Source organism: Oncorhynchus gorbuscha, linkage group LG16 (assembly GCF_021184085.1).
Source record: "Oncorhynchus gorbuscha isolate QuinsamMale2020 ecotype Even-year linkage group LG16, OgorEven_v1.0, whole genome shotgun sequence".
NCBI classification, from domain to species: Eukaryota; Metazoa; Chordata; class Actinopteri; order Salmoniformes; family Salmonidae; genus Oncorhynchus; species Oncorhynchus gorbuscha.
In genome coordinates this window covers 74,735,625-74,807,713 of record NC_060188.1, presented here as the reverse complement: position 1 = coordinate 74,807,713, position 72,089 = coordinate 74,735,625, and the positions used below count along the sequence as shown (strand labels likewise).

The window sequence follows — 72,089 nt, the reverse complement described above, 5'->3', positions numbered from 1 at the left end:
CCCTAGTATCTTCCCTGTGTGCTGCCTTTATGGGACTTGTACAGCGGGTGAGCAATCAGCAATCGGTCCTTGATTACTCACAAACTCCCAATCAGCCCCGGGAGAGCCCGTCGAGACCTGGCACATCCAGCAGATGGAGCCATCGCCTCATGATGTATACTCCGTCTGTCACCAGGCCTTGACGAGTCTCCCCCTGGTGGCTGACCTGCTGTACGGGGAGGGGACTGTCATCAGTGCGACGTATGTCTCCCTTCTCGATCGGGCATCCATGTTTCCATGCTTCGCCCCTGCCCTGAGAACAACAGAAAAAGAGAAGCGTTGAAGGGCAAAGAACCACCTGGTGACCTCTTTAAGGAATACCTAGGATAGGATAAGTAATCCCTCTCAACCCCCCTTTAAGATTTAGATGCACTATTGTAAAGTGACTGTTCCACTGGATGTCATAAGGTGAATGCACCAATTTGTAAGTCGCTCTGGATAAGAGCGTCTGCTAAATGACTTAAATGTAATGTTTGTGTTCCTTCCCTGGCCATCCAGACCAGGGGAGCATGGTCCATGACCAGGGTGAAGTGGGTACCTAACAGGTGATACTTGAGTGTCCCACTTCACCGCTAGATGTTCTTTCTCAACAATAGAGTATTTTTTCTCTATGGGTATCAGCTTTTGGCTGATGTACATGATGGGGTGCTCCTCCCCATCGTGTACCTGGGACAGAACGGCCCCTTGTCCCGTGTAACATGCATCCGTCTGGACCAACATCGGCACTTGAAAATCGGGCATTACGAGAATTGGATGGGAGCACAGCGCTTCCTTCAGGCGTCTGAACACCGCTTCTGTCTCGTCCGTCCATTTCACTGTTTTCAGGAGGCGGGCCCTGGTTAGATCGGTGAGGGGGGAAGCTATAGCCGCAAAGTTGGGGATAAACCGGCTACAGTATCCTGCCAGTTCCAGGAAGGACTTGACCTGTGTCTTGGTGCGTGGAACGGGCCAGTCACATAACGCGTGAATCTTCCTCTCGTGGGTCTTGACGTTCCCCCGTCTGATCAAATACCCCAGGTACTTCCACCTCCTCAAACCCTAGTTTGCATTCCTTGGGGTTCATGGTAAACACGGCTTGTCTAAACGCGTCCAGCACCGCCTGGAGGTGCGTCAGGTGCTCTTCCCAACCTTGGCTGTGGATGATGATATCATCCAAATAGGCCGCTGCGTACTGCTGGTGGGGTCGAAGTACTTTGTTCATCAGTCGCTGGAATGTGGGCGAGGCTCCGTGGAGACCGAATGGAAGCACCCGGTACTAATACAATCCGTCTGGTGTCGAAAACACTGTCTTCTCCCAGGAGGAGGCTGCCAACGGTACCTACCAATATCCTTTGGTCAGGTCAAGTGTGCTGATGTACCGGGCCTTTCCCAATCAGTCGATGAGCTTGTCCACCCTCGGCTTGGGGTAGGCGTCAAACAAGCTTATGTCGTTCACACCCTGGAAATCATTACAAAAGCGAAGGCTACCGTCTGGTTTGGGCACCAACACAATGGGGCTGCACCATGCACTGTGGGACTCTTCAATGACCCCCATCCTCAGCATAGCTTCCACTTCCTGTTTCACGGCCTTCCTTCGGGCCTCATTCCAATATGGGCTCTTTCGTACCGTTTCCCCGGGCCGGGTACGGATGTGGTGTTTAATGAGGGTCGTGCGGCCTGGCTTCTCGGAGAACACCGCCATGTTTTCGATTGTCGAACTCCCTGAGCTCTTGCTTCTGGTCGAGGTCCTCATTCCTCGGGACCACCACTGGTACCGTTGCAATCCTGGGTCCCGACCATAACACGGTTGTCCTCTCGTGCCACTTCTTCAACAGGTTCACGTGGTAAATCTGTTGGGGTTTCCAGGTTTTCTCCCCGGTTGCCGTACGTGGTAATTGACCAGTCCCAGCTTCTCGATCACCTCGTATGGCCCATGCCATGTTACCAGGAACTTACTTTCGGCCATCAGGATTTAGACCAACACCCTGTCTCCCACCTGGAAGTCTCGGGGCTGGGCTCCCCGATTGTTGACCTGGGCTTGGGCGCGTTGAGCCTTCTCCATATGTTCCCTCACGACTGACCACATGGCTGTCATCCACTCCCTGATGATCTCCACATGCTCTACCACGCTGCATAAGGGGGTCGGTTGGGTTTCCCACACCTCCTTGGCGAGGTCCAGCAGCTTTATGGGACTTGTACAGCTGGTGAGCAATCAGCCCTTGATTACTCACCAACTCCCAATCATCCCAATTAGTCCAGAGAGCCCGCGAGATCTGGCACGTCCAGCAGATGATGCATACTGATGTATACGTGATCTATACTCCGTCTGTCACCAGGCCTCGACGAGTCTCCCCCTGGTGGCTGACTTGCTGGACACCACAGTAGTTTATGCCTGCTCATACCATAATCCCACTGACACCATGGAGCACTCTGTTTACAACATTGTCATTAGCAACCTCTCACCCACATGACACCATGCACGTGGTCTGCGGTTGTGAGGCCAGTTGGACGTACTGCCAAATTCTCTAAAACGATGTTGGAGGCAGCTTATGGTAGAGAAATTACATTTGTCTGGCAACAGCTCTGGTGGACATTCTCGTATTCAGCATGCCAATTGTACACTCCCTCAACTTTAGACATCAGTAGCATTGTGTTGTGGGATAATACTGCACAGTTTAGAGTGGCCTTTTATTGTCCCCAACACAACTCACTGTATAATAATCATGCTGTATAATACGCTTCTTGATATGACACACCTGTCAGTTGGATGGATTATCTTAGCAAAGGAGAAATGCTCAGTAACAAATTTGTGCACATTTTAGAGAATTAAGATTTTTGTGTGTATGGAAGATTTCTGGGATTTACATGCTACGCTTTATATTTTTTTTCAGTGTACATTATTCATTTTCCTGGTAGATGTCCCATGAGAATTGGCCAAAACTCTACCCAGGGGATTTGTGTCCATTTACCAGCCTGTGCAAGTGACTGTTAACTGGTGAGCCTGAGCCTTATGAAGGACAATATCTGTGTGCTCTGGAAGTGTCATGGAACTACAACACACCAGTTCCTAGGCAGTCACGATAGCTAAAGAAAACTACTGGGTCATCAGCTCCTGTCTGACCATCATCACAGTATTTCAGCAGTGCCACAAACACGTGTGACACTGTCCCATTCTATTCACTAGCTCAGAAGTACTATTAGGACTACTGAGGCGCTCACATTGTGGGACCCTTTGTCAGATATTTATACTGACAGACCTGGTTAGTATGACATGGTAAATCAATGTGAGGCTAAAGGTGAGATTATCCCCCATTATAAACTGGGTGGTTTGATCCCTTAATACAGATTGGCTGAAAGCCGTGGTTTATCAGACAGTATGAAAAAGAAACGGAGAGCCTCACACTCAGATAGCTCAGATACAATAATTTAATCAGGGTATAATGACAAACACTGCGGGTCACTAATTTATATAGTATATATATAGTTTGGAAGGACACATACAGTGGGGAGAACAAGTATTTGATACACTGCCGATTTTTAAGTTCTGCTTTTCTGATGTATCAAATACTTATGTCATGCAATAAAATGCAAATGATTTACTTAAAAATCATACAATGTGATTTTATGGATTTTTGTTTTAGATTCCGTCTCTCACAGTTGAAGTGTACCTATGATAATTACAGACCTCTACATGCTTTGTAAGTAGGAAACCCTGCAACATCGGCAGTGTATCAAATACTTGTTCTTCCCACTGTGGGTTTCTGTAATCATGGCTGGGTATGACTTGATGTCATTGGTTGATTTACAGATATAAATAGAACATATAAAAAATGTGAATGGATAACATGTAATCATAGTCAGAACTGTAGGATAAATAAAGGGGGCATATAAGCAGACAATGAAAGCTCTTACAATATTCGATTAGAGAATAATGTAGAAAAATTATAGATAAAATGTATCGGTGCTCGTCGGCCATTGGACATAAACATTACACAACAAGTTGGAAAACGCAAATTCAACAATGAGTGGTCTGGAAGGAATTAGTGACAGTGGCTAACTGCAAGCATTGCAAAGCAATCACTAGCCTGCTATTCAGTGGAGTGGCTGTGTGGTCCCAAATCTGGCATTAATGGGTTATTTTCCAAGTTTAAAATGATAAACATTCAACATTGGCCATGCTGTCAATGAAGCATGATTTGTGCTGCTTTCAAAACAACTGTTAACTCGAAACTGTGACAACTTGACTCAGGACAACTGGGAAGTCGGGAATAAATTTAGCTCCGACTGGGAAAATACGTTTTTAATGGTCATCCGACTCGGAATTGTAAATCTCGGCTTCTTCCTAGAGCTACGACCTGAAGATCAATGACGTCATCATGATTTGAGTTCACAGTTGTTTGAAAGTACCATAAATCCAGAGAATGCCAGACTTTAATGACAACATTTTCCCACGAAGGACAGCTGCGCCACCTTCCTGTTCAAGTGAGCACAGCAAAAATAAATTTATGCTGCTGCATAAATGATGTAATATGCCAGGGAGATAATACTATAGAGAAGAAAGTAATACTAAGTGTATGTTGTGTAGTAAGATGTTAGTAGCCCATGTGCCTCACCCTAATAATTTGGTCTATTTACCCCTCTTAATTTCACCTACTGTTCTGACTTGGTGGTGCACTTGTAGCCTATAACCTGTTTTAGAGAAATGTAATCATCGAATATTGTAAGAGCTTTCATTGTCTTCTTATATGCCACCTTCATTTATTCTACAGTTCTGACCTGGAGTACAGGGAGAATATTGTAAGAAATTGCCATGTTCTGAATTCTGTCGCTGTAGATTTCAAAAGTGCTAAACAAATAGTTATATTGACCACATCTGTCCTAGCTTGCTCATTAATGTCTTAATCAAAATTACGGATTGCCTCTTATCTGCTTACCATAGTTTGTAAATCTCAATTGTCATTAGAAACCACATTTGTTTAAGCAAGTTAGCCATATCAGCTATGTTTTTTTAAAGGCAGTAAATGTTTCGCTGCCAGACAAGGCTCTGCTGATAGCCAGGTGTAACAGTGGTAAGATGTGGGGACTGCTGTTGGACATCGTTATGTAGGCTGTTTGTAGGCACCGTTTGTCACCGTTATAGTGCAAATAATGTATAGTTTAGTGTTCGGTTGTGTAGTGGCTTTGCTGGCATGCACCCAACTATTTTTCTTTTTTGCCCCACCAAGATTTACATGCTAAAAGCGCCACTGACCAGCAGTATGAGCTCTATCATTGAATATCTTGAATACTTTGTTAGTTACTTTTGGTGTTGAGTCGTTATACACTAATATTCCACACAAGGGCCGTATTGAAGTCATGGAACATTTTCTTCTGCAACTTGACCCCAATGAACTACATTCCAGTGAATGCATTACAACATTGGCTGAAATAGTACTCACACATAATTATTTCATGTTTCTAAACAATGTCTTTATCCAGACGAAGGGTACTGCTAAGGGATCCCCTATGGCTCCTAACTATTCTAATGTGTATGTGGGTTACATGGAGAAATTCTCAATTCTCTCAAATCATTTTTTGCCTAACATTATTTGGAAACAGTATATTGATTATACTTTTGCTTTGTGGAGGGGTGACGTTAAACAGCTCCAGCTGTTCCATGCTTTTCTTAACTCTTGTTCTGAGCACCTGAGATTTATTATGCAATCTGGCACACGTCAAATCAGTTTCCTTGACCTTTTAATTTTGTGTGAGGATAATGTTCTATACGCTGATCTTTACAGGAAACCTACTAATCGTAACAGTTTGTTTTGGGCTGATAGCTGTCACCCACTTTCCTACAGCCAATTCTGTTCAATCATATTTATTTTGCAAAAAACTATCAGATTTCAACAGAAATATGACTGAGATGCAAAGACAGGGGGTACAAAAATGGTCAGATTAAATCTGCTACTGAGAAATGAAACAATCTAATCTCTTTCAAGGACAGTCTGGCAAAAATAAGCATTCTTGTGTTACACGCTATTCAAAGTGCTCTGAACAAATTAAGGGATTCCACTCTCCAAGACTGCTTCCATCACGTGGACTGGGATATGTTTCGTATTGCGTCAAACAACAACATTGACGAATACGCTGATTCGGTGAGCGAGTTCATTAGAACGTGAGTTGAAGATGTCGTTCCCATAGCAACGATTAAAACATTCCCAAACCAGAAACTGTGGTTTGATGGCAGCACCAAATACAAACAGTGTAGCTATTCCCTCCGCAAGGCAATCAAACAAGCTAAGCGTCAGTAAGACGAAGTAGAATCGCAAGTCAACGGCTCAGACACAAGAGGTATGTGGCAGGGTCTACAGTCAATCACAGATTACAAAAAGAAAACCAGCCCAGTCACGGACCAGGATGTCTTGCTCCCAGGCAGACTAAATAACTTTTTTTGCCCGCTTTGAGGACAATACAGTGCCACTGACACGGCCCGCAACCAAAACATGCGGACTCTCCTTCTCTGCAGCCGAGGTGAGTAAAACATTTAAACGTGTTAACCCTCGCAAGGCTGCAGGCCCAGACGGCATCCCCAGCCGCGCCCTCAGAGCATGCCCAGACCAGCTGGCTGACCCACTCCAATTTGCTTACCGCCCAAATAGGTCCACAGATGATGCAATCTCAACCACACTGCACACTGCCCTAACCCATCTGGACAAGAGGAATACCTATGTGAGAATGCTGTTCATCGACTACAGCTCAGCATTTAACACCATAGTACCCTCCAAACTCGTCATCAAGCTCGAGACCCTGGGTCTCAACCCCGCCCTGTGCAACTTGGTACTGGACATCCTGACGGGCCTCCCCCAGGTGGTGAGGGTAGGTAACAACATCTCCACCCCACTGATCCTCAACACTGGGGCCCCACAAGGGTGCGTTCTGAGCCCTCTCCTGTACTCCCTGTTCACCCACGACTGCATGGCCACGCACGCCTCCAACTCAATCATCAAGTTTGCGGACAGTGGTAGGCTTGATTACCAACAACGACAAGATGGCCTACAGGGAGGAGGTGAGGGCCCTCGGAGTGTGGTGTCAGGAAAATAATCTCACACTCAACGTCAACAAAACTAAGGAGATGATTGTGGACTTCAGGAAACAGCAGAGGGAACACCCCCCTATCCACATCGATGGGACAGTAGTGGAGAGGGTAGTAAGTTTTAAGTTCCTCGGCGTACACATCACAGACAAACTGAATTGGTCCACCCACACAGACAGCATCGTGAAGAAGGCGCAGCAGCGCCCCTTCAACCTCTGGAGGCTGAAGAAATTTGGCTTGTCACCAAAAGCACTCACAAACTTCTACAGATGCACAATCGAGAGCATCCTGTCGGGCTGTACGTTGCCTGGTACAGCAACTGCTCCGCCCACAACCGTAAGGCTCTCCAGAGGGTGGTGAGGTCTGCACATCACTGGGGGAAAACTATCTGCCCTCCAGGACACCTACACCACCAGATGTCACAGGAAGGCCTTAAAGATCATCAAGGACAACAACCACCCGAGCCACTGCCTGTTCACCCCGCTATTATCCAGAAGGCGAGGTCAGTACAGGTGCATCAAAGCTGGGACCGAGAGACTGAAAAACAGCTTCTATCTCAAGGCCATCAGACTGTTAAACAGCCACCACTAACATTGAGTGGCTGCTGCCAACACACTGACTCAACTCCAGCCACTTTAATAATGGGAATTGATGGGAATTGATGTAAAATATATCACTAGCCACTTTAAACAATGCTACTTAATATAATGTTTACATACCCTACATTATTCATCTCATATGTATACGTATATACTGTACTCTATATCATCTACTGCATCTTTGTAATACATGTATCACTAGCCACTTTAAACTATGCCATTTTGTTTACATACTCATCTCATATGTATATATTGTACTCAATACCATCTACTGTATCTTGCCTGTGCCGCTCTGTACCATCACTCATTCATATATCTTTATGTACATATTCTTTATCCCTTTACACTTGTGTGTATAAGGTAGTAGATTTGGAATTGTTAGGTTAGATTACTCGTTGGTTATTACTGCATTGTCGGAACTAGAAGCACTGTTATGCAGGTGAATGAGGACCCAAAAGCGACTTAACGGAAACAGAGTCTTTATTCCAGTCTTAGACAAAAGCGATAATCCTGGATATTATCAAGACAAATGCAAACACAGGAAAACTGAAATCCACTCGTCAGTAGAGAGGAATGACTGGAGACGCGACCACAGACTGCAGGTCGTTTCGGGAAGGCACCGGCCGTAGCTGACATTGACACCTGCTCACACGCAGCATCTGAAGAAGGTAAAACACGACGGAGCGGAACAAGGACACAGAACAGCGAACATCAAGCAAGGATCCGACAAGGACAGAAGCGGAAAACAGAGGGAGAAATAGGGACTCTAATCAGAGGGCAAAATAGGGGACAGGTGTGAAAAGAGTAAATGAGGTAGTTAGGAGAATGAGGAACAGCTGGGAGCAGGAACGGAACGATAGAGAGAGAGAGAGAGGGAGAGAGGGAGGGGGAGAGAGAGGGATAGAAAGAGGGAAAGAACCTAATAAGACCAGCAGGGGGAAACGAACAGAAGGGAAAGCACAAGGACAAGACATGACAATATATGACAAAACATGACAGTACCCCCCCACTCACCGAGCGCCTCCTGGTGCACTCGAGGAGGAACCCTGGCGGCAACGGAGGAAATCATAGATCAACAAACGGTCCAGCACGTCCCGAGAAAGAACCCAACTCCTCTCCTCAGGACCGTAACGGGAGACGATGAAGAGGGAATCTAGGGCTATTACTCTTATAAAAATGAGACACGGGTAGAGAACTGTAAGCGTTAGAGCAATCAGGACCAAACAGGCCAGGAGAGTAATAACTAGGGACAGACTGAGACACAGCAAGGCTAAGACCAGGAACAGGAGAGAGGCGGTGGCTGTGGACAGACTGAGACACAGCAAGGGCAGGAGAGATGCGGTGGCTGGGGACAGACTGAGACCCAGCAAGACCAGGAGCAGAAGCAGAAAAAAAATTACCGGACTTATTCTGCGCGCAGTCCGAACAAGCAGCCACGAAACGGCGCGTGTCACGCTCCTGAGTAGGCCACCAAAACCGCTGGCGAATAGAAGCAAGCGTACCCCGAACGCCGGGGTGGCCAGCTAACTTGGCAGAGTGAGCCCACTGAAGAACAGCCAGACGAGTAGAGACAGGAACGAAAAGAAGGTTACTAGGACAAGCGCGCGGTGACGGAGTGTGAGTGAGTGCTTGCTTGACCTGTCTCTCAATTCCCCAGACATTCAACCCGACAACACGCCCCTCAGGGAGAATCCCCTCGGGATCGGTAGACGCTACAGAAGAACTGAAGAGACGGGATAAAGCATGAGGCTTGGTGTTCTTAGTACCCGGGCGATAAGAAATCACGAACTCGAAACGAGCGAAAAACAACGCCCAACGAGCATGACGCGCATTGAGTCGTTTGGCAGAACGGATGTACTCAAGGTTCTTTTGGTCAGTCCAAACGACAAAAGGAACGGTCGCCCCCTCCAATCACTGTCGACATTCGCCTAGGGCTAAACGGATGGCGAGCAGTTCGCGGTTAGCCACATCATAGTTACGTTCCGACGGCGACAGGCGATGAGAAAAATACGCGCAAGGGTGGAGCCCATCGTCAGTATGGGAGCGCTGGGACAGAATGGCTCCCACGCCCACCCCCGACGCGTCTACCTCGACAATGAACTGTTTAGTGACGTCAGGTGCAACAAGGATAGGAGCGGATGCAAAACGCTTCTTGAGGAGATCAGTACAACAATCATACGACCGGTGAGGAGGAAGGGAGTTGGCTCTGGACCGACTGAAGACCGTGCGCAGATCATGATATTCCTCCGGCACTCCTGTCAAATCACCAGGTTCCTCCTGTGAAGAGGGAGCAGAAGAAACAGGAGAAATAGCAGACATTAAACATTTCACATGACAAGAAACGTTCCAGGAAAGGATAGAATTACTAGACCAATCAAAAGAAGGATTATGACACACTAGCCAGGGATGACCCAAAACAACAGGTGTAAAAGGTGAACAAAAAATCAAAAAAGAAATGGTCTCACTATGGTTACCAGATACTGTGAGGGTTAAAGGTAGTGTTTCACATAATATACTGGGGAGAGGACTACCATCCAAGGCGAACATGACCGTGGGCCCCCCTAACTGTCTGAGAGGAATGTCATGTTCCCGAGCCCAGGCTTCGTCCATAAAACAGCCCTCCGCCCCAGAGTCTATTAATGCACTGCAGGAAACTGCCGATCCGGTCCAGCGTAGATGGACCGGCAAGGTAGTACAGGTACTTGACGGAGAGGACAGTCTAGTAGCGCTTATCAGTCGCCCTCCGCTTACTGATGAGCTCTGGCCTTTAACTGGACATGAAATGACAAAATGACCAGCGGAACCGCAATAGAGACAGAGGCGGTTGGTGGTTCTCCGTTCCCTCTCCTTAGTCGAGATGCGAATACCCCCCAGCTGCATGGGCTCAACACCTGAGTCAGTGGGGAAAGATGGTAGTGTCGGGGATAGGGGGGACACAGTTAACGCGAGCTCTCTTCTATGAGCTCGGTGACGAAGATCTACCCGTCGTTCAATGCGAATAGCGAGTTCAATCAAAGAATCCACGCTGGATGGAACCTCCCGGGAGAGAATCTCATCCTTAACCTTAGCGTGGAGTCCCTCCAGAAAACAAGCGAGCAACGCCTGCTCGTTCCAGTTACTGGAGGCAGCAAGAGTGCGAAACTCTATAGAGTAATCCGTTATGGATCGATTACCTTGACATAGGGAAGACAGGGACCAGGAAGCTTCTTTCCCAAAAACAGAACGATCAAAAACCCGTATCATCTCCTCTTTAAAGTTCAGATAATCGTTAGTACACTCAGCCCTTGCCTCCCAGATAGCTGTGCCCCACTCCCGAGCCCGACCAGTAAGGAATGATATGACGTAGGCAATCCGAGCTCTCTCTCTTGAGTATGTGTTGGGCTGGAGAGAGAACACAATATCACACTGGGTGAGAAAGGAGCGGCACTCAGTGGGCTACCCAGAGTAACATGGTGGGTTATTAACCCTAGGTTCCGGAGACTCGGAAGACCAGGAAGTAGCTGGTGGCACGAGACGAAGACTCTGAAACTGTCCTGAGAGGTCGGAGACCTGAGCGGCCAGGGTCTCAACGGCATGACGAGCAGCAGACAATTCCTGCTCGTGTCTGCCGAGCATCGCTCCCTGGAACTCGACAGTAGAGTAGAGAGAATCTGTAGTCGCTGGGTCCATTCTTGGTCGGATCCTTCTGTTATGCAGGTGAATGAGGACCCAAAAGCGACTTAACGGAAACAGAGTCTTTATTCCAGTCTTAGACAAAAGCGATAATCCTGGATATTATCAAGGCAAATGCAAACACAGGAAAACTGAAATCCACTCGTCAGTAGAGAGGAATGACTGGAGACGCGACCACAGACTGCAGGTCGTTTCGGGAAGGCACCGGCCGTAGCTGACATTGACACCTGCTCACACGCAGCATCTGAAGAAGGTAAAACACGACGGAGCGGAACAAGGACACAGAACAGCGAACATCAAGCAAGGATCCGACAAGGACAGAAGCGGAAAACAGAGGGAGAAATAGGGACTCTAATCAGAGGGCAAAATAGGGGACAGGTGTGAAAAGAGTAAATGAGGTAGTTAGGAGAATGAGGAACAGCTGGGAGCAGGAACGGAACGATAGAGAGAGAGAGAGAGAGAGGGAGAGAGGGAGGGGGAGAGAGAGGGATAGAAAGAGGGAAAGAACCTAATAAGACCAGCAGGGGGAAACGAACAGAAGGGGAAGCACAAGGACAAGACATGACAATATATGACAAAACATGACAAGCACAAGCATTTCGCTACACTCGCATTAACATCTGCTAACCATGTGTATGTGACAAATACATTTTATTTTTATTTGAATCGTTCACAAATATTGGCACATTCTAAGATCAAATGACAGTATCTGTAATGTGTTTTGGGACCCTCACTGTTCTCGCAGGGCAGAAACCTCAGATAAATTGCAGTGGTCATTCAGGGCAGGTGGGGCATGACATAGAGTGTCCAGGTGAATCCAGGTGAAGCTATGATCTTATTTATGTCTCCTGATAAATCCACTTCAATCAGTGTAGATGAAGGTGAGGAAAAAGGTTAAATAACGATTTTTAAGCCTTGAGACAATTGTGACATGGATTGTGTATGTGTGCCTTTCAGAGGGTGAATGGCCAAGACAAAAGATTTAAGTGCCTTTGAACAGTGTATGGTAGTAGGTGCCAGGTGCACCAGTTTGAGTGTGCCATGAACTTCTACGCTGCTGGGTTTTTCACACTCAACAGTTTCCCATCTGTATCAAGAATGGTCCACCACCCAAAGGACATCCAGCCAACTTGACACAACTTTGGGAAGCATTGGAGTTAACACTGGCCAGCATCTCTGTGGAACGCTTTCAACACCTTGTAGAGTGAAACCCCTTACGAATTGAAGCTGTTTGAAGGGAAAAAGGAGATGCAACTCATTATTTTTATTTCTACTTTGCAAATCTACCATTCCAGTGTTTTACTTGCTATATTGTATTTACTTTGCCACCATGGCCTTTTTTTGCCTTTACCTCCCTTATCTCACCTCATTTGCTCACATCGTATATAGACTTGTTTATACTGTATTATTGACTATGTTTGTTTTACTCCATGTGTAACTCTGTGTCGTTGTATGTGTCGAACTGCTTTGCTTTATCTTGGCCAGGTCGGAATTGTAAATGAGAACTTGTTCTCAACTTGCCTACCTGGTTAAATAAAGGTGAAAAAAAAAAATAAAAAAAAAAAATTACGAGGGTGTTCCTAATGTTTGTAAACTCATGGATTAAGTCTTTATTCAGTTTTGAAAGAAGTGCATTTAATTGACCTTGGGGAATCCACCTGTGAACTTTTATCAGGAAAGGTCTAAAGAGTGAGTGGCGTCTGGTCCCTGTACAGTAAGTGCACACTACAGCGCTCAAGATCAAGAGCAGATGGAGAACTGAACAGAGGGGCGATTATTTTACTATGCAGTGAATGACTTCCACACAGACACTACCATCAACAAATATAACTAAAACAAAGAAAATTATAGAGAATGGAAATGGGGCAAGGGAATGAGAATGGAATTGTCACGACTTCTTCCGAAGTCGGTTCCTCTCCTTGTTCGGGCGGTGTTCGGCGGCCGACGTCACCGGTCTTCTCGCCATCGCCGATCCACTTTTCATTTTCCATTTGTTTTGTCTTGTTTTCCCACACACCTGGTTTTCATTCCCTCATTACGTGTTGTGTATTTAACCCTCTGTTCCCCTTTAACCCTCTGTTCCCCCCATGTCTTTGTATGGTATTGTTTGTTGTAAGTGCTTGTGCAAATTTGCTGTTTGGTGCGAGTCATTTTTTTATACCCGTTGTTTATTATTCTGGATGCCGGTCGTTATATATTATGTATATTAAACTGCTCTGCAGTTAACCAACAATGCAGTTCAAGAAATAGAGGTAAGAAAATATTTACTAAATAAACTAAAGTAAAAAATACAATACAAAGTAACACAGTAAAATAACAATAACGAGGCTATATACAGGGAGTACCGGTACCGAGTCAATGTGTGGGGGTACAGGTTAGTCAAGGTAATTTGTACACGTAGGTAGGTGTAAAGTGACAGTGCATAGATAATAAACAACGACTTGCAGCAGTGTAAAATCATGTAGGTAGGGGGGTGTCAATGTAAATAGTCTAGGTGTCAGAGAGAACAGTCTATGACTTGGGTGAAATATATATATTGAAATACAAGTTCATATAAATTAATTACTTACAAATCATACAATGTGATTTTCTGGATTTTTGTTTTAGATTCCGTCTCTCACAGTTGAAGTGTACCTATGATAAAAAATTACAGACCTCTACATGCTTTGTTAAGTAGGAAAACCTGCAAAATCTGCAGTGTATCAAATACTTGTTCTCCCCACTGTAGTTTGTTTACTACATATTTGGATAACTACATAATCAAAATGTATGTCTGTAAAGTAGAAACATAAGTACGATATATACTCAAGTGTACTACTATGATGATGACTATTATGATTTTACTTCACATTTTTAAAAAAATCTGATATTGACAAGATCAGAGACGTACTGTTTATCAAATCAAAACAAAGTGTATTGCTATGTACACTGATTAGCAGATGTTACAGCAGGTGCAGCAAAATGCTTATGTTTCTAGCTCCTATAGTGCACTAATACAATATCAAGACAATACCAGTACACAAATAATCCAGAAAGTCCCCAAAAGAAAGAAATGCATCCTCTATACAGTAAACACGAGACCAAAATGAAGTTGCTGAGGTGTTTTTCATGGGTGGATTACAATACAGATGATTTTCATCTCCACGGCTGTACCACCCTTGGATTCGCCATGCCAAAATGATTTTCCCCAGGTGCATGAACAATGTGGATATATACTGTGATGTCGATGAGAATTTATGGCCAAATGCTCAAAACAATTTCTTAAATTTCTTTGATTTATTATGTTGTGAAAGATTTATTCAACGATCACACCTTTGATCAAACATGGGATTATAGAAATCTGATGTTCAGTGAACTTTAATGGGTAGCTCAAGTGTATTGCCTAATGTGAAAACAGTGTAATGTACTCTATTTAAAGTACTGTAGTATACTACATTCAGATGGCAATTTTGAAACATGTATCTTATTTGTTTTTGTGTGTGACTACCACATTTATGTTAATTACTATGTCTCCCACTTGGGCCTATCAGTGCAATTGTGTAAATGACAGATCCCTATGGCAAGACACCATCATTCACCCAAGTTTCGTCAAGATCGGGCAAGTGGTGTCTGAGATATCGCATGAGTTAGCTAGACTCATATCCATGAGCATGTGTGACAAATTTCATCACTCTGAGTCAAACAGATCAAGAGATATAAGCATGTGCCCATTATAGCGTCACCTTGTGGTCGATATGAATGTTCTTTCATTTGTTGAGTATTGACAGGGTTTATCAAAGTTTGTTAAAATACGAATATCCTTGACTGATTTATATGCATTTACAGTGGGGCAAAAACGTTTTTAGTCAGCCACCAATTGTGCAGGTTTTCTCACTTAGAAAGATGAGAGAGGCCTGTAATTTTCATCATAGGTACACTTCAACTATGACAGACAAAATGAGAAGAAAAAAAATCAAGAAAATCACATTGTATTTTGTTCATTTGCATTTAATTTTTGTTTTATTTTAAAAGCGGATCATGAATTCCATCATTCAAGTCACAATTGTCACGAAGTTAATGAGTTTATTGTGCTTGTTCGACATTGTAGCCGACAGAGCAGGCGACTGCCGACTAACTTATCTGCAAAGAACCTTGCATCATAAATAACTACTCATTATTATTTGTACATCAAAGTCAGTCACAATTTACCCATGACACATTAAGGTTTTGATTTGATCCCCTCAAATACGGCTAATGATTCCCTCACCACTCTCTGGAAGTCAACCTTGGAGATTCGTCAACAACAGGTGAAAATGGAGGGCCCTTCGAGTGAGTTTGTAGGGGTGAAGGGGGTGGTTTGGGATGTACAGTGAGAGATGAGAGCAATGTTACTATCTGCTTCTGTCTGCTGGCCATTGACAGTATTGAAGTCATCTTTTGGACTATGAAAACCTGTTTTGACACAATTAATATCTCAGCTGCTCTCATTTTCAAGATTTTGGTATACAGAAACAAACAACACACTCACAAACAATCACACACTGAAACACACATTCTTTCATGCAAGCATAAGGGCACACATACACACACTGTGGAATAGCCACCCACCACCTCTCTCTCTGTGCTGATGTGATGTGTGATTCTCAGCTGTGAATTCCCCTGTTAACTGGACTCTAATGTAAGGTGAGGGTAGATATAATTATAGATCACACATATTATCAACAGAAAACTATTTCCAATACAAGTATTAAATAGAGTGTTGAATGCAATACAATTACACACCGCACTAATTCAATTATGTTTTGTGCAATTGGAAAAGTGCTATTGAGAAAATGTATGTCTGGCTCCCAGAGCCAGTACTAGTAACAAAAACATAAGTTTGTGCATGAACGTGCTCACTGCAAAAATGTTGTTCACAGTGTGAAAATATTCATCTTTGAACTGTGTATGCATAAGTGGGTGAGTTTATGTATGTGAAAAGGTGTTCAGAATGTAAATACTGTACAGAGGCGTCATGCACATTGGGGGCAGAGGGGCATGTGCCCCCTCATATTTGTCCTGTAGGGGGGAAAAAACATTTCATTTTTTGTTTCTGGGTGTTTCTCTGTAATACTACTAGCCACCTCAACATTTGCCTTTAGCTAGCCCAGATAGGTCCACAATCTCCCAACCTCATAACTGGCTACCAAGAAGCAATTTCAGGCTATCAAGTTAGAGTAGCTAGCTTGTCTAACTATCTTAGCTGGCATTCCTGCTGGACGGTTGGTAGACGTTGGAAAAGCAAGCAACTACTAAATGTACTGAATAAGACTCACATTCCTTTCAATCTTTTAGCAGTCAGCAGGATACAGAAAGCTCAAGAGGTATGCTTAGATATACAGAAAAAGAAACATACATTTGACATGGAATTAAGCTTAATGATTACAGTATGGTTCTAGATTGCAGGAAAAAGTCATTTCAGGTGTGAAAAATGCTAAATTCTCCAACTGCTGGACGGGGTGGTCTAGAGAGGTACACTCCCCAACCATCCACACGTACTTTGTGCCCCCTCAGATTTTTGGGATGCATGGGCCTCCTCTGATACTGTATGTACTTGTTTATTTGTATCCTCCCCAGTGTGTTTACATACCATGGTGAGTGTGCGTGTGTGTGAGTAGGCTATGTGTTACTCAGGAGGACATGTCGTGTCACTAAGATTATATAGGTTGTATGACTCTTCTGGGCCAATTAACAGGGATTAAACAGGTCTCCTAGCGCTAAATCCCTGTCTCTGTCCATCATGCTCATCCTCTGCTGTGTGCTAACAAGCTGTTAGTGGACTGCCTCCCACGTCGTTCTCCTGACTAAACATTTAGTTAGCTAACAATTTCATTCAAATTGTAGTTATATAAATAGCTAGCTAGCAATATTAGTGATTTCGATAATTTGTGCTAATTGGAACATTTTATGAGTTTTGTAGTGTATGGTTAACAAAAACAAATAACTGGCAACTGTTGGTTTAATAATATTTTGTTGTTCATTAAAGCTTTAAAAAATTATCTGTTTGTTCATCAAATCTGCTCAATAGGAGAACATTTTAATGGCCTCCATGCACTTCTTGGAAATGCTAGTTTGAGCATGACACACTTCCTGTGTAAGCCCAGGGCTTGCGGATTTGGCCCTGAGGGTTTGAGGGTGCATTTAGACGGCCCAAGTTCTTGGATAAGTCAGTACATCATTATGTTTGGATGAACCCTGTTTTGGAGGTGAGGGATGCCGTTTCGGCCTAGTCCAACCCAATTGCCAGTACGTTCAAGCACCAGGTTTAGCACACAGTGGAAAGAGGACTAATGTATACTACAGTGGCACTTGTGGCAAACCTCCTGTGTAGTTCTCCTGCGCTAGTTTTTTTAATGAATACACAAGTTGAATCTTGTTACGAAGTTTAGACTTACATTTTTATCTAATGTGATGTATATTTCTCAGCCACCGTTTGTCATTTTATTCCCCGTGTTAGGTTGTTACGTAAGTCAGGCCTGAACTTCAGCCAATCCTTGTGTCTGTATCTAAATCCTGAGCTACAGTACCTGATGATTCCCCCTCCTTCCCCATCAGGCCACCTCCTACTATCTGCAGCATCATCCCTGGCCACTGATTCATGGCCCCTATCTATCCTATCTATCCTATCTATCCCCTGTGCATTGTTGCGCGCCAGCAGCATTGAATATCACAGTGCTAACTTAATGATTATTTTCTTTTTGTGCCCTCCTCTCTTTCTTCTCCTCTGCTGTGCTCTGTCACATCGCATCATCGTCACAGGACACACCGACCTCGCATCTCTCCGGACAGAAGCTCCACTCAAACCCCCCTGGAGAACACCCAGCCCAGAGAATACAGAGGGGGGAGTAATCCTCCGCCTGTCCCCCTACACCTCCCTGTCCCCCCCTCGCTGTCCCCAGGGGCCGCCAATAGATCTCCACGTCAGAGTGAGTCACTAGTCCTCTCCAACTGAATCAAACCGGCAGCACTGTTTCCATTTTTAGGGAAGAATGAGTGGAAGAGTCTGTTCTGTTTATAAGATTATGCTGGGAGATTTCTATAGCGACAAGGCAGAGGAGAGAGAGGGTGGGGTGGGTGTGCAGGAGTTGGGGCGGGCACATTTGTATTTTATTGCGCCGAATAGAACAAGTATAGACTTTACTGTGAAATGCTTACTTACAAGCGTCTTCCCAACAATGCAGTTGAATAAGGTTTCTCTATTGGACCAAAAAGCTCTGAGGAAGGCCTTGAGAACGATACGTAAAGCTTATTAAAGAGCAGTGATACTAGCAAGAGCAGTGTGCAGGTTTCTTCTTTTTTCTCATCTCATTCAACCGTTACCGTGCACCTGCAGCAAAGATATCTCAGATGTGCGAGTGCCTTTTGAATTTTGAACCAACAATGCAGTTAAAATGAAGAAAATGAACAACAGAATAAAAATAAAATAGTAACACAGTAAAATAACACAAAATAACAATAATGAGGCCATATACAGTTTACTGTATATACAAGGAGTACTGGTACTCAGTCAGTGTACTTGGTTACGAGGCAGTTGAGGTGATTGATTGAGGTAATATGTACATGTAGGTTTGATTAGGTGATTGTTTGAAGTACTATATACAGTACATGTTCCAAGATGGCGTCGCAGTCGGACGTCTGTTTTTGACTTGTCTTGTCCTGTCCTGTGTATATATTGTTTTCATCGTATATATTTTTAATGTTTTTAATCTCAATTTCCATCTACGGACTGAACATACTCTCCTGCAACCCGCCTCACCCAATGTGGTATGGATCTGCTATTTTTTATACTTTAGAACCGGAAACGCCATCAGAAGCTAGACAGCTAACTAGCTACTAGCTAGTAGTTGGTTAGCCATTGCTAGCGGTCATCACTGTTAACTCGGACATCAGCCAATCTCAGCCCGGTCAATTCCTGCCAGTCTGCACAGTGCAACATCAACCCAGAGCATATCGAACTGCTTTTCTCTACCACATCTCTGGATTCCTACTGCAAGCTCCGAACCTTTACACCGGATCATTGCAGCTAGCTATTATCTGAGTGGCTACTCCTGGCTAACGCCTCTGTCCCAAAGAAACCACCAGTTAGCCTGGAGCAAGCCTGGACCTAGGCCCATCTCCCGGCTAGCCGAAGAGATTCCATCAGCCAATTCCTGGGCTACAATACCTCTTTTGCCAATTGGCCTGGACCCTTTTACTACCGTCACGGAGCCCCGCCCTTCCATCACGACTGGTCTGCCGACGTAACCGTCCGAGGGGGTTTCTACAGGCTCTTCCATTGCGTTGACCCCCGCAGGCCCATCTGCTAGTCTGGTTGCCCCGGCCTGTTAGCTGTCTGAATCACCGTATATCCAGCTCGCATATCTACTCACAAGACCCTATGATCACTCGGCCACACCTGCCTTTCCCTAATGTCAATATGCCTTGTCTACTGCTGTTTTGGTTAGTAATCATTGTCTTATTTCATTTTGGAGCCTCCAGCACTGCTCAATATGCCTTAGCTAGTCCTTTTGTTCCACCCCCCACACATGCGGTGACCTCACCTGGCTTAAATGGTGCCTCTAGAGACAGAGTTCTGTCATACTATCTAGGTCTGTGTCCAAACAATTTAAGCTTCTTCTTTTAAAAATCCACCTTTCCAGAAACAAGTCTCTCACCGTTGCCGCTTGTTATAGACCCCCTTCAGCCCCCAGCAGTTCCCTGGACACCATATCTGAATTGATCTCCCCCATCTATCTTCAGAGTTCGTACTGTTAGGTGACCTAAACTGGGACATGCTTAAAACCTCTTAAGGATCTGCTTCTTTTTTTAAATTTTCACCTAAAATGACATACCCAAATCTAACTGCCTGCCATTTGAAAGGAAACACTTTGACGCTTGTGTAAATGTGAAAGGAATGTAGGAGAATATATCACAATAGATCTGGTAAAATATAATACCAAGAAAAATCCAACCATTCTCTTTTTTGTACAATCATCTTTGAAATGCAAGAAAAGGCCATCATGTATTATTCCAGCCCAACTGCAATTTAGATTTTGGCCACTCGATGACAGCAGTGAATGTGCAAAGTTTTAAACTGATCCAATAAACCATTGCATTTCTGTTCAAAATTTTGTATGGAGATGGCCCAAATGTGCCTCATTTTTTATTCATAACTTTTCATGTTCAAACTGTGCACTCTCCTCAAACAATAGCATGGTATTCTTTCACTGTAATAGCTACTGTAAATTGGACAGTGCAGTTAGATTAACAATAATTTAAGTTTTCTGCCAATATATGTCTATGTCCTGGAAAATGTTGTTGTTACTTACAAGGTCATGCTAATCGCATTAGCCTACATATGCTCAACTGTCCCGTGGATGGAACACCGATCTCAAAGAAGTCTTTAAACACCCCGGCCATCCTACAATATAAACTAGATGCCCTCAATCTCACACAAATTATCAAGGAACCTACCAGGTACAACCCTAAATCCGTAACCATGGGCACCCTCTTAGATATCATCCTGACCAACTTCCCCTCTAAATACACCTCTGCTGTCTTCAACCAAGATCTCAGCGATCATTGTCTCATTGCCTGCATGCGTAATGGGTACACGGTCATTTACATTACATTTAAGTAATTTAGCAGACGCTCTTATCCAGAGCGACTTACAAATTGGTGCATTCACCTTATGACATCCAGTGGAACAGTCACTTTACAATAGTGCATCTAAATCTTAAAGGGGGGGGGGGGGTGAGAGGGATTACTTATCCTATCCTAGGTATTCCTTAAAGAGGTCGGGTTTCAGGTGTCTCCGGAAGGTGGTGATTGACTCCGCTGTCCTGGTGTCGTGAGGGAGTTTGTTCCACCATTGGGGGGGCCAGAGCAGCGAACAGTTTTGACTGGGCTGAGCAGGAGCTGTACTTCCTCAGTGGTAGGGAGGCGAGCAGGCCAGAGGTGGATGAACGCAGTGCCCTTGTTTGGGTGTAGGGCCTGATCAGAGCCTGGAGGTACTGAGGTGCCGTTCCCCTCACAGCTCCGTAGGCAAGCACCATGGTCTTGTAGCGGATGCGAGCTTCAACTGGAAGCCAGTGGAGAGAACGGAGGAGCGGAGTGACGTGAGAGAACTTGGGAAGGTTGAACACCAGACGGGCTGCGGCGTTCTGGATGAGTTGAAGGGGTTTAATGGCACAGGCAGGGAGCCCAGCCAACAGCGAGTTGCAGTAATCCAGACGGGAGATGACAAGTGCCTGGATTAGGACCTGCGCCGCTTCCTGTGTGAGGCAGGGTCGTACTCTGCGGATGTTGTAGAGCATGAACCTACAGGAACGGGCCACCGCCTTGATGTTGGTTGAGAACGACATGGTGTTGTCCAGGATCACGCCAAGGTTCTTAGCGCTCTGGGAGGAGGACACAATGGAGTTGTCAACCGTGATGGCGAGATCATGGAATGGGCAGTCCTTCCCCGGGAGGAAGAGCAGCTCCGTCTTGCCGAGGTTCAGCTTGAGGTGGTGATCCGTCATCCACACTGATATGTCTGCCAGACATGCAGAGATGCGATTCGCCACCTGGTCATCAGAAGGGGGAAAGGAGAAGATTAGTTGTGTGTCGTCTGCATAGCAATGATAGGAGAGACCATGTGAGGTTATGACAGAGCCAAGTGACTTGGTGTATAGCGAGAATAGGAGAGGGCCTAGAACAGAGCCCTGGGGGACACCAGTGGTGAGAGCGCGTGGTGAGGAGACAGATTCTCGCCACGCCACCTGGTAGGAGTGACCTGTCAGGTAGGACGCAATCCAAGCGTGGGCCGCGCCAGAGATGCCCAACTTGGAGAGGGTGGAGAGGAGGATCTGATGGTTCACAGTATCGAAGGCAGCCGATAGATCTAGAAGGATGAGAGCAGAGGAGAGAGAGTTAGCTTTAGCAGTGCGGAGCGCCTCCGTGATACAGAGGAGAGCAGTCTCAGTTGAATGACTAGTCTTGAAACCTGACTGATTTGGATCAAGAAGGTCATTCAGAGAGAGATAGCGGGAGAGCTGGCCAAGGACGGCACGTTCAAGAGTTTTGGAGAGAAAAGAAAGAAGGGATACTGGTCTGTAATTGTTGACATCGGAGGGATCGAGTGTAGGTTTTTTCAGAAGGGGTGCAACTCTCGCTCTCTTGAAGACGGAAGGGACGTAGCCAGCGGTCAGGGATGAGTTGATGAGCGAGGTGAGGTAAGGGAGAAGGTCTCCGGAAATGGTCTGGAGAAGAGAGGAGGGGATAGGGTCAAGCGGGCAGGTTGTTGGGCGGCCGGCCGTCACAAGACGCGAGATTTCATCTGGAGAGAGAGGGGAGAAAGAGGTCAGAGCACAGGGTAGGGCAGTGTGAGCAGAACCAGCGGTGTCGTTTGACTTAGCAAACGAGGATCGGATGTCGTCGACCTTCTTTTCAAAATGTTGACGAAGTCATCTGCAGAGAGGGAGGAGGGGGAGGGGGAGGGAGGATTCAGGGAGGGAGGAGAAGGTGGCAAAGAGCTTCCTAGGGTTAGAGGCAGATGCTTGGAATTTAGCGTGGTAGAAAGTGGCTTTAGCAGCAGAGACAGAGGAGGAAAATGTAGAGAGGAGGGAGTGAAAGGATGCCAGGTCCGCAGGGAGGCGAGTTTTCCTCCATTTCCGCTCGGCTGCCCGGAGCCCTGTTCTGTGAGCTCGCAATGAGTCATCGAGCCACGGAGCGGGAGGGGAGGACCGAGCCGGCCTGGAGGATAGGGGACATAGAGAGTCAAAGGATGCAGAGAGGGAGGAGAGGAGGGTTGAGGAGGCAGAATCAGGAGATAGGTTGGAGAAGGTTTGAGCGGAGGGAAGAGATGATAGGATGGAAGAGGAGAGAGTTGCGGGGGAGAGAGAGCGAAGGTTGGGACGGCGCGATACCATCCGAGTAGGGGCAGTGTGGGAGGTGTTGGATGAGAGCGAGAGGGAAAAGGATACAAGGTAGTGGTCGGAGACTTGGAGGGGAGTTGCAATGAGGTTAGTGGAAGAACAGCATCTAGTAAAGATGAGGTCGAGCGTATTGCCTGCCTTGTGAGTAGGGGGGGAAGGTGAGAGGGTGAGGTCAAAAGAGGAGAGGAGTGGAAAGAAGGTGGCAGAGAGGAATGAGTCAAAGGTAGACGTGGGGAGGTTAAAGTCGCCCAGAACTGTGAGAGGTGAGCCGTCCTCAGGAAAGGAGCTTATCAAGGCATCAAGCTCATTGATGAACTCTCCGAGGGAACCTGGAGGGCGATAAATGATAAGGATGTTAAGCTTGAAAGGGCTGGTAACTGTGACAGCATGGAATTCAAAGGAGGCGTGGTCAAATGACCACCCCTCATCACTGTCAAATGCTCCCTAAAACAGTAGAAGACTCCTGGTTGCTCTTCAAAAGTGCCTTCCTCACCATCTTAAATAAGAGTGCCCCATTCAAAAAATGTAGAACTAAGAGCAGATATAGCCCTTGGTTCACCCAGACTTGACTGCCCTTGACCAGCACAAAAACATCCTGTGGCGTTCTGCAAATTGCATCGTATCGCCCCCGCGATATGCAACTTTTCAGGGATGTCAGGAACCAATATACTCAGTCAGTTAGGAAAGCTAAGGTTAGGTTTTTCAAACAGATATTTGCATCCTGTACAACTAATTCGAAAAAGTTATGGGACACTGTAAAGTCCATGGAGATTAAAAGCATCTCTTCCTAGCTGCCCACTGCACTAAGCATAGAAAACACTGTCACCACCAATAAATCTACCATAATCGATAGGTTCAATAAGCATTTTTCTACGGATGGCCATGCTTTCCACCTGGCTACCCCTACCCCAGTCAACAGCTCTGCAACCCCACAGCAACTTGCCCAAGCCCACCCCCGCTTCTCCTTCACCCAAATCCAGAAGACAGATGTTCTGAAAGAGCTGCAAAATCTGGATCCCTACAAATCAGCTGGGCTAGACAATCTGAACCCTCTCTTTCTAAAATTAACTGCAGAAATCGTTGCAACCACTATAACCAGCATATTCAACCAATCTTTCATATTGTCTGAGATCCCTAAAATTTGGAAAGCTGCCACAGTCATCCCCCTCTTCAAAGGGGGAGACACTCTAGACCCAAACTGTTGTAGACCTAAATCCATCCTGCCCTGCCTTTCTAAAATCTTCAAAAGGCAAGATAACAAACAGATCACCGACCATTTTGAATCCCACCGTACCTTCTCCAGCATGCAATCTGTTTTCCAAGCTGGTCATGGGTGCACCTCAGCCACGCTCAATGTCCTAAACGATATAACCGCCATCGATAAAGGAAAGTACTGTGCAGCCGTCTTCATCGACCTGGACAAGGCTTTCAACTCTGTCAATCATCGCATTCTTATAGGCAGACTCAATAGCCTTGGCTTCTCAAATGACTGCCTCGCCGAGGAAAATCCAGCCAATAATTGTTGTTTTTCCTGAAAGCTCTCTGTTCCATTGCATGCCTTTCCTCCGTTTAAAGGTATAACAACCAGATTCCTTTTCCTATGGCTTCCACATTGTGTGAACAGTCTTTAGATATAGTTTCAGGCTTTTATTTTGAAAAATGAGCGATAAAGATCACATTGCGTCATTGGATGGCTGGGTGCCAGCAGCATTTTGCATGCGCCAACAGAGTGGAGCAGACATTTTCTCTCTCTCTCCTATTGAAGAAGCTACAGTCGGGTTGAAATATTATCGATTACATATTGTAAAAACAACCTGAGGATTGATTATAAAAAACATTTGACATGTTTCTAAGGTATTTTAGATATAAAAATCATCTTTATGGAACAAAAGGAACATTTATTGTGTAACTGGGCGTGTGAGTGCAAACATCCAAAGATCAAAGGTAAGCGATTCATTTTATTGCTTTTCTGACTTTCGTGACCAATCTACTTTGCTGCTAGCTGTTTGTAATGTTTTGTCTGCTGAAAGATATGTCCTTACATAAACGCTTGGTATGCTTTCGCCAAAAAGCATTTTTGAAATCTGACATTCCAGGTGGATTAACAACAAGCTAAACTGTGTTTTGCTATATTAGACTTGTGATTTCATGAAAATGTAATATTTTTTGTAATTAATTTGAATTTAGGGCTCTGCAATTCAGCGGATGTTGATGAAAAGGATCCCGCTAACGGGACGAATGCGCCAAGAAGTTGTATTTCCAATCCAAAATTAAATCTAGAATCCGCTTCCTATTTCACAACAAAGCCTCCTTCACTCATGCTGCCAAACATACCCTCGTAAAACTGATTATCCTACCAATCCTTGACTTTGTCGATGTCATTTATAAAATAGCCTCCAACACTCTACTCAGCAAACTGGATGTTTTCTATCACAGTGCAATCAGTTTTGTCACCAAAGCCCCATATACTACCCACCACTGCGACCTGTGTGCTCTCGTTGGCTGGCACTCACTACATATTTGTCGCCAAACCCACTGGCTCCAAGTCATCTATAAGTCTTTGCTAGGTAAATCCCCGCCTTATCTCAGCTCACTGGTCACCATAGCAACACGCACCCATAGCACAAGCTCCAGTAGGTATATTTCACTGGTCATCCCCTTAGCCAACACTTCCTTTGGCCGCATTTCCTTCCAGTTCTCTGCTACCAATGACTGGAACGATTTGCAAAAATCTCTGAAGCTTATATCTCCCTCTCTAACTTTAAGCATCAGATGTCAGAGCAGTTTACAGAGCACTGTACCTGTACACAGCCAATCTGTAAACAGCACACCAAACTCTCATCCCCATATTGTTACTTATCCTCTTGCTCTTTTGCACCCCAGTATCTCTACTTGCACATCATCATTTGCATATATATCACTCCAGTGTTAATGCTAAATTGAAATTATTTCACCTCTATGGCCTATTTATTGCCTTACCTCCCTACTCTTCTACATTTGCACACACTGTACATAGATGTCTCTATTCTTATTGACTGTACGTTTGTTTATGTGTAACTCTGTGTTGTTGTTTTTGTCGCACTGTTTGGCTTTATCTTGGCCAGGTCGCAGTTGTAAATGAGAACTTGTTCTCAACTGGCCTACCTGGTTAAATAAAGGTGAAATAAACATTTTAAAATGAAATAAAAATGTAGGTAAGGAGTGAGAAGAAAGTATGGGTAGCCGTTTAATTAACTTCTCAGCAGTCACATCCAGTGAGTTTGCAAAGCGACAAATTCAAATACAGAAATACTCATTATAAAAATTCAGAAAAAAAACATATTTTACATAGGTTTAAAGATGAACTACTTTTGAATCCAACCACGGTGTCAGATTTAAAAAATGCTTTACGCCGAAAGCATACCTTACGATTATTTGAGAACATAGCCCAGTAGACAAATCATTACAAACAGTAACCAGCCAAGCAGAAGAGTTACAAGTCTGAGAAATAGAGACAAAATTAATCCCTTACCTTTGATGATCTTCATATGGTTGCACTCAGAAGACACTAATTTACTCAATAAATGTTCCTTTTGTTCGATAAAGTCTATTTATATCCAAAAACCTCCGTTTTGCTTGTGCGTTTTCTTCAGTAATCCACAGGCTCAAATGCAGTCAAAACAGGCAGACAAAAAAATCCAAATTGTATCCGTAAAGTTCATCGAAACATGTCAAACGATGTTTATATTCAATCCTCAGGTTGTTTTTAGCCTAAATTATATATAATATTTCAACCGGATAATAACGACATCAATATAAATGGTAAACAAGAAATGCACTCTCTCGGGATTGCGTATGAAAAAGCTCTGTGACACGTCAGGGTCCACTCATTCAGACTGGTCTTAGTCCCTCATTTATCAGAAATCAAGCCTGAAACAATTTCAAAAGACTGTTGACATCTAGTGGAAGTCATAGGAACTGCAATTGGAGTCCTAAGTCAATGGATTCTGTAATGGCATTGAATAGAAAACTACAAAACCAAAATATAAACTACTTCCTGAATGGATTTTTCTCAGGTTTTCCCCTGCCAAATCAGTTCAGTTATACTCACAGACACTATTTTAACAGTTTTGGAAACTTTAGAGTGTTGTCTATCGAAATCTACCAGTTATATGCATATCATATCTTCTGGGCCCGAGTAGCAGGCCATTTAATTTGGGCATGCTTTTCATCCAAAATCCCAAATGCTGCCCCCTACCCTAGAGAAGTTAATGAAGCCGGTGACCGATGTGGTAAACTCCTTAATGCCATCGGATGAATCCCGGAACATATTCGGAACATATTCCAGTTGCACAGGAGACATGCTGATAGAAATGAGGTAAAAGGGATTTCAATTTCCCCGCATTCAAATCCCCGGCCACTAGGAGCGCCACATGTGGTTGAACATGTATTTGTTTGCTTATGGCCTTATACAGCTCATTATGTGCAGTCTTAGTTCCAGCATCGGTTTATTGTGGTAAATAGACAGCTACGAAAAATAGCTACAGCTTATCATTCTAACTCAGGCAAGCAGAACCTCGAGACTTCCTTAATATTAGAGATCCCACACCAACTGTTGTTGGCATAGAGACACCCCCCCCTACCCCTCAGCTTAACGAACGCAGATGTTTTGTCCTGCAGATGTATAAGAAAACCAACTATATTTATATTTTCCATGTCCTTGCTCAGGTACGACTGGGTGAAACACAGGATATTACAGTTCTTCAGATCACATTAATAGGATGGTTTCGAACTGAGCTCATCCAGTTTTTCCTAGCCACCATGCTTCTACATTGCATTGCTTGCTGTTTGGGGGTTTAGGCTGGGTTTCTGTACAGCACTTTGTGACGTAAATACATTTGATTGATATTTTCCAATGATTGCACACTCGCCAATAGAAAGGAGGTTAATGGCGACTTACCAGGTCGCGGTCACAGTGTCGTTAGATATCCTGCACGCCGAGCTCTATAGCGCCGCCTCCTCCAAGTGATGAGCATAGAAGGCATTTAGCTCACATTCTAGGCACTGGGCAGCTCACAGCTGGCTTTCCCTTTGTAATTCGTGATAGTTTGCAATCCCTGCATCATCCGACGAGTGTCAAAGCCGGTGTAGTAGGATTCGATCTTAGTGATGTATTGATGCTTTGCCTATTTGATGGTTCATCGGAGGGCATAGTCTAGATTTGTGTCCCGCTCATTGAAGCGGCAGCTCTAGCCTTTAGCTCAGTGTGGATGTTGCCTCTACTCCATTGCTTCTGGTTAGGATATGTATGTATGGTCACTGTGGGGATTACGAAATCAATGCACGTATTAATGAAGCTGATCTGGAATGAGCATTATGGCCTCCAACTCTGATTCATGGAAATAGAAGTCCTCAGCCAAATGTTGGTTAGTAATTGCTGTTTTGATGTCCAGATGCTCTTTTCAGTCATATGAAATGATGGCCAAAACATTATGCACAAAAAAAGTTAGGATCAACGCAAAAAAACCCCACAAAATAGCACAATTGCTCAGGAGCACGTAAAACGTTGACCATACCTTTCGGGACCATTACAAGAATGTGCGTAAAAATACACTCCCCCAAACCAATGCCTCCCAGACACACACACACACGCACACGCACACACACGCACATACGCGCGCATACACACACACAAACGTGTATCCTGTAGTCTGCCACAGTTCATAACTGAAATACTTTTTGTCGATTCATCATTGTTTTGTGTCTCAGTAAAAACATCACTGCAGATTGGGTGTATTGTTAAAACAAGGCAGTAATAAGCTAAATGCAAGCGAGCAGTTTAGTCTATAGTTATTTCTAAGAGGCATGGCCCTGTTTCAGTTACTATGGTCTCTCTTTGATCCTAGTAGGATAATTGCATTCTCTCTATAGCTAGTTGCCTCATTTCCAATAGAATGTTTCTTTACCAAAACGTTAATGTCAAAGCCAGTTTGAACTGGAGGTTCGTGGGAATCGTGTGCTAACAGTGCAGGACAAGGATGAGCTTCCTCACAGTTCTCTGCTTTGACATCTGACAGGACATGAACATTTAAAACTTCAACAGAGTTGTATTACGTCACATCTGTTTAACTGCACCAGCCTAAAGCACACACACAACAACATTTTATTTTCCTCTCTACCCTTGCATGCAATGAGTCTCCATCTCTCTCTCATCAGACACAGTACCAGATGAATAGTCTGACGTTTGTGTTGACATTTAAGAGATGAGGCAACATGGAAGAATACACACCATTTTCTCCAGTGCTAGGCAACATGGAAGAATACACACCATTTTCTCCAGTGCTAGGCAACATGGAAGAATACACACCATTTTCTCCAGTGCTAGGCAACATGGAAGAATACACAACATTTTCTCCAGTGCTAGGCAACATGGAAGAATACACAACATTTTCTCCAGTGCTAGGCAACATGGAAGAATACACAACATTTTCTCCAGTGCTAGGCAACATGGAAGAATACACACCATTTTCTCCAGTGCTAGGCAACATGGAAGAATACACACCATTTTCTCCAGTGCTAGGCAACATGGAAGAATACACACCATTTTCTCCAGTGCTAGGCGACATGGAAGAATACACAACATTTTCTCCAGTGCTAGGCAACATGGAAGAATACACACCATTTTCTCCAGTGCTAGGCAACATGGAAGAATACACACCATTTTCTCCAGTGCTAGGCAACATGGAAGAATACACACCATTTTCTCCAGTGCTAGGCAACATGGAAGAATACACACCATTTTCTCCAGTGGTAGCCGTGTTCTGAAGCCAAAGGGAGTGTATGGGAGTGAGTATGAGAGGGGTAAGAGGGCACTAATTTGTCCTCGTCATGCAGCAAGGCTGGCATAGCTGCCAGGGCTGCCAACAAATAGTTCACAACAATACATGTCTGACAGGACTTCTCTAACAGAATGCATGTCTCTCTATGTTTTTCATGATCTCTGGCTCAAGATGAATCTTTTCCAAAATGGCATGTACCCCTTGGCAGCTGCTTATTTGTAAGAGACATTCACTAGCAGCATGAGCTAAAGTTATTAATGCTTACTTGAAGCCTGCCATTTGATGCTTTTGGTGTAGGAGGTTGTGTGTATGAACACAGTAAGTGTGTATGTGCTGTGGTGCACACATGTGCATGTGCCCATGGAACATTTTATTGTGGGATTTCCATGCGTCATTTTTATTTTACCCTTATTTAACTAGGCAAGTCAGTTAAGAGCAAATTCTTATTTTCAATGACGGCCTAGGAACACTGGGTTAACTGCCTGTTCAGGGACAGAACGACAGATTTGTACCTTGTCAGCTCAGGGGTTTGAACTTGCAACCTTCCGGTTACTAGTCCAACTCTCTAACCACTAGGCTACCCTGCCGCCGGGTTCCAGCCTGCCTTTGTTTAACTCCGTGGAATTTTAAGAAACCCTGTTAGGCTTTAGATTGTTTGGGGATTTGGAGACCTTCTGCACGAGCTTCATCCCCTCTGGGAAAAAGAGAATGAAAGTTTCTCCACTTCCAGGACGAGCTGGCTGCTGAGAACTGTCTAACAGTGTTAGGTCAGAGAACAGAGGGGACCTGGATGAGTTTGATGGGTGGTTCCTGTGTAGCACAATGCTTGAGTGCTTGTATATGTCCCAGTAACTTATGTGTGTTTCATGTAAGATATTATATTACAAACAAGGAAGGATAGACATTGATGTCAGCGATAAGATATTTAATCAAACATGAAAAGAAAATGTTTACAGTATGTACTGTGGGCTTTGGTTTATTTAAAAAAAATATGATGTATATACATTGACCCTGGGATAAGCTGGTAGAGGACTGCAACACTTCACTTGATGCTTAGCTACAATAAAATACTATAGAATATGGACTATCATCTACAATAGGCTCTGAAAATAGTGATTGCAATCTAGCAAACTTTTGGATGTTGTATCTAGTTCAACAACTAGTGCATGTGCTTTGGATGAAAGTTCATGATTTTAACCTGAGGGATGAAGTTTTCTCCATATGATAGACTGTTGCTAGACTGGGCAAAGGTCTGTAGTTACTAAGGGCAATTCCTGTTCATGCTGTGTTGTGATTGGACAATAGGGTGTCAATCAGTCATTAAGGAGCAAATCAGATTTCAGAACACAGGAGAGGAAGGGATGTAGGTGTCTTCTACAATGACAAGTGCTACTTGCTGTGATAGGGACATCATGACGAGTTCAAAACAACTGGGAACTTGGAAATCTCTGACTTCCGACTTCAGTGTGCTCAAGACAATTGGGAACTCTCAGAAAAACTTACTCCGACAGGGAAAAATCATTTGGAACGTTCACCTAACTCAGAATTCTGACTCAGGAATTCGGCCTCTTTCAAGAGCTTTGATTTTCCGACTTGGAGATTACTGACATCTTGATTTGACCTTGTATTTTACAGAGTTCCCAGTTGTCTTGAACACACCATCAGATCATACCTCAATACCTCATGAATAACATGCTAGGAATTCAAATGATCTGGAGAGAGTTGGTGAAAGGAGGACTTTGTTCGCTGAATTGTCCTAGGCAGCCATTGGAAAAGCATCTTGCACAACTTCTTGCTTTTCACCTTGGACTTGGTCATGGTCTTAGTGATGGCGTCCGTCAGCAGGGTGCTGTTGTGGGGCAGGGAGGGAGGAGTGTTGTTGTCAGCCCTCTGGGGATACAAAACCTCCAAGAAACGTCTCTCTTGCTGCCTGAAGTCATACTCCACACTGCAGGGACAGAGAGATAGAGCAAGAGAGGGTGAAAAGGAGGAAAGCAAAAACAGGAGGAAAGAGTCCGCCGATCTGACCATGCTTCCTGTGTCTCACCTATATACGATACAAGCAGTCTTCTGACAGGTGGAGCACTCCCGGAGGTCTTGGCCTGTCCTGTAGCATCGCCGACTGAAACAAAGAGCAGGAGATGTTAACTAGAACAAAAGAGGCTTCTCTCTAATTCCTTCTCTCTTCTCTGTAATGTCATCCCGTTCACTTTCTCTACTCACTCCTTCTACTTCCCTTTCTATTTCTTCCCTTTCTCACGTTCGCTTTCTCTTCCCCTCTATCTCTTACCCCTTGTTGAGAGCATGGCTCATCTCAAGGTCTTGGATGATGTTGAGAAGTGTAGTGATCCTGTCCTGGTTGGCTGCCAGGCTGGCCTCCACACACTGCAGCCTCCTATGGAAAGGGGCTGGCCTGCTGCACTGTGGGGAAGGGGGCAGCAGCAGGTCTGAATCAGCCGGGTGGGAGTGAGCCAGCCTAGGGTCGTCTCGGGAGGGTTGTGGGATGGTACTTGACAACAAAAATACTGGATGGATCATCTGGTGTGTCTGATTGGAATGGGCGAGGGTGTAGGATTCTAGGTGTGCCATGCGTGATGGCGGCAAAAGGGGGTTGTACTTGGGGTTTATGGCTTTGTGTGTGAGGAGTTCAGTGATTGTGTATGGACGGGCCTGTGGTAAGAGTCGGTGTGTGGGGCTTGTGTGTTTGTGTGGGGTTGGTGTCGAACGTAAGTCTTTGTTTATGTGATTTGGTGTTTCGGTGATCGGTTGGACATGTGCAGTAGTGTTTGTCTGTGATGCAATGAGGGGCTTAGGATCTGTTTGTGTCTGTGGTGTGCTGGAAGTTGGAGCATAATTTGTGTATATCTGCCTGTCAAGGCTGAATCTAAATGTGGTATTTGCATGTGTATGTAACACGCTGGAGGGAATGTGCTCTTTGTGAGAATGTATCTGACACTCAGATCCAGGTTTTAGGTTTGTGAAAAGGTCTCCCTGATGTTGTGTGACAATGTGTCCCTGCTGTTCCCATTCTTTGTTTATATTTATTTCAGTGATGTGTTTTGGAAGGTTAGTGACCTGTGATGCATTGAATATTCCAGAGTGTCTTTCCTGATGTGTCTGTGATACGATGACAGGAGCACAGTGTCTACTTTTGTTAGACAGAGACAATACTTTGGCATATACATTTGCATGCATTATTGGATCAACAACAAATCTGTTATGAGAGCTGGTGTGAAGGGCAGCGGTTTGTTCAATATGTGTATTTATAAATGTGCTGTTATTCTGCGTGTTAGTGCTTGATCTGTTTGATGGGTCAGGTGGTTTATTGTTGTGTATCTGTGTCATGATTAATGGTCCACAGATCGGCAGTGATGTGGATGAGGACTGATGCTGCGTAGCTGTGTATAAGGCATTTGAACAGAGAGAGGATATAGTTGTATGTGATGCGTTATCAACGTTAGGGGGTGTTATGGGGGATGCATTAGCTGAGTCAGGGGAACTAGGCGTGTGTGATGTGTTTGACAGGTTAAGGGTATGGAACAAAGGTTTTGTAGGTGTATTTGTGTGTGATGTGTTATAATAGCTTGTGGGTGTATTTGTGTGTGATGGGTTATAATAGCTTGTGGGAGTAGTTGTGTGTGATGGGTTATAATAGCTTGTGGGAGTAGTTGTGTGTGATGGGTTATAATAGCTTGTGGGAGTAGTTGTGTGTGATGGGTTATAATAGCTTGTGGGAGTAGTTGTGTGTGATGGGTTATAATAGCTTGTGGGAGTAGTTGTGTGTGATGGGTTATAATAGCTTGTGAGAGTAGTTGTGTGTGATAGGTTGTAAGGGTAAGAGAGAGTGGCTTTGCATGGTGTGTTTGCTGGTTTTAGAGTTGTAGCTATATGTAATGTGTTAGCGAGGCTAGGGAGTGTTGTTCTGTGTATCGTTTTAGTAGCACTGTTTAGGAGTTTTGTGGTTGTCGTCAGTGTGCTTTCAGGGGTGGGAGGTGTAGCTGTATGTGAGTTTGCAGAGTTAGGGGGTTTAGTTGCGTGTGTGTTAGCAGGGTAAGGGGGTGCACTTATATGTAATGTTGTAGCAGTGTTAGACCGTGGTGTTGTGTTTTCAGGCTTAGGGGCTCTAATAACATGGGATGGGTTAACATGGTTTGGAGGAAAGGTTCTGTATGGTGTGTTTGGACAGTAAGGGTGAGTAGATGTACATGATGCACTTGATGGGTTGGGCTGTATGGGTGTCTTTGGATGTTTACGGTCTGCGCGTGGCGTGTTTGCCCTGGTGGCTATTGCGATCTGAGGATACATTTTGAGTATTTTCGGTCGAGGAATTTTACTCCAGTGAGATGGGGTCTCAAGGGTGTTGACATCTGCACGCCTGGGTTCAATAGTTGCCTTAGTGACTGTAATAGATTTTGTGTGTAAGATGGTTCTTTGGCGGGTTGGCTTGTCTGAGTGTGTATGTGAAGGTGTAACTAGGCTTTCTACTGGGTCTGTGATAGAGGTATGCAGGGGGTATGTATAATGTGAGGTATAACCATTAGTCTGTTTCAGATCTTTGGTTTTCCATGCAGGCGCTGGGATTGCAGGCAGGTTGGGCTTCCTCTCTTTGTTGTTGTAAATAGGGGGTTTACAGCGGGGGTGGGTGGATTGAGATTCTGTTTGTGTCGGCTGTCTTTGTATCAGATCCCTGTCTGCAAGCCTCGGAGTGGAGCATGTAGAGTTCCTCTCTTTCTCAGTATGTGAACGGAGAAGGTGGTTTCTGTCTATGAGTGAAATAGGTGTTTTCATGGCTATTGTTCCTTCAGGGCATGCAGAGGAAGGGCTCTTAACTTCCAGACTGGCATCTTCATCTCCAGCTCCAGGGACCACAGTCTGTCTCCCTCCACAGTGTCTGCACATTTCCTGGAGCATCCAGAGAGGTGGGGGAGCAGGTGGTCGTTTTGCATTCCCACAATATGAATGTGCCACAGAATGTTCTTTAGGTTTTGATTGGTCCCTTCCTCGAGAGGACATGGTCGAGACAGGCTCCGCCTCATCACTTCCATCAATACAAATCCCTCCTATAGCCTCCGAGTCAACTACGCTGCCATTTGTGTAGCGCAAGTCCCGCCTCTCTTTAATCTTGCTGTTCCCCACGCCCCCTAATAGGTGTGGGTTAGTCTTGATTGCCCGGGCAGAGCAATAAGTCCCACTTTTCCATTTGTTGAAGACTACATTCTCTGTAAGTTCACTGGAAATCTCTTCAAAAGTCACACCTTTTTTGGTCTTGGAATCTAAACTCCTCTGTTTTGAAAGAACACCTCTGACACACTTAGTCTGTCTGATTCCCTCCTCTTCCTTTGCCTCTTTTGGGATGTAGCCATTGCATGTAGGAGTAATGCTTCTTCCTAATTGACTGGAGAATGTGCCTGTTAGTTTTGTCCCGTGCAAGATGGGTGGAGCTCTCATGCCGGGTGAAGTCTGCACTCCGATACTGCACTGGGAACCCCATGTCAGTGGCAGCACTCCCCCAGCACTGTCCCCCCCTGCTGTACTCCAACCACGCACCCCCACCAGGGCAGGAACTCCCAGTACTGGCACAGGAGTGGTCAGGTCAGCCGCCCGTCTCCCCATCACCTGGCCGACTGACTCAGTGGCCTGAAAATCCAGGAGAGCTTGTGTCCACCATCACCATCACATCTATGGGAAAGTCAAGGTTAGTTTAATGTAAAGAGCACATTATGATGTCTCATTTTGATAAGGCACTGTGAAAGGAATCCGTACCAGGGCAGAACAATTGGATTCCAACAAAGTACAAATCAAGGACACTGCCAGAGCTGCCCATATGCATCCGAAATAGAGGACAAACAAAGGTCTAAAGCCTTGACAGCAAATTGGAGATAGTCATGAATAATGGACCTTTTCTCGTCTACCACAAACATGAAAGAATATAGAAGGATAAACCCTACACTGACAATGTGAGACAATATTATATCAGATAAGGTAGAAGAGGTTGTTTTAGTATTGTGAGCTGGATTACAGTACCCTCATAACACCAAGGTGTCACAGAGCAGGACATGGGGGTGCATGACAGTCAAGAAACAGTCTTTGGAGTACTGACCCTTGCTTACTTTTAGTCAAAGGAAACCCTTACTGGATTCAGCACATTATATTCAGAACATAACAGCATGGTCTGCCCAGGTTCTGTTTCCTTCAGAGGTCATATTTCACAGAGATCATCTAGTCACAGCATGACTCCTGTGGTGACCTCTCTCTCTGTCTCCCTCATGGGCATCCTCTCACACCGTCCTGTCCCAACCTTGGGCGGGCGGATAATGTATGAATTTATGCTAACGATTTAATTAAAGCCTGACAAGGGGAAATGAATCAGTGACTCTGTGTGCATTTAACTGACGCAGTAAATGCCAGAGTAGCCGAGTGTGTATGTATGTCTTTATTTGACTGATGCATGCAACTATAGTTTGTGGCCAAAGCAAGGACAATTTTGCGTGTGTGCGTGTGCGTGTGCGTGTGCGTGTGCGTGTGCGTGTGCGTGTGCGTGTGCGTGTGCGTGTGCGTGTGTGTGTGTGTGTGTGTGTGTGTGTGTGTGTGTGTGTGTGTGTGTGTGTGTGTGTGTGTGTGTGTGTGTGTGTGTGTGTGTGTGTGTGTGTGTGTGTGTGTGCGTGTGTGTGTATGAGAGGCAGTGGGTGTGCCTAAAACATTATGTGTGAGTTTGCATTTGCTGATACAGTAAAATACCTCAAGATAGCTGTGTGTGTGTGCGTGTGTGTGTGACTGAGTGTGTGCATACAAAAAATATTTTTGTCCCATAGCCCACCCTCACCCCCCAGGCTTCATGCAGCGCTGTCAGAATTGCAGGCAGATCATCTAACCAGTTGTGCTTGCAGGCACCACTCTTTGACTGTCACATTGTAGATGTCAGTTGGTTGTAGTCCCAACTGACCCCATCTGATGTCACTACGGAACATTCCGTGACAAGTGCCTTAGCCCCTCCTCATACACAGTTGATCAATCTGCCAATAATTCCCTTTCTGACACTGTAAGAGGTGTAAACAGTGTCCTCTCATCATCACTATATAGATTTATATCCAGGACAGAGCAATGAGGAACCTGTCCCCTGCCTTCACAGTCAATCTTGACCGGGTCACTAAGCATGTTCAGGTGACTTACCATTGTCAGCATTTGTCAAACCTTGGGTTGAGCTGTGGCACATTTCACTTTGTCCTTTAGGTGTTCTGCGTCCAGGCGTGGGGGCCCACCTCTCCACCTGGCCTCCTCTCCACCTTGCCCCCCTCCTCTGTACTCCTCTGCTCCAAGTCTTTGAGGAGGGGGGCACTGAGTGACTCCTTTTTGATGAGGTTGAACTCCTTCTCCCTTTCAGTCCCTCCGTGGCACCCACAAACTCACATGAGCATACACTATGCAGTCTAACAGTGGTGCAAAGTCATATTCCCTTCTGGTAAGTATTCCAAAAGCTCTGAGTCACCACTAATCTGGCTCCCTCAGACTAGACATGTAGTCCAGCTGCGTTCTCAGTTTACTCCCTCTCTCCTCCTCTTACTTTGGTCCCTCTCCTCCTTCCTGCCTCCCTGCTCACATCATAACACAATGATGCACTGCCCTACGTTCAGCACTCTGTCCAACTATCCCTCTCCCTTCCTCTCTTCCTCTCTTCCTCCCTCCCTCTCTCGCTCTCTCGCTTCCTCTTTCTCTCTCACTATTCCCTTTCTCATGCGCACACACAGATCTATGGCTGGGTGACTGGCATCCGGAATTCATCTGAGGGGAAGGAGAGAGAAAGAGAGTGAGACAGAAGGAAGTGACTAAAATCACAAGGGAAGGGACTGGGTGAAAAGTACCACCAGACTTGAAAAACAAGATAAGGCAAATTGCTGCAGGGTATCACACCAGCAGAGAAGACATGATATTTTACCCTGTGTCTCTCAACACATATTGTGGGTGATAGGGTGACAGCAGTTTCTGCATTGTACACTTTTTAGTTCGATCAGAACGTTTTGTGGTACAAGAAAGAAAAATACATTTTTTTCTGTGTTTTTTTTAAATATTCTGGTGACATGTCCTGCTTATGATGATATTGTAGCGGTCCTTGCTATATGAACCACTTTACAATTTCCACCATGGGGTTAATTCTGGTGGCGCAATACATATGGTTTTTGCCTTTTCATGCCAGCGACCCGGATTCACTTCCCTGCTCCACCATTCGCTACAATAGTCCGGAGCTAATATTTCTGCCATGGACTGTGTATGTCCATAGTACGTTGTGATACACTCTAACTACAGTACCCCCCTACACATATTTAATACTCTCTCAGAATATAACATATTTGACATAATTGTTAACATTACAATTCATATAAAGCAACAGTGAAATCGAATATTCAACTTCACAAACAATTGTTCTCACTAGGCGAGGAATCAGGATTATACTGTATAACTGAAATAGTATTTGACAATCAGATGTATTTTTTTTACAGCGCGATCACCATGATAAATGTACAGTGTAATGGCACATTGTTTAACTCTGAGGTAATTACAGCTTTATATCCATATCGTATCATTGTTATTACCCCTATTCTGAGTTGTTAGTGCAGGCAGTGATTGTTTTATTGGGTATTGCTGCCATCTACTGTTTCAAAATATACGGTACAATCCCTCTGAACAACTCCACAAACACATGCTCATAATACAAAGTTATTTCAATATGTTTACGTTTTATATATCCAGGAAATCCCAGATATTGAACAAAATAATATTGAATCATAAGGGTATCACGTTGTATAGTGCAATTGTGCAATAGTGCATTCAATCGTGCATTTATTAGTGAGAGTAAATTACACTGGTTGATTCGAGCGGTATCCCCAGCATCAATACACTTTAGTGAAGCTTCTCATCACAACATGGTGTTAATTTCCCATTGGGAAGAGAAGGAAGCCATTGAAGATAGTACGGTTATTTGAATCATCAGAAGCCCTCTCACTGGTTTTCATGTGTACCACATCACTCTCCTCCAGATGTAGTACAGCTGCATTAGACACAAACTTTATATGCCCACCGCTATTGATTTCATCAACATACAATAGTAACTTTTTTATACTGACATTTTTATAAAGTAAAGCACCCATCCATTTGTACCAATACCACAAAGGGTCAATCTGAAGTAGTAGACCTCTCTCACTGGTGCAGTGAAGATATCTGTATCAGAGGGAATTAAAGGAGAGAGATCATTCCTAACATAGAGATGAGCTTCAGTTTAGTGTTTTATTAATCAGATAACTGTGTGCTTCAGTACACATTCTTGTGAGGACATTACTATACCTGTAATTGGGTTGTAGTGGTTGCTGATGTTTGTGAATACTGTGCCTTGCAAAAGTATTCATCCCCCCAGGCGTTTTTCATATTTTTTTGCATTAAAACCTGTAATTTCAATTGATTTTTATTTGGATTTCATGTAATGGACAAACACAAAATAGTCCAAATTGGTGAAGTGAAAAAAAAATAATAATAACATGTAAAAAAAAAAAATTCCTAAAATAGAAAAATGGAAAAGTGGTGTGTGCAAATGTATTCACCCCTTTTGCTATGAAGCCCCTAAATGAGATCTGGTGCAACCAATGCTGTGGGGATGTTTTTCTTTGGCAGGGACTGGGAAATTTGTCAGAATTGAAGGAATGATTGATGGCGCTGCCTGTTTCAGTCTTCCAGAGTTTTGAGACTGGGAGGGAGGTTCACCTTCCAGCAGGACAATGACCCCAGCATACTGCTAAAGCAACACTTGAATGGTTTAAGGGGAACATTTAAATGTCTTGGAATGGACTAGTCAAAGCCCAGACCTCAATCCAATTGAGAATCTGTGTTAAGACTTAAAGATTGCTGTACATCAGCGGAACCCATCCAACAGGTTAAATTATCCCCCCCCCCACATCAATCTACACACAATTCCCCATAATGACAAAGCAAAAACAGGTTTCTAGAAATGTTTGCACATTTGCACATTACATAAGTATTCAGACTCTTTGCTCAGTACTTTGTAGAAGAACCAATGGCAGCGGTTACAGCCTTGAGTCTTGGGTATGATGCTACAAGCTTGGTACACCTGTATTTGGGGAGTTTCTCCCATTCCTCTCTGCAGATCCTCACAAGCTCTGTCAGGTTGGATGGGGAGCGTCACTGCACAGCTATTTTCAGATCTCTCCAGAGATGTTTGATCGGGTTCAAGTCCGGGCTCTGGCTGGGCCACTCAAGAACATTCAGACTTGTCCCAAAGCCACTCCTGCATCGTTTTGGCGGTGTGCTTAGGGTCATTGTCCTGTCGGAAGGTGAACCTTCACCCCAGTCTAAGGTCCTGAGAGCACTGGAGCTGGTTTTCATCACGGATCTCTCTGTACTTTGCTCCGTTCATCTTTCCCTGGATCCTGACTAGTCTCCCAGTCCCTGCCGCTGAACAATATCCCCAAAGCATGATGCTGCCACCACCATGCTTCACCATAGGGATGGGCCCAGGTTTCCTCCAGATGTGATGCTCAGGCCAAAGAGTTCAATCTTAGTTTCATCAGACCAGAGAATCTTGTTTCTTGTGGTCTGAGAGTCCTTTATATGCCTTTTGGCAAACTCCAAGCGGACTGTCATGTGCCTTTTATCGAGGAGTGGCTTCCGTCTGGCCACTCCTCATTGTTGGAGTGCTGCAGAGATGGTTGTCCTTCTGAAAGGTTATCCAATCTCCACAGAGAAACTCTGGGGCTCAATTTGGCCAGACGGCGGTACCCTTCCCCCGATCTGTGCCTCGACACAATCCTGTCTCAGAGCTTTATGGACAATTCCTTTGACCTCATGGCTTGGTTTTTGCTCTGGCATGCACAGTCAACTGTGGGACCTTATATCACAGGTGTACTCCAATCAAGTTGTAGAAACATCTCAAGGATGATCAATGGAAACAGGATGCATCTGAGCTCAATTTCGAGTCTCATAATAAAGGGTCTGAACATTTCTAAAGACCTGTTTTTGATCTGTCATTGTGGGGTATTTTCTGTAGATTGATGAGAAAAAAATGTTTTTCATCCATTTTTAGTTAGAATAAGGCTGTAACGTAACAAAATGTGAAAAAGTCAAGGGGTCTGAAGACTTTCCGAATGCACTGTAAATCTGTTATTACAATGCACATTCCCTGTTTTGAATTTCATAATGATTTTGTGATAATAGCTTCCACCAGGGTAGAGTAAGACTTTCATTAAGTTTCACTTTAGCACAGACCTATTCAGTTATAACCGTGAAGGACTGTGACCTGTCATGGAACACCATCTCCAAAAAGGCAGCGGTAGTCTTGTGGAAGCCTTAAGTTCCACATATGAATAAAGAGGACTAAGTTAGTCAATAGGTTTTCAGCCAATACAGTACCAGTCAAAAGTTTGGACACACCTACTTATTCAAGGGTTTTTCTTTTATTTTCACGATTTTCTACATTGTAGAATAATAGTGAAGACATCAAAACTCTGAAATAACACATAAGGAATCATGTAGTAACAAAAAAAGTGTTTAACAAATCGAAATATGTTTTATATTTGAGAGTCTTCAAAGTAGCCACCCTTTGCCATGATGACAGCTTTGCACACACTCAACCGGATTCACAAGGAATATTTTTCCAACAGTCTTGAAGGATTTCCCACATATGCTGAGCACTTTTTTTGGTTACAACATGATTCCATATGTGTTATTTTATAGTTTTGATGTCTTCACTATTATTCTACAATGTAACAAATAGAAAAAAGAAAGAAAAACCCTTGACCCTGGATGCTTTACAAAGTCCTAGTTGCTTGTTATACAGGTGTGTATTTGCACTGACACGCAGATAATGCGTTTTAGAAATCATCCTAACATTTAAAAAAAATCTTATATTTGTGACAAGAAATGGACCTAACCTTCTTAGTATCCCAAACGATGCAAATAACTGTTGACAATGTTCTGAATGTATTGTGGTTTTGGGGGATGAGCCACATCCTTTTTTATTTTTTACATGAGTTGTCCCTTTTCGAAGAGTCCACTTCCTTCTCGAGAGCTATCAACTTGGCCTCCACCGCAGATATATGCATTGATTGTGCTGAAATGAATGACATTACTGTCTGAGTATAGAACATTTCCCAAGGGAGAGGCTAAGAAGGATAGTCATCAGTAGCCTATTTCAACTTCTTTCTTTCTCTTTTGATCTGCCACCTGGCTCTCACTGCTTCTCAGCCTAGCCTCCATGGCTGAGAGTAAACATACGTTGCAATGCAAACGTACAGTGCATATCTTGAGGTTATGTAGACAAAGAAAAGCATGGTCCCAAAATCATAATAAAAGCATCATCTCAAAATCATACACGTCTGGAACGTGTTATTGTATTATTTATTTGTACCTGCTTTGTCTTTCTCCAGCTTCTCTAAGTTTCCCTCCGTGGCTCTTGTTTTGGTCTCAATCACTAGAAGATACATAAATGAAAACGAATAATAAAACAACAAACACCAACTTCATAAATAGAATACAAATAAAATGTGAGTTTGGGTTGAATATTCATGCAAGAGCACCTGACAATAATTTTTCACGATGCAGTTCCTCTAATTTACCGTCACTGGCACTGAGTCTGGTCTTCAGGGCTAAGGCAACAGATATGGTATTGTTGTGAATTCATGAGATCACTGATTTAGAAGTTGTTCATCAAAGTGATCTTTATATTTTACCTGCATTGCTAGTCCTCAGTTCTACCACTCAGCTCTCACTGTTTTTCAGTCTGGCCTCTGTATCTAAATAAACAGTTCAATTATATCAAAATATGCATAAATTCTCCATTAAAAAAATCACATTGGCTACAATAATACATATTGGCAACAGAAATTCATAATACTTCATAATTCATATGCCAAAGAGCGGTATTTATATTTGTCCTGTTAACAAAAGTATGTTTGTTACCTGTACAAGTGTGAAATGGAAATACAGTTGAAGTCGCAAGTTTACAAACACTTATGTTTTTCAACCACTCCACAAATATCTTGTTAAAACTATAGTTTGGCAAGTCGGTTAGGACATCTACTTTGGACAACAGATTGGAAAATTCCAGAAAATGTCATGGCTTTATAAGCTTCTGATAGGCTAATTGACATCATTTGAGTCATTTGGAGGTGTACCTGTGGATACTTTTCAAGACCTACCTTAAAACTCAGTGCCTCTTTGTTTGACATCATGGGAAATCAGAAGGAATCAGCCAAGACCTCAGAAGAGAAATTGTAGACCCCCACAAGTCTAGTTCATCATTGGGAGCAATTTCCAAACGACTGAAGGTACCACGTTCATCTGTACAAACAATAGTACGTAAGTATGAACAATATATGCCATTTAGCAGACGCTTTTATCCAAAGCGACTTACAGTCATGTGTGCATACATTCTACGTATGGGTGGTGCCGGGGATCGAACCCACTACCCTGGCGTTACAAGCGCCATGCTCTACCAACTGAGCTACAGTAGGAGCTACAGTGGGACCACGCAGTCGTCATATTGCTCAGGAAGGAGACAGGTTCTGTCTCCTAGAGATGAAAGTAATTTGGTGCAAGAAATGCAAATCAATCCCAGAACAACAGCAAAGGACCTTTCGAAGATGCTGGGTGAAACAGGTACAAAAGTATCTATATCCACAGTAAAACGAGTCCTATATCAACATAACCTTAAAAGCCACTCAGCAAGGAAGAAGCCACTGCTCCAAAACCGCAATAAAAAAGCCAGACTACGGTTTGCAACTGCACATGGAGACCAAGATCATACTTTTTGGAGAAATGTCCTCTGGTCTGATGAAACAAAAATATAACTGTTTGGCCATAATGACCATTGTTATCTTTGGAGGAAAAAGGGGTAGGCTTGCAAGCCGAAGAACACCATCCCAACCGTGAAGCACGGGGGCACCAGCATCATGTTGTGGGGGTGCTTTGCTGCAGGAGTGACTGGTGCACTTCACAAAATAGATGGCATCATGAGGATGGAAATCATGTGGATATATTGAAGCAAAATCTCAAGACATCAGTCAGGAAGTTAAAGCTTGGTTGAAAATGGGTCTTCCAAATGGACAATGACCCCAAGCATACTTCCAAACTTGTGGCAAAATGGCTTAGGGACAACAAAGTCAAGGTATTGGACAGCACTTTGAGATATCAGCTAATGTACGAAGGGCTATATAAATACATTTGATTTGATTTGATTGGAATGGCCATCACAAAGCCCTGACCTTAATCCCATAGAAAATTTGTGGGCAGAACTGGAAAAGTGTGTGCGAGCAAGGAGGCCTACAATCCTGACTCAGTTACAACAGCTCTGTAAGGAGGAATGGGCCAAAATTCACCCAACTTATTGTGGGAAGCTTGTGGAAGGCTACCTGAAACGTTTGACCCAAGTCAAACAATTTAAAGGCAATGCTACCAAATAGTAATTGAGCGTATGTAAACTTCTGACCCACTGGGAATGTGATGAAAGAAATAAAAGCTGAAATAAGTCATTCTCTCTACTATTATTCTGACATTTCACATTCTTAAAATAAAGTGGTGAGCTCCACTCTCTGATCCATCACAATGTCTCTCAGTTCTTTCAGCTCATTCCAGATCTTAAGCTGGTTGGTTGTCTGTTTTTCAGTAGAGGTATCAACTTCATATCTTCCAATCTGACCACTCTCAACTGGACTCTGTCCCTCTTCATTGATACCCAGCTGAGGGATATCATTCTCCCTAACCTCCTCACTGTCTTTCTGTCCCTGTGTCCCACAGAAACAAACAAGTAACACCAGAGATACTAAAACAGCCCTCATCATCATTACATTGTATTATACAACCTGGTAGTGAAGTGTCTTTTCAGAACATGAACACCCTCTTTATACATGTCTAGATTAGTTGACATTATGTAACCATCATCTTTGTTCTCTAGTACACAACAAGGTCAAAACCTAATGATTAAATATGGACTCCATCCGATTATCTTCGAATAGTTTACACACTGATGTCTGGAAATGTTTGAAACTTTCCCAAAATGTTGTGGGAGAGAATCAACCTGTGGAATATGTCAAGGTCTGGTGTTTTTGCCACGTGTCTCTGCCATGAGTAGCTGCTTTTACAGTATCTACAGGGCCTCTGTCTGTCTGTCAGGCACATACTGTAATACAAAGAGAAGAGTGACTTTTGAAAAATAACGGTTTTACCTCTTTCTACAAAACAAATGTCCCTATTCTCATTACTCTGTAGCTCTCTTATTCTCATGTTTTCCCTCTGCAAACCTGTTCCACAACTGTACAATAGAAGGAAGTATTGCCCCACAAATGTAACTGATTCTGTCATTTAAAAAAATAAATGTTTAACGAGGAATGTCAGTTAAGAACAAATTCTTATTTACAATTACTGCCTACCCCAGCCAAACCCGGACGACTCTGGGCCAATTGTGCACCGCCCTATGGGACTCCCAATCACAGCCAGATGTGGTACAACCTGGAATTGAACCAGGTACTATACTGACACCTTTTGCACTGAGATGCAGTGCCTTAGACCACATTGCCACTCTGAAAGCCCAAGCATTGAGACTGAATGTAATATGATGATGATGATAGTTCTATATGAATATACATTAGGTCCATTTCCAATAATAAGTATTGGAATTTCTCTTTATGAAAAATGTGCAGTCAATGACCAGTAATTCATGGGTCAATTCCTATGAAAAGGTTATTTGGCTAAACACCAAATAGGATTGTCATTCATGTTTATTTCACATGTATTTAATGTTTTGAGATTACATGCATCCTTAAGTATTTAAAAAAGGACAAAATAGAAAGCCTGTATGTGTCTAACTGCATGATAATGAGCATTCAAAATCATAATGCATGGTTCATTATAGTTTAATAATATAATATAATAATAAATAATAATATATGCCATTTAGCGGACGCTTTTATCCAAAGCGACTTACAGTCATGTGTGCATACATTCTACGTATGGGTGGTCCCGGGAATCGAACCCACTACCCTGGCGTTACAAGCGCCATGCTCTACCAACTGAGCTACAGAAGGACCAGTTTAAATTGCCATCTATCCCCTATGGCCCATAATGCAACAAAAGCCAAATGTCATTGTTGATTTGTATATGGGGCCGATGATGTGGAGGTGACAACTGTGAAGAAGGGGGGTGTGAAGGGTTCAGTTAATTTTGCAGTAGCTTGTCTGTGTGTGATCCTAAGTGTGTGTTTTAGAATGTGTCTGTGTGTGTTTATGTTTGTGTGTGTGTGTGTTCGTATGCGTTTGTGTGTGTGTGCACATGCATGCATTAATGTGTTTGTGTGGCATATCCACAACTAATTACCATAGCCTAGTCCCCATGGTAATCCATGTCAGTGTTAATTAAAGTACTTTTCTGTGTTTGATGTGGACTGAAATAAAAAAAAATGTTTACTGCATGTATTTACATCCCCATTTCCTGAAATTTGGGTGGCCAATAAAGTTCATTTTAACAAACAGTTAGCAAGTGGGACTATGGGGAGAGTCTTCTCTCCAGAACATGGTGTTCACGTTTACATATTTTGATGGGTTTTAACCAGACAGGAATTGAGTGAGAGAGAGGGAATCAATAAAATATGACCCCTTGGGGTCCAGGTGACTTCTGGTGGCTTCTCTGACTCCTGGCTAATTGAAGTTATATTTCCAGAAACCCTTAACCTCCTTGTCTCTTTGTATGAGTACATGTGAGCCTGCTAGTGCAGTATAAATCTTTGTTTGTCCATGAAGGGCAATTTGTCTGCAGCAGAAAAACAAACACTTGGCCGCGTGAATAACAATAACTTGGGAAATAGGAAGGTAAAGAAATTATTAAATGATAAAAACTGATTTAAAAAATAATACAGTTTGTCCAGCTGCTTAAAATACAGGTATAATACAAATGCAACTATTCATGCAACATCATTCTTTTTTGATTGTATGGAGACACACAAACACAAGTTGAGTGTGTCAGAAAAACTAACAGAAAGGACGGTACAATACCACATGCAAACATCTTCCTTTACGTTGAGTGTGCTGACAGGCCTTGACAGGGGCCATGTGTGTGGGAGTGGACACTGCCAAGTCATATGTCTGTTTTTGTTACTGTTAATGATTCTGTATAGTGTGAGCAGGGCCACTCTGTGCTTAGCCCTGTGCCATACCTTTAGAATCTGCTCAAATATTTTAGTTGTGCCAGCTGCACTTGTATTAATTTGTCCTCTTGGCATAAACATTGCAGTGCCTGCGCCTCATCACAAAGTCCTCACAGCCAGCAGCTACAGCCACTCTAACAGCCTGTTTGTTTACGACAAAGCACTTACAGCCATGGCTTCCAGAAACATGTTTCATTCATGAAAGGAAACTTGGGGGATGCTAATCAGGGTGCAGGTGCTTCTCAACTGGTTACAGACACAGATAGGAAACTTGGAGATCTTCTGGTGCTATCTAAACTCACTGTGTGTCTGTGTGTGTGTGTGAATGTTAACCTACAGTTTATCTACAGTACCACAATGTCCTAAGAATTCACTAGAATGTCCTGAAAGGGTAAGAAAGCAGGAACTTTGGGGGGTTTTGGGGGTTCAGATTAAGTTTAAGTTTAGGGTTAGCAAAAACAGGTTTTAAGAAGGTTGTCAGGTTGGATGGGGAGCATTGCTGCACAGCTATTTTAAAGTTTCTCCAGAGATGTTTGGTGAGATTCAAGTCTGAGGTCCTGAGTGCTCGAGAGCAGGTTTTCATTAAGGATCTCTCTGTACTTTGCTCCGTTTATCTTTGCCTTGATCCTGACTAGTCTCCCAGTCCCTGCCACTGAAAAACATCCCCACAGCATGCTGCTGCCTCCACCATGCTTCACCATAGGGATGGTGCCACATTTCCTCCAGACATGATGTTTGGCATTTAGGAAAAATAGTTCAGTCTTGGTTTCATCAGACCAGAGAATCTTGTTTCTCATGGTCTGAGAGTCCTTTAGGTGCCTTTTGGCAAACTCCAAACAGACTGTCATGTGCATTTTACTGAGCAGTGGTGTCCGTCTGGCCACTCTACTATAAATGCCTGATTGTTGGAGTGCTGCAGAGATGGTTGTCCTTCTGGTAGGTTCTCCCATCTCCACAGAGAAATTCTAGAGCTTTGCCAGAGTGACCATCTGGTTCTTGGTCACCTCTCTGACCAAGGCCCTTCACGCCCATTGCTGACTTTGGCCAAGTGGCCAGCTCTAAGAAGAGTCTTGGTGGTTCAAAACTTCTTCCATTTAAGAAGGATGGAGGCCACTGTGTTCTTGGGGACCTTCAATGCTGCAGAAATGTTTTGGTACCCATCCCCCGATCTGTGCCTTGACACAATCCTGTCTCGGAGATCTACGGACAATTTCTTCACCCTCATGGCTTTGTGTTTGCTCTGACATGCACTGTCAACTGTGGGACCTTATATAGACAGGTGTGTGCCTTTCCAAATCATGTCCAATCAATTGAATTTAACCCAGGTGGACTCCAATCAAGTTGTATAAACATCTGAAGGATGATTAATTGAAACAAGATGCACCTGAGCTCAATTGTGATTCTCATAGCCAAGGGGCTGAATACTTATGCAAATAAAGTATTTTTTTAAATTTAAATTGAATTTTTTTGCAAACATTTCTAAAAACCTGTTTTTACTTTGTCATTATAGGGTATTGTGAGTAGATTGCTGAGGATTTTATTCAATCCAGTTTTGAATAAGTTTGTGATGTAACAAAATGTGTAAAGAGTGAAGGGGTCTGAATACTTTCCGAAGGCACTGTACATATTGTTATTTTTTTTTTTTTTTTTGGCATCGTGTATATGTCCCTCCAGACTCACAGCTCTGAATATTTTACTAGATGGGGATTAAAAATGCAGCAGGGGCTCTAGTGAAACACTCATCAACTCAGATGTGTACAGTAGAGAGGGTTCCGTGACCTCCCTTGTTCCCCTCGCCACTACCCACAAAACACTTCTCTTTCACGCCGTTCAGCTCTGCTCATGCACGCTGGGCATCACCAAACTATGCACACACACACACACAACCTTGTATAATTAACCTTGTGGGGACACAACATTTTGTCCCATTCAAAACTCCTAACCCTATGCTTAACCCTAAAGCCCCTAGAAGTAGCATTTTGTCCAATATTTATTAGTTTACTATTTTTGTGGGGACCTCTTTTACAGAATAAAAGCAGGTGGACAATGGGCTAATGACCTTGTTTAAACCTTACAGAAAATAACAAGTGGACAAAAGGGCAAATGACCTAGTTTAAATATTACAGAAAAATAACAGGCGAACTGTCACGCTCTGACCTTTATTTCCTTTGTTTTGTCTTTATTTAGTATGGTCAGGGCGTGAGTTGGGGTGGGCAGTCTATGTGTGTTTTTCTATGTTGAGGTTTTGAGTTCAGCCTGGTATGGTTCTCAATCAGGGGCAGGTGTCGTTAGTTGTCTCTGATTGAGAATCATACTTAGGTAGCCTGGGTTTCTCTTTTGAGTTGTAGGTTTGTTTTCCGTGTGTGTGTTTGTTGCCACACGGTACTGTTTCGGTTTCTTTCATGTTCACATTTATTGTTTTGTATTGTTTCATAGTGTTCAGTTTATATCTTGAAATAAACATTATGGACACTTACCACGCTGCGCATTGGTCCTCCGATCCTTCTCGCTTCTCCTCCTCCTCTGAGGAGGAATGCCGTTACATGGACAAAGGGCTAATGACTTAATTTAAACCTTACAGAAAGATAACAGGTGGACAAAGGGCCAATTACCTAGTTTAAACCTTACAGAAAAATAACAGGTAAGCAAAGTGCTAATGACCTAGTTTAAACCTTACAGAAACATAATAGGTGGACAAAGGGCCAATGACCTAGTTTAAACCTTACAGAAACATAACAGATGGACAAAGGCCCAGTGACCTAGTTTAAACCTTACAGAAACATAACAGGTGGGCAAAGTGCTAATGACCTAGTTTAAACCTTACAGAAACATAACAGGTGGGCAAAGTGCTAATGACCTAGTTTAAACCTTACAGAAAGATAACAGGTGGGCAAAGGGCCAATGACCTAGTTTAAACCTTACAGAAACATAACAGGTGGGCAAAGTGCTAATGACCTAGTTTAAACCTTACAGAAAGATAACAGGTGGGCAAAGGGCCAATGACCTAGTTTAAACCTTACAGAAACATAACATGTTATGCAGGTGAATGAGGACCCAAAAGCGACTTAACGAAAACAGAGTCTTTATTCCATTCTTAGACAAAAGCGATAATCCTGGATATTATCTAGGTGAAAGCAAAAACAGGAAAACTGAAATCCACTCGTCAGTAGAGAGGAATGACTGGAGACGCGACCACAGACTGCAGGTCGCTTCGGGAAGGCACCGGCCGTAGCTGACATTGACACCTGCTCACATGCAGCATCTGAAGAAGGTAAAACACGACAGGGCGGAACAAGGACACAGAACAGCGAACATCATACAAGGATCCGACAAGGACAGAAGCGGAAAACAGAGGGAGAAATAGGGACTCTAATCAGAGGGCAAAATAGGGGACAGGTGTGAAAAGAGTAAATGAGGTAGTTAGGAGAATGAGGAACAGCTGGGAGCAGGAACGGAACGATAGAGAGAGAGAGCGAGAGAGGGAGAGAGGGAGGGGGAGAGAGAGGAATAGAAAGAGGGAAAGAACCTAATAAGACCAGCAGAGGGAAACGAATAGAAGGGAAGCACAGAGACAAGACATGATAATCAATGACAAAACATGACATAACAGGTGGGCAAAGTGCTAATGACCTAGTTTAAACCCTACAGAAACATAATAGGTGGACTAAGGGCCAATGACCTAGTTTAAACCTTACAGAAACATAACAGGTGGGCAAAGTGCTAATGACCTAGTTTAAACCTTACAGAAAAATAACAGGTGGGAAAAGTGTTAATGACCTAGTGTAACAGAATAACTTCACGTCCGTCCCCTCGCCCATACCCGGGCGCGAACCAGGGACCCTCTGCACACATCGACAACAGTCACCTTCGAAGCATCGTTACGCATCGCACCACAAAAGCCGCGGCCCTTGCAGAGCAAGGGGAACTACTACTTCAAGGTCTAAGAGCTAGTGACGTAACCGATTGAAACGCTATTTAGCGCGCACCGCTAACTAAGCTAGCCGTTACACTAGTTTAAACCTTACAGAAACATAACAGGTGGGCAAAGTGCTAATGACCTAGTTTAAACCTTACAGAAACATAATACGTGGACAAAGAGCAAATGACCTAGTTTAAACCTTACAGAAAAATAACAGGTGGGCAAAGTGCTAAATTCTCTAAGTTAATGGTTAACCACAAGGTGTTTTAAAAGAGACTGATGTTTGGAGTATATTGCATAGTGAACTAGCTCCATGCATATTTTCCCAATGAGAGCTTTTCTAACTCCACTGGTGTTGCTGATCTGTCATTTGGGAGTAGCTAAGGACATTCCAAGTGAAGATGAATCCTCTCACTTACAGACAGCCCTTCACTTTGACATCAAGTCTGAGCTGAGAGATCTGAGAGACATGGTGGTGCTGCAAAGAGCAGAGCTGAGCCGCACCATGACTGAACTACGAGACACTAAGACTCAGGTGGAGGTGCTGAAAACAGAGAACTCAGGTCATAGCAGAATACTAAGCCCCACTATCAGTTGACTGAGTCATGTTATACTCTGGTTAATTTCCATTGCTGACATGAAAATTGTTGAATTTTGTTTCAGTAATGGGGTCGAGGCTGATGAGTTCTGAAGGACAACTTGAGGCATTGAAGACAGAGAATGCAGGTAAACATTTACAGTAAAAATAGCAGTTTGTTTAGTTAGTTAGTTTGGACATCAAATTAACTATTGTTAATGTAGCCATAGAAACCAGGCAGAATGTAGGTACCTACTTATCTTGTCATTATGATTGCTAATGATCAAGACACTAATTTTGTGTTCTCCGGGGTATTTTCCTGCAAATGTTTGTGTAATTTTTGTAACTCCAGCCATACTGAGCAGGGTAACATCCACTGAGAGCGAGGTTGCAAAACTGCAGAGGGAGAATGCAGGTAACACATAAATGGAATTATGGTACTTTTAAATAACATGTAATGTGATTTGGGAATAATAACATCCCCTTCCATTTCTGAATGTGAAAAATGTCAAATATTTGTCAATATCATCAAATCATTATCTTTATTCTCCTGCATTCACAGAGAGACCCAAGGTGGCATTTTCAACCTCTTTGGGAAAAACTGGACACCAAGGACCATTCAACACTGCCACCACCGTAGTCTACAAGAACATCTTCACAAACACCGGTGAACACTACAACCAAGCTACAGGTACTGTACTGTCTTCATCAACATAAGTCAACGGTTAGTGTAGACTATTGCCTACCTAGTCAAAAACAAGAGCTTCTGAAGTTTTAAAAAACCCCAGCACAACTAGTAAAAACTGTTTGATGTTGGTGACAGGTTGCATTTGATGCCCCATGATTTTGTTTATTGCAATCAAGATCATACTTTTATGTCAATGTGCTACAGGTACAGTCATGTAGTGTGCAGCACAAGTCTTGAGGATCTCTATGATTTCCCTGACATCCAGGTATCTTCACAGCACCTGTGAGAGGGGTCTACCACTTCAGCTTCACAATGGGTGATTTTCTCCAGTCAACAGTTATGGGCCTATCCCTGTTCAAGAATGAACACAAAATAATTCATTCTGGGGAAGGAGGTGACCATCAGCAGTTTAGGTATGCATCCAATGCAGTCATACTACAGCTGGAAGTGGGAGATGTCATTTTTATGCAACTCCCTGCAAACTACAGGATATATGATGATTCAAATCACCGTAACACTTTTATTGGCATTCTACTCTTCCCTGTTTGAGAAAACTTTTAAATGTGTTGTGATGATGAACATCAATGAAGTGCTTTTGACCAATCTTGTTTCATTTAATTATTGCTGCACAGAGACATTATACACAAGCACCTGCAATCTCACTTGCACACAAACGCACATTTCTGATCCACAACACATGCTGCATTATTCACTTAGACCAGTAGGGGGTAGTAAATGCCTATATTTGGTTGTGTGGTCTTTCAAGTGAGATGGAGACAGGACACAGACCTGTAATGTGAATGGATTGATGGATGGAAATTATTCAACCTCGCCATGGCAACACATATATTTGCTATGTATGGAGATCAGTAAGGATATCTTATTGCAAGGTGTAAGTTTATATACAATGTGCAATATGATAATTGATGATATTAAACTTTTCAGGAAGTTAGGAACCAATATACACAGGCAGTAATGGAAAGCAAAAGCTAGCTTTTTCAAACAGAAATTTTCATCCTGTAGCACTAATTCCAACGAGATTTGGGACACTAATGTCCATGGAGAATAAGAGCACCTCCTCCCAGCTGCCCACTGCATTGAAGCTAGGAAACACTGTCACCACCACATTTTTCTACGGCTGGCCATGCTTTCCACCTGGCTACCCCTACCCCGGTCAACAGCTCTGCACCCCCCACAGCAACTTGCCCAAGCCTCCCCCATTTCTCCTTAAACCAAATCCAGATAGCTGATGTTCTGAAAGAGCTATAATATCTGGACCCCTACAAATCAGCTGGGCTATACAATCTGGACCCTCTTTTTCTAAGATTATCCGCCGCAATTTTTGCAATTTTTGCAACCCCTATTACAAGCCTCTTCAACCTCTCTTTCGTATCGTCTGAGATCTCTAAAGACTGGAAAGCTGCCGCGGTCATCCACCCTCTTCAAAGGAGGAGACAATCTAGACCCAAACTGTTACAGACCTATATCTATCCTACCCTGCCTTTCAAAAGTCTTCGAAAGCCAAGTTAACAAACAGATCACCGACCATTTCGAATCCCACCGTACCTTCTCCGCTATGCAATCTGGTTTCCGAGTTGGTCATGGGTGTACCCCAGCCACGCTCAAGGTCCTAAACCATATCATAAAGACATCGATAAAAGACAATACTGTGCAGCCATCTTCATCGACCTGGCCAATGCTTTCAACTCTGTCAATCACTACATTCTTATCGGCAGACTCAACAGCCTTGCTTTCTCAAATGACTGCCTTGCCTGGTTCACCAACTACTTCCCAGATAAAGTTCAGTGTGTTAAATCGAAGGTCCTGTTATCCGGACATCTGGCAGTCTCTATGGGGATGCCACAGGCTGCAATTCTCGGGTCAACTCTATTCTCTGTATATATCAATGATGTTGCTCTTGCTGCTGGTGATTCTCTGATCCACCTCTACGCAGACGACACCATTCTGTATACATCTGGCCCTTCTTTGGACACAGTGTTAACAAACCTCCAGACGAGCTTCAATCCCACACAACACTCCTTCCATGGCCTCCAACTGCTCTTAAATGCAAGTAAAACTAAATGCATGCTCTTCAACCGATCGCTGCCCACACCCACCCTCCCGTCTAGCATCACTACACTGGACAGTTCTGACTTAGAATATGTGGTCAACTACAAATACCTAGGTGTCTGGTTAGACTGTAAACTCTCCTTCCAGACTCACATTAAGCATCTCCAATCCAAAATTAAATATTGAATCGGCTTCCTATTTCACAACAAAGCATCCTCCACTCATGCTGCCAACATACCCTTGTAAAACTGACTATCCTACCGATCCTTGACTTCGTCTATGTCATTTACAAAATAGCCTCCAACACAGCAAATTGGATGTAGTCTATCACAGTTTTGTCACCAAAACAGATACTACCCACCACTGCGACCTGTATGCTCTCGCTGGCTGGCCCTCGCTTCATATTCGTCATCAAACCCACTGGCTCCAGGTCATTTATAAGTCTTTGCTAGGTAAAGCCCCGCCTTATCTCAGCTCATTGGTCACCATAGCAGCACCCACCCGTAGCACGCGCTCCAGCAGGTATATTTCACTGGTCGTCCCCAAAGCCAACTCCTATTTGGCCGCCAGTTCTCCAATTCTCTGCTGCCAATGATTGGAACAAATTGCAAAAATCGCTGAAGCTGGATTCTTATATCTCTCTCACTAACTTTAAGCATCAGATGTCGGAGCAGCTTACCGATTGTTGCACCTTGTACACAGCCCATCTGTAAATAGCCCACACAACTACCTCATCCGAATATTGTTATTTACTTTTTGCTTCTTTGCACCCCAGTATCTCTACTTGCACATTCATCTTCTGCACATCTATCACTCCAGTGTTTAATTGCTAAATTGTAATTATTTTGCCTCTATGGCCTATTTTTTTTTGCATTACCTCCCTAATCTTATTACATTTGCACACACTGTATATAGATTTTTCTATTGTGTTATTGACTGTACATTTGTTTATCCAATGTGTAACTCTGTGTTGTTTGTGTCGCACTGGTATGCTTTATCTTGGCCAGGTCGCAGTTGTAAATGAGAACTTGTTCTCAACTATCCTACCTGGTTAAATAAAGGTGAAATTTAAAAATTAGGGCTCTCACAACAAAATAACGTCACTCAGTTTCACAGTTTCACTTGCACACTAAAACCACAATGTATAGGCTTATACCTTATTCAAAATTTTCCTATGTCCAAACTAGAAGTCTACAAACAAATTAAAGACATACATTTTTTGCATCCAAACCAGATCTATTTTTAGAGAAGAATTACATTTTTTAAATGTGTATCTTAACATGAATATATCTGACTTAAAAGTTTAAAAATATAATTTTGAAGGAATCCATCCTGCAGTTGCATCGAACAGACACCAGATGTGCGCAAGTGAGCAGCTCCTAAATCCCGCCCCTAACCTCTCCCCTCCACCCGGCCCTCCCATTTCCTGTCAGAACCGGCCATGCTACTAGCCCCCCTCTCCCTGGCCTCACCCAGCCATCTGCCAGTGAGTCAGACAATTCCTGCTTCCCAGCTGCCTCCATTTTATTCCTGCCTTTCTGTAGAAAACAGAGACAAGAGGCCATTCAGTGACTCAGCCCCAAACCCTTATTTTCCTTTGTGCGGTCGCCTCTAGTAATCAGCACCATAGTACCCTGTAAACATGACAACCTCCAGCTCAAAAGGTTTTAAAAGACACAGACCCCCAAATACACCAAGCCCCCGCATGCAGTTTGTTATTGTGAGGGGTTTTAAAGTTTAAATAGACAGGGCGGCACAGATTTAGAGATGAACAGGTTAAACTTAGAATATGAACAATAAGAATTCACATCGGCTGTCTCACACAAGAATTTATAGTCACTCACACACAGTGGATAAGAATAACAACTTCAGTTCAATATCTTCCTTATATTATTGAAGTAAAAAAAAGGCATCTGTGCTGTTTTACATTTGTTTAACTCTTGTCTAATTGTTCACAGTTAAACTTCTGCAGAGTATAATTTGATGTGAGGGGCAGCCCTGCAGTTCTTCTTTGTGGCCAATAGAGAACACTCTTGAGTCATGCTTGGCTGCTGTGGGAACAATGGAGGGAGTACACGTGGTGTCCCTCTACTCAGAAAGAGAGAGATCTAACCACATGAGAGGAGAGCCTTGGTAGGATTCAGAGAGAGAGGAGAAGACCCTTAAGAGGGATCTCTGTGTGTGTAGTAAGAGAACATGTGGAGATGAGGTTAAACATAGCAGCATTGCAAAAACATTCATTTGGTCAGAAAATGCAAGTCCAGGACAACTCCCCTTCACTCCGTTGATCCCTCCCTCCCTCTCCTCCCTCTCCACCCTTGGCTCGCTGTCCTGGCTCACTGCTTCAGGCCTTTTAAGGAAAGAACCAAGGACGGAGGGAATCAAGGGAGGAGCGAGGGAGGAGGGATCGGTCTAACATTGTCTGACTGTGGAATGTGTAAGTGTTCAGCATATGAGTTATTGTGTGACTCTTTTATATCATAGCACAGCTGTGTTGTGCGTAAAAGTGTGTGTGTGTGTGTGTCTGTGTGTGCGTATGTGTGTGCGTATGTGTATGTGTGTCCATCCATGTTTGTTTGTTTGTGTGTTAAATGTTTTTTTTTTAAACTTTGTTACAGTGATGATGTTGACTAAACTAGAATACAAGACTAATCCTGGTTAGGAACTAGTCCTGGTCAGAGGCAGATTTACACTAACACACAGAGAATCAGACAAAGGATTCTCACATTCCTGATCCATTGGATTCATTAGCAGAAGTTTTATCATATACCTTGTGTCTATCCTTTTGTCTGAGATCTGAGCCAGTCACACAGAGGCTCATTCAGTGAGTGCATCCAGGAGCAGAGAGCAGAGGATCAGCTTTGTGGTCATCACGGGGACCATCATGGGTCTCCGTCTGCCTCTAGCATGACTGAATATAACCTCTCTGTTTCTCTCTGGTCTATGTCAGTTCCAGAAGAATGCAGTAGGTGGACATGTTGAACCATAAATGAGAGTCTACCGCTGCGAAAGTGGCCATTTTACCACCCCGATACCAAACCCATTTTATGACTAATCATTTACTACAGTTTGTTTTTAACCATCTACACGTGCCAGTATCTACTACATCTATAGAGGAAGTAATGCACATACTCACACAATCGCTCTCTCTCGCTCTCTCAATTCAATTTAAGGGCTTTATTGGCATGGGAAACATATGTTAACATTGCCAAAGCAAGTGAAGTAGAAATGAAACAAAAGTTAAATACAATAATATGACCAGTAAACATTACACTCACAAAAGTTTCAAAGTAATAAAAACATTTCAAATTTCATATAAATGTAAATTACAAAAGGGAAAATAAATAAATATAAATGTGGGTTGTATTTACTATGGTGTTTGTTCTTCACCGGTTGCCCATTTATTGTGGCAACAGGTCACAAACAGGTCTCTCTCTCACACACACACACACACACACACACACACACACACACACACACACACACACACACACACACACACACACACACACACACACACACACACACACACACACAGAGAGAGAGAGAGCGATTGAGGTCAGGCGAGGAGGTGGGATGGGAAGATTTAAAGGTCGGCCCTGCTCTTTGACTCAGAGTGGGGAGAGCAACTCTGGATCAGTGAAATCTCCCACCTGTCTCTCCTCTCCCTGTGTGAGCTCTCTCCATTTCCTTCCATTGCAGGGCAAAGAAATTTGCACCAAAGTTGGCTTAGCTTTCGGTATTTAAACCGACACTGCTTGCACCATTGCAAACACTGCTCACATGTATACACACATGCAAGCCCCCCCCATGCACATACAGTACACACACACACACACACACACACACACACACACACACACACACACACACACACACACACACACACACACACACACACACACACACACACACACACACACACACACACACACACACACACACACACACACTCTCATTCCAAGGCCAGCAGGGAACTGCATCAGTCACATGGTTTCATGAGAGAGCACAGGCCTGAGGTTTTGACCTTGATTCTCATAAAAGATGCTGTCATACACAGCAAACATGTGATACATACTAGCCCACAAGCGTTTATTACTATCACAATAATAGTAATAGTAATAAACTCAGTACAGCCTACAGTGCAACAACACAATTATAAATTGCAGCATACACAGCCACTTATTGTTAGCCTTCACTATGCTAATATAAAGAACACAGCTCTTAACAGGGTCCTGTAGTCTGAGCAACAGCTGCCCCCTCCATTCAGGGCATTCCAATGCTCTCAGAGTATTGAGTGCTCTCTGTGTCTGTCTGTGCACCCCTTAAAGAGTCCCAGCTGCTGGTGTCACCCCTGCTCACCAATGTGATAAAACCCTGGCCAGCTGCCAGTGAGTATGTATAAGAAACTGAGAAGACATATTGTGCTGAGATGAGGAGTTTAAACTTAATAGTGTAGTTACAACGAGTGCACAAATATTAGGAACATGTCAAAAGCATTCCATAAGGATGCTGGCCCAGGTTGACTCCAATGCTTCCCACACTTGTGGCAAGTTGGCTGGATGTCCTTTTGGTGGTTGCAGATCTTGACACAAACTAGGTGCGCCTGGCAGCAGCTAATCTTCCTAGGGTCCAGAAAAAATTACGGCAGTTATACATTTTTATTGTGTGTTTGTATGCATGTGTCTGTGCCCATATTTATGTTTCTGTACCATAAGGTGTATTTTTCTCTGTTTTTTAAAATATCATTTTACTGCCTGCTAGAGTTACTTGATGTAGATAGAGTTCCATGTAGTCATGGCTCTATGTAGTACTGTGCACCTCTCATAGTCTGGACTTGGGAACTGTGAAGAGACCTCTGGAGGCATGTCTTGTGGGGTATGCATGGGTGTCCGGGCTGTGTGCCAGTAGTTCAAACAGACAGCTCGGTGCATTCACCAGGTCAATACCTCTCACAAATACAATGAGTGATGAAGTCAATCTCTCCTCCACTTTGAGCCAGGAGAGATTGACATATGAATAATGTTACTGCTCTGTGTACATCCAAGGGCCAGCTGTGCTGCCCTGTTTTGAGCCAATTGCAAGTCCCTCTTTGTGGCACCTGACCACACGACTGAACAGTAGTCCAGGTGCGACAAAACTGGGGCCTGCCTTGTTGATGGTGCTGTCAAGAATGCAGAGCAACACTTTATTATGGACAGACTTCTCCCCCATGACAGTTTAGAATACATGGTTACTCCAAGCAGTTTAGTCTCCTCACCTTGCTCAATTACCACATTATTCATTACAAGATTTAGTTGAGACTTAGGTTTTAGTGAATGATTTGTCCCAAATACAATGCGTTTAGTTTTTTAAATATATATTTAAGACTTTTTATTCCTTGCTGCCTATTCTGAAACTAACTGCAGCTCTTTGTTAAGTGTTGCAGTCATTTCAGTCGCTGTGGTAGCTGACTTGTATAGTGTTGAGTCCGCATACATAGACACACTGGCTTTACTCAAAGCCGGTGGCATGTCGTTAGTAAGGTTTGAAAAAAGTAAGAGGCCTAGACAGCTGCCCTGGGGAATTCCTGATTTGACCTGGATTTTCATTCAAAGGCACTTACATTTTTTGTCTTGCCCATTCACCCTCTGAATGGCACACACACAATTCATGTCTCAATTATCTCAAGGCTTAGAAATCATTCTTTAACCTGTCTCCTCCCCTTCATCAACACTATTTGAAGTGTATTTAAAAAGTAACATCAATAAGGGATCATAGCTGTCAGCTGGATTCACCTGATCAGTCTTTGTCATGGAAACATTGACTCTGTACCGGTACCCCTGTATTTTGTCTTACTATTGTTATTTTACTGCTGCTCTTTAACTACTTGTTTCTTTTATTTCTTATTCTTATTTTTTAAACTGCATTGTTAGATAGGGTTTTGTAAGTAAACATTTCACTGTAAGGTCTACACATGCTGTATTCGGCACATGTGACTAATACAATTTGATTTGATTTGTGATGTTCATAATGTTTTGTGCACTCAGTGTATAGTGTTATCTGAAGACAAATTGAAGGGGTTATTTGGACAGAAAATAGCTCAATGGCCCAGAATCATGTTTCTATGGAGATGGATGACTGGGGCTCCATTAAAGCGGAAGTGTGTAATTTGATTATGAAAATACTTGACAATTTCACGGTGCAATTTTGCAATTTGTAGACCCACGAGTGTATCAGACCTGGATTAAAATACAAGTGCCTGTATATGGAAAAAGTATTTGTATGTGTGTGTTCCTGTCTACTCTGCCACTGTTGGTAACAACACTGAGTCACCAAGCTATGACTATTCATGGAGTTCTCCCTGCATGCTCTCTCTCCCACTGTTCACCAGACATAACCTAACAATAGGGTTTCCTCTCTCACTCCCAAACCAGGGATACTGTAGCTGTCAGTCCTGTCCCTGCATTCTTACACCCTCCGCTGTCTCCCCCCTCCCCTTCTCCCACACTCCATGTTCTGAACCTGATGGAGTGATTACTTCACGTACAAACCAGAATGTGTATGGCAGATGATAAACAAATGTTGAGGTGGCTTCACACAACTGCATAGTTCACTCATTACTTCACTTCAAACACATCCTACTCTTATTCTACTCCACTTAACCTTGGAAATATGGTAACTCTCGTTTGAGATTAGAAAGGACATACTCTTTGTAAACTTCAGGTCTAATTCTCTGTCCACTGTACTCAGTGTTTGACTCGCATGCTCAGTGAGCATGGGAAAGTCACTGGGGGACAATCACGGACATACACTCTGTTGACTTCATTGACAAATGGCAAAGACAAGGTCACTCTTGTATCCTGAGATAACAAAGACTCATTGTAGCCCAGAGTCTATTTTAGCCATCCAGCAGTCTGACTCTTGTATTGAACATCACACACACATACTGCAGAGAGCACACCATACTGCAGAGAGCACACCACACACACATCCTTGTGCAAGCACACACACACACACACACACACACACACACAGCTCTCCCTTTCCTTTTGTCTCAACCCTTTCATGTGGGAATGCATCATTTCCATTAGAGATGAGACACTTTACCAAGTTGCAAATCAAAAGGGAACATAATAATAATAATAATAATAATATATGCCATTTAGCAGACGCTTTTATCCAAAGCGACTTACAGTCATGTGTGCATACATTCTACGTATGGGTGGTCCCGGGGATCGAACCCACTACCCTGGCGTTACAAGCACCATGCTCTACCAACTGAGCTACACAGGACCACACCAACATGTTTATACCTTAAACAGCCCTTTGTCTGTGTGTTGTGAATCTGTCTAAGTAAGATGTGTGTTTGTTATTCATTGTCAGCAAAAATCCTGTGCTTTTTATGACAGTATTTCACCTGGTTTCTAATGGGCCTTTCCTCAGGCCTGCATGGTCTCTGTAGAAGCCAGTTGGGGGAGCTCCAAGCCCACATTACAGCTCCTCTACCCACACTGCAGGCTTAGTGATGGAATGTAGCATGCTGGGAAGAGCCTTGAATTAAGCTGATTCCTTATCTTCAACAGTACTCATTCAACACAGTTTCCACACAAATACCAGCACATTGGCCACAATCCACATGTTTCTTATCTTTAGACACAAAAATATGCAAGTGTCATCTGTGGAATGGTTTTATGGGGAGCTAAGTGATGTGGGGTTTATAAAGAGAGAGCTAGAGAGAGAAATGAAGGGAGAGAGAGAGGGAGGGAGATCAAATCAAATGTATTTATATAGCCCTTCGTACATCAGCGGATATCTCAAAGTGCTGTACAGAAACCCAGCCTAAAACCCCAAACAGCAAGCAATGCATGTGTAGAAGCACGGTGGCTAGGAAAAACTCCCTAGAAAGGCCAAAACCTAGGAAGAAACCTAGAGAGGAACCAGGCTATGTGGGGTGGCCAGTCCTCTTCTGGCTGTGCCGGGTGGAGATTATAACAGAACATGGCCAAGATGTTAAAATGTTCATAAATGACCAGCATGGTCGAATAATAATAAGGCAGAACAGTTGAAACTGGAGCAGCAGCATGGCCAGGTGGACTGGGGACAGCAAGGAGTCATCATGTCAGGTAGTCCTGGGGCATGGTCCTAGGGCTCAGGTCCTCCGAGAGAGAGAGAGAGAGGGGGAGAGAATTAGAGAACGGACACTTAGATTCACACAGGACACCGAATAGGACAGGAGAAGTACTCCAGATATAACAAACTGACCCTAGCCCCCCGACACAAACTAGATGGTAAATCCTCTTATCAGAGTAGGAGACAGTGGTGAGGACAGGGATGTAAGGTTTGGGGTGTTAAGGCTGGTGGTCCCCCCGCGATTATAACCCTTGTACTGCTACTCTGCTGGGAAAGTGGGCACACACCAGGGAGGGATTAATCGGCTCGCATCCTCATGCACCGTTCAGTGTGTGTGTGTGGATTGGGGGGTGGGGGGTATTTTGGGCATATGGGGAGATAATCTTTGGGACATGGTCTCTGAGTACTAGCTATAACCCGGGAGTGAAAGGAATGTTATTTCTGTGAAATATCTTCAGAGGGATGAAAAAGAGAGTGGAAACTCTATACCACCTCCTTTGGGGGACAGAGTGAGAATTTAAACACATTAGTGAGCTGGGGTACATGCAACCAAGGAGAGAGGGTAGTAGCACAGGAGACAGGGAGATGACTCCTGTTCCTCTGTGTAACCCTGTAATTCTGAAGGTGTGGTAGGACTACACACCGAATCTGACACTAACTGTCTGGCCTCTTGAGGCCCCTGCAGCATCATACAATGATACTGGTCCTGACTGTATGTTTCAGTATCTGTGTAGTAGAGAGACAGAGAGAGAGAGGGGACAGTTTAAGGTTGGCCTCATTATGCAGCCTGCTCCATTTTGACTCCAGTTGCATGAAGCTGCACATCTGTTTCTAATCATCGGCTACTACATTCAACTCAACTCAGTTCAGTCTCCCCTGCTGCTGCCTCTCCCTGGGATGGACAATGAGCTTTTGTCTATGTGTGTATGATCTCACCGTGTTTACAATGTTGAGACAATGAATATAAGAAGAATAACACACTTATTCACCCAATCTCGCTCTCTCTCCCGCTGCCTGTAACCCACTCCTCCACATCCCCCAAATTCCAGAATCCATGTCATTTGACACCCTCATCTTGAGTAGCCTCTATGTGTACTATGGAGAGAAAAGCAAAGGTGGGGGAGGATCGTATTTCTCTTCCAGTAGTGAAGTAGGGGTCTTTTTCATGGAGTACTATTTAGTCTCTGGTTACAAAAAAACAAGGGGAGAAGTGGATTGTTAAAGTGTTGAAGTACATCGAAAGCCTGGATTACAGCCCATGACATGGAAAAGATAACCATGTGAGGAGAAGAAGGGAAAGAGAGTTGAGAAATGAGAAATGATAAAAAGAGGAAAGGGGTTGTTGGATAGCGTAAGCTGCAGGGGTTGTTGGATAGCGTAAGCTGCAGGGGTTGTTGGATAGCGTAAGCTGCAGGGGTTGTTGGATAGAGTAAGCTGCAGGGGTTGTTGGATAGAGTAAGCTGCAGGGGTTGTTGGATAGAGTAAGCTGCAGGGGTTGTTGGATAGAGTAAGCTGCAGGGGTTGTTGGATAGAGTAAGCTGCAGGGGTTGTTGGATAGAGTAAGCTGCAGGGGTTGTTGGATAGAGTAAGCTGCAGGGGTTGTTGGATAGAGTAAGCTGCAGGGGTTGTTGGGGTAAGCTGAAGGGGTTGTTGGATAGAGTAAGCTGAAGGGGTTGTTGGATAGAGTAAGCTGAAGGGGTTGTTGGATAGAGTAAGCTGAAGGGGTTGTTGGATAGAGTAAGCTGAAGGGGTTGTTGGATAGAGTAAGCTAAAGGGGTTGTTGGATAGAGTAAACTAAAGTGGTTGTTGGATAGAGTAAGCTGAAGTGGTTGTTGGATAGAGTAAGCTAAAGTGGTTGTTGGATAGAGTAAGCTAAAGTGGTTGTTGAATAGAGTAAGCTAAAGTGGTTGTTGAATAGAGTAAGCTCTAGTGGTTGTTGAATAGAGTAAGTTAAAGGGGTTGTTGAATAGAGTAAGCTGAAGGGGTTGTTGAATAGAGTAAGCTGATGGGGTTGTTGAATAGAGTAAGCTGATGGGGTTGTTGAATAGAGTAAGCTGATGGGGTTGTTGAATAGAGTAAGCTGAATGGGTTGTTGAATAGAGTAAGCTAAAGGGGTTGATGGATTGAGTAAGCTAAAGGGGTTGATGGATAGAGTAAGCTAAAGGGGTTGATGGATAGAGTAAGCTAAAGGGGTTGATGGATAGAGTAAGCTAAAGGGGTTGATGGATAGAGTAAGCTAAAGGGGTTGATGGATAGAGTAAGCTGATGGGGTTGTTGAATAGAGTAAGCTGATGGGGTTGTTGAATAGAGTAAGCTGATGGGGTTGTTGAATAGAGTAAGCTGATGGGGTTGTTGAATAGAGTAAGCTGATGGGGTTGTTGAATAGAGTAAGCTGATGGGGTTGTTGAATAGAGTAAGCTGATGGGGTTGTTGAATAGAGTAAGCTGATGGGGTTGTTGAATAGAGTAAGCTGATGGGGTTGTTGAATAGAGTAAGCTGATGGGGTTGTTGAATAGAGTAAGCTGATGGGGTTGTTGAATAGAGTAAGCTGATGGGGTTGTTGAATAGAGTAAGCTGATGGGGTTGTTGAATAGAGTAAGCTGATGGGGTTGTTGAATAGAGTAAGCTGATGGGGTTGTTGAATAGAGTAAGCTGATGGGGTTGTTGAATAGAGTAAGCTGATGGGGTTGTTGAATAGAGTGAGCTGAAGTGGTTGTTGAATAGAGTAAGCTGAAGTGGTTGTTGAATAGAGTAAGCTAAAGTGGTTGTTGAATAGAGTAAGCTAAAGTGGTTGTTGAATAGAGTAAGCTAAAGTGGTTGTTGAATAGAGTAAGCTGAATGGGTTGTTGAATAGAGTATTCTAAAGTGGTTGTTGAATAGAGTAAGCTGAAGGGGTTGTTGAATAGAGTAAGCTAAAGTGGTTGTTGAATAGAGTAAGCTAAAGTGGTTGTTGAATAGAGTAAGCTGAATGGGTTGTTGAATAGAGTAAGCTAAAGTGGTTGTTGAATAGAGTAAGCTAAAGTGGTTGTTGAATAGAGTAAGCTAAAGTGGTTGTTGAATAGAGTAAGCTGAAGGCTTGTTGGATAGAGTAAGCTGAAGGCTTGTTGGATAGAGTAAGCTGCAGGGGTTGTTGGATAGAGTAAGCTGCAGGGGTTGTTGGATAGAGTAAGCTGCAGGGGTAGTTGGATAGAGTAAGCTGAAGGGGTTGTTGGATAGAGTAAGCTGAAGGGGTTGTTGGATAGAGTAAGCTAAAGGGGTTGTTGGATAGAGTAAGCTAAAGGGGTTGTTGGATAGAGTAAGCTGAAGGGGTTGTTGGATAGAGTAAGCTGAAGGGGTTGTTGGATAGAGTATGCTGAAGGGGTTGTTGGATAGAGTAAGCTAGTGGTTGTTGGATAGAGTAAGCTAGTGGTTGTTGAATAGAGTAAGCTAGTGGTTGTTGAATAGAGTAAGCTAAAGTGGTTGTTGAATAGAGTAAGCTAAAGTGGTTGTTGAATAGAGTAAGCTAGTGGTTGTTGAATAGAGTAAGCTAAAGTGGTTGTTGAATAGAGTAAGCTAAAGTGGTTGTTGAATAGAGTAAGCTGAATGGGTTGTTGAATAGAGTAAGCTAAAGTGGTTGTTGAATAGAGTAAGCTGAATGGGTTGTTGAATAGAGTAAGCTAAAGGGGTTGTTGAATAGAGTAAGCTAAAGTGGTTGTTGAATAGAGTAAGCTAAAGTGGTTGTTGAATAGTGTAAGCTAAAGGGGTTGTTGGATAGAGTAAGCTAAAGTGGTTGTTGAATAGAGTAAGCTGAAGTGGTTGTTGGATAGAGTAAGCTAAAGTGGTTGTTGGATAGAGTAAGCTAAAGTGGTTGTTGAATAGAGTAAGCTGAAGTGGTTGTTGAATAGAGTAAGCTAAAGGGGTTGTTGTATAGAGTAAGCTAAAGGGGTTGTTGTATAGAGTAAGCTAAAGGGGTTGTTGTATAGAGTAAGCTAAAGGGGTTGATGGATAGAGTAAGCTAAAGGGGTTGTTGAATAGAGTAAGCTAAGTGGTTGTTGGATAGAGTAAGCTAAAGTGGTTGTTGGATAGAGTAAGCTAAAGTGGTTGTTGGATAGAGTAAGCTAAAGTGGTTGTTGGATAGAGTAAGCTGAAGTGGTTGTTGGATAGAGTAAGCTAAAGTGGTTGTTGAATAGAGTAAGCTAAAGGGGTTGTTGTATAGAGTAAGCTGAAGGGGTTGTTGTATAGAGTAAGCTAAAGGGGTTGTTGTATAGAGTAAGCTGAATGGGTTGTTGAATAGAGTAAGCTAAAGTGGTTGTTGAATAGAGTAAGCTAGTGGTTGTTGAATAGAGTAAGCTAAAGTGGTTGTTGAATAGAGTAAGCTAGTGGTTGTTGAATAGAGTAAGCTAAAGGGGTTGATGGATAGAGTAAGCTAAAGGGGTTGATGGATAGAGTAAGCTGATGGGGTTGTTGGATAGAGTAAGCTGATGGGGTTGTTGAATAGAGTAAGCTGCAGGGGTTGTTGGATAGAGTAAGCTGCAGGGGTAGTTGGATAGAGTAAGCTGAAGGGGTTGTTGAATAGAGTAAGCTGCAGGGGTAGTTGGATAGAGTAAGCTAAAGTGGTTGTTGAATAGAGTAAGCTGAATGGGTTATTGAATAGAGTAAGCTAAAGTGGTTGTTGAATAGAGTAAGCTAGTGGTTGTTGAATAGAGTAAGCTAAAGTGGTTGTTGAATAGAGTAAGCTAAAGTGCTAAAGTGGTTGTTGAATAGAGTAAGCTAAAGTGGTTGTTGAATAGAGTAAGCTGAATGGGTTGTTGAATAGAGTAAGCTAAAGTGGTTGTTGAATAGAGTAAGCTGAATGGGTTGTTGAATAGAGTAAGCTAAAGGGGTTGTTGAATAGAGTAAGCTAAAGTGGTTGTTGAATAGAGTAAGCTAAAGTGGTTGTTGAATAGTGTAAGCTAAAGGGGTTGTTGGATAGAGTAAGCTAAAGTGGTTGTTGGATAGAGTAAGCTGAAGTGGTTGTTGGATAGAGTAAGCTAAAGTGGTTGTTGGATAGAGTAAGCTAAAGTGGTTGTTGAATAGAGTAAGCTGAAGTGGTTGTTGAATAGAGTAAGCTAAAGGGGTTGTTGTATAGAGTAAGCTAAAGGGGTTGTTGTATAGAGTAAGCTAAAGGGGTTGTTGAATAGAGTAAGCTAAAGGGGTTGTTGAATAGAGTAAGCTAAAGGGGTTGTTGAATAGAGTAAGCTAAAGGGGTTGTTGAATAGAGTAAGCTAAAGGGATTGTTGAATAGAGTAAGCTAAAGAGGGTTGTTGAATAGAGTAAGCTAAAGGGGTTGTTGAATAGAGTAAGCTAAAGGGGTTGTTGAATAGAGTAAGCTAAAGGGGTTGTTGAATAGAGTAAGCTAAAGGGGTTGTTGAATAGAGAAAGCTAAAGTGGTTGTTGAATAGAGTAAGCTAAAGGGGTTGTTGGATAGAGTAAGCTAAAGGGGTTGTTGAATAGAGGAAGCTAATTGCATGATAATTATAATTTTCATAATCTTTCTTCTTCTCCATCTCCTACTCATCATCATCATCACATTCACATTCAGATAGATTTTTTTTTTTAAACCTTTGCTCTATGTTGAGTAGTTGAACAGTTCTTTGAAGTGCCATAACCAGATGGAGACACTCTGTTTCGGCTCACAACACAGCTGTGTGATGTGTATGTGAATTGGGTGTGACGCTGTACCCAACCATAATAAAGTCAAATAGTTTGTGATGTCATGGTCGTTTCAAAGCATCCCAGTATCACATGCATCCATCTCTTGCAGTAACTCTGTTGTAGACAGCAGGGAACACTGTTGTGAATGTATGTGTCTGTTTGAGGGGGTTTGTGCGCAAGTGTGTGGATGTGACGCAGAACTCTGACTTAAAGGGATATTACATCTCTTTTGACAAATATGGGTCAGATGCAGCTTCCGTCCTGGGCCTGCAGTTGTCAGTGTTGCTGGAGAGGGAGACTGTCTGTGAGAGAGGAGAGAGGGTAGGGGACTGACGTCTGAATGGGATTATCATGCTGTTACTCTCCCACCAGATGGAGCCGTGCCTCAGGAGAACAGCTGAAGACACAGGCACACTGACCCACAACAGTGTGTGTGTGTCTGTGTCTGTGTGTGTGTGTGTCAACTGATGTTTTTTTGTGGACCTGGTCATTGTATTGATCTAGTCATACAATGCCTCATGGTTCACAAACACACCTGTTCTACAGACAGTAGAGTAGCAATAGTTCATTATTGCAAAGCAACAGTCAGTACAGGGATTTTTATATATTGTTTTTTTTGGGGGGGGGGGTGATCTTTAGCAGTGGGTCATCTCTGAAATGTAAATATAATAATATAACAGTATACCTTTCCTCGGATATTTTAAATGCCAAAGTTGCTTTCGTGAAATGTTCAACACTGCAGTGAGAAGGAATTTACTGCATGCAGTACCATAGTTCAGCCATAGTGTGGCATGGTTCAGCCATAGTTCAGTCATGGTGTAGCACAGTTAAGCCATAGTGTGGCATTGTTCAGCCATAGTGTGGCATAGTTCAGTCATAGTGTGGCACAGTTAAGCCATAGTGTGGCATTGTTCAGCCATAGTGTGGCACAGTTAAGCCATAGTGTGGCATTGTTCAGCCATAGTGTGGCACAGTTACGCCATAGTGTGGCATTATTCAGCCATAGTGTGGCATTATTCAGCCATAGTGTGGCATTGTTCAGCCATAGTGTGGCATTGTTCAGCCATAGTGTGGCATGGTTCAGCCATAGTTCAGTCATGGTGTAGCACAGTTAAGCCATAGTGTGGCATTGTTCAGCCATAGTGTGGCATAGTTCAGTCATAGTGTGGCACAGTTAAGCCATAGTGTGGCATTGTTCAGCCATAGTGTGGCACAGTTAAGCCATAGTGTGGCATTGTTCAGCCATAGTGTGGCACAGTTACGCCATAGTGTGGCATTATTCAGCCATAGTGTGGCATTATTCAGCCATAGTGTGGCATTGTTCAGCCATAGTGTGGCATTGTTCAGCCATAGTGTGGCATTGTTCAGCCATAGTGTGGCATTGTTCAGCCATAGTGTGGCATTGTTCAGCCATAGTGTGGCATTGTTCAGCCATAGTGTGGTACAGTTCAGCCATAGTGTGGCATTGTTCAGCCATAGTGTGGCACAGTTCAGCCATAGTGTGGCATTGTTCAGCCATAGTGTGGCATTGTTCAGCCATAGTGTGGTACAGTTCAGCCATAGTGTGGCACAGTTCAGTCAGTGTGGCATTGTTCAGTCATAGTGTGGTACAGTTCAGCCATAGTGTGGTACAGTTCAGCCATAGTGTGGCACAGTTCAGTCAGTGTGGCACAGTTCAGTCAGTGTGGCACAGTTCAGTCAGTGTGGCACAGTTCAGTCAGTGTGGCACAGTTCAGTCAGTGTGGCACAGTTCAGTCAGTGTGGCACAGTTCAGTCAGTGTGGCACTGTTCAGTCATAGTGTGGCATTGTTCAGTCATAGTGTGGCATTGTTCAGGCATAGTGTGGCATTGTTCAGGCATAGTGTGGCATTGTTCAGTCATAGTGTGGCATTGTTCAGTCAGTGTGGCATTGTTCAGTCAGTGTGGCATTGTTCAGTCATAGTGTGGCATTGTTCAGTCATAGTGTGGCATTGTTCAGTCATAGTGTGGCATTGTTCAGGCATATCGTGGCATTGTTCAGGCATGGTGTGGTACAGTTCAGCCATAGTGTGGTACAGTTCAGCCATAGTGTGGCACAGTTCAGTCAGTGTGGCACTGTTCAGTCAGTGTGGCATTGTTCAGCCATAGTGTGGCATAGTTCAGCCATAGTGTGGCATAGTTCAGCCATAGTGTCGCATAGTTCAGCCATAGTGTGGCATTGTTAAGCCATAGTGTGGCATTGTTCAGCCATAGTGTGGCATTGTTCAGCCATAGTGTGGCATTGTTCAGCCATAGTGTGGTACAGTTCAGCCATAGTGTGGTACAGTTCAGCCATAGTGTGGCACAGTTCAGTCAGTGTGGCATTGTTCAGTCATAGTGTGGCATTGTTCAGTCATAGTGTGGCATTGTTCAGTCATAGTGTGGCATTGTTCAGTCATAGTGTGGCATTGTTCAGTCATAGTGTGGCATTGTTCAGTCATAGTGTGGCATTGTTCAGTCAGTGTGGCATTGTTCAGTCAGTGTGGCATTGTTCAGTCAGTGTGGCATTGTTCAGTCAGTGTGGCATTGTTCAGTCATAGTGTGGCATAGTTCAGCCATAGTGTGGCATTGTTCAGCCATAGTGTGGCATTGTTCAGCCATAGTGTGGCATTGTTCAGCCATAGTGTGGCATTGTTCAGCCATAGTGTGGTACAGTTCAGTCATAGTGTGGTACAGTTCAGTCATAGTGTGGTACAGTTCAGTCATAGTGTGGCATAGTTCAGTCATAGCCACACTATGACTGAACTATGCCACACTATGACTGAACTATGCCACACTATGGCTGAACTGTACCACACTATGGTTCAGTCATAGTGTGGTACAGTTCAGCCATAGTGTGGCATAGTTCAGTCATAGTTCAGTCATAGTGCGGCATAGTTCAGCCATAGTGTGGCATAGTTCAGTCATAGTGTGGCATAGTTCAGCCATAGTGTGGCATAGTTCAGCCATAGTGTGGCATAGTTCAGCCATAGTGTGGCATAGTTCAGCCATAGTGTGGCATAGTTCAGCCATAGTGTGGCATAGTTCAGCCATAGTGTGGCATAGTTCAGCCATAGTGTGGCATAGTTCAGCCATAGTGTGGCATAGTTCAGCCATAGTGTGGCATAGTTCAGCCATAGTGCAGTCATAGCAGTCATAGTCATAGTTTATGCATGTGTTGTGTGTCCCTGCGAGAAAAATAACAGTCAGTCCTTTCCTTCTGGACAGGGGAGGAGCTATCATTTCTGTGGTCGATCTCATATTGTAGAAAAGGCTAAATATTTACTAACCTTCAACAGAGATGATGTGAGCATGATCTCAGGATTAAGTATAATTCAGTGCTTTAATTCTATCAGCAACCCCCTGTGTGTGTGTGCATCCGTGCTTGTGAGTGTATAAACAGGAAGTATCCATTTCCTTATTTATTTGTCATGCTACATGTTGCTGTGTTTCATGTGTAATAGGCTCTATGCATTATACCACCTCCCACATTCTATTTTGCTTCCTACCGGGTTGCTGACTTCCGGAGTGATTTCCGCTATTGTTTTTATCATTAGCCTACTAGCTAGCTAACTGTCGTCGATGCATTTCTGACTGAAATAGTTTGCAATGACTACGTTTAAATTACGTTTAAGGTACAGTCATTATTTACTATTATCCAGCATTACTATTATTCAGCTATTTTACCTTTAAGAACGTGTTCATTGTTATTTCAAATCAAAGTATCATGTGCCGAATACAACAGGTGACAATGTTTAC

The 72,089-nt window shown here is 43.5% G+C and overlaps 2 protein-coding genes across 3 annotated transcripts; one reads left to right on the top strand and one right to left on the bottom strand.

Moving 5' to 3' along the window:
- Positions 1-31,067: 31,067 nt before the first annotated feature.
- Positions 31,068-37,755, bottom strand: LOC124000327 (uncharacterized threonine-rich GPI-anchored glycoprotein PJ4664.02-like). Its single transcript, XM_046306604.1, has 4 exons — positions 37,268-37,755; positions 32,388-35,776; positions 32,145-32,219; positions 31,068-32,045 (listed from the first exon to the last, which is right to left on the bottom strand). The coding sequence occupies exons 2-4, from the start codon at positions 35,708-35,710 to the stop codon at positions 31,793-31,795; spliced, it is 3,651 nt and encodes a 1,216-aa protein (XP_046162560.1). The 5' UTR covers positions 35,711-35,776; positions 37,268-37,755; the 3' UTR covers positions 31,068-31,792.
- Positions 37,756-51,491: 13,736 nt separating this feature from the next.
- LOC124000337 (complement C1q-like protein 2) lies at positions 51,492-53,081 on the top strand. Of its 2 annotated transcripts, none has more exons than XM_046306618.1 (5): positions 51,492-51,776; positions 51,877-51,939; positions 52,143-52,205; positions 52,353-52,481; positions 52,756-53,081. In XM_046306618.1, the coding sequence occupies exons 1-5, from the start codon at positions 51,527-51,529 to the stop codon at positions 53,025-53,027; spliced, it is 777 nt and encodes a 258-aa protein (XP_046162574.1). In that variant the 5' UTR covers positions 51,492-51,526; the 3' UTR covers positions 53,028-53,081. The 2 variants fall into 2 exon arrangements, with proteins under 2 accessions (XP_046162574.1, XP_046162573.1); XM_046306617.1 differs by having other exon boundaries at positions 51,496-51,776; positions 52,744-53,081.
- Positions 53,082-72,089: the final 19,008 nt, after the last annotated feature.

What these genes read in the sequence shown, in the direction of transcription:
- LOC124000327 (XM_046306604.1), bottom strand. Translation starts at nt 35,710, where the DNA reads ATGGGGAGACGGGCGGCTGACCTGACCACTCCTGTGCCAGTACTGGGA. An exon ending in AGCCATGCTCTCAACAAGGG is followed by an intron (nt 32,220 to 32,387) that starts GTAAGAGATAGA and finishes TCTTTGTTTCAG; the next exon opens with TCGGCGATGCTACAGGACAG. An exon ending in ACTGCTTGTATCGTATATAG is followed by an intron (nt 32,046 to 32,144) that starts GTGAGACACAGG and finishes CTGTCCCTGCAG; the next exon opens with TGTGGAGTATGACTTCAGGC.
- LOC124000337 (XM_046306617.1), top strand. Translation starts at nt 51,527, where the DNA reads ATGCATATTTTCCCAATGAGAGCTTTTCTAACTCCACTGGTGTTGCTG. An exon ending in GCTGAAAACAGAGAACTCAG is followed by an intron (nt 51,777 to 51,876) that starts GTCATAGCAGAA and finishes ATTTTGTTTCAG; the next exon opens with TAATGGGGTCGAGGCTGATG. An exon ending in ATTGAAGACAGAGAATGCAG is followed by an intron (nt 51,940 to 52,142) that starts GTAAACATTTAC and finishes TTGTAACTCCAG; the next exon opens with CCATACTGAGCAGGGTAACA.